The sequence below is a fragment of the Rutidosis leptorrhynchoides genome, chromosome 8 (assembly GCF_046630445.1).
Source record: "Rutidosis leptorrhynchoides isolate AG116_Rl617_1_P2 chromosome 8, CSIRO_AGI_Rlap_v1, whole genome shotgun sequence".
In the NCBI taxonomy this organism is placed as follows: Eukaryota; Viridiplantae; Streptophyta; class Magnoliopsida; order Asterales; family Asteraceae; genus Rutidosis; species Rutidosis leptorrhynchoides.
This window is the reverse complement of record NC_092340.1, coordinates 283,318,208-283,390,296: the sequence shown is the minus strand read 5'-3', so window position 1 is coordinate 283,390,296 and position 72,089 is coordinate 283,318,208. Positions and strand designations below refer to the sequence as shown.

Below are 72,089 nucleotides of genomic sequence, written 5' to 3'. Positions count from 1 at the left end.
CATTTTAAATCCATTTTGAGTGAATCAAATTGCTATGGTTTCATATTGAACTCTAATTTAAGAATACAACCATAAAAAGTATAGGTTTATAGTCGGAAATTTAAGTTACATGTCAATTACTAAAGAGGTAGTCATTTCCGTCGAAAGAACGACATCTTGATGACCATTTTGAAAAACATACTTTCACTTTGAGTTTAACCAAGATTTTTGGATATAGTTTCATGTTTATATGAAAAATCATTTTCCCAGAAGAACAAATTTTAAATCAAAGTTTATCATAGTTTTTAATTATCCAAACCAAAACAGCCCCCGGTTTCACTACGACGGCGTATATCCGATTTTATGGTGTTCATCGTGTTTCCGGGTTTTAAATCATTAAGTTTGCATATCATATAGATATATAACATGTGTTTAGTTGATTTTAAAAGTTAAGTTAGAAGGATTAACTTTTGTTTGCGAACAAATTTAGAATTAACTAAACTATGTTCTAGTGATTACAAGTTTAAACCTTCGTATAAGATAGCTTTATATGTATGAATTGAATGATGTTATGAACATCATTACTACCTCAAGTTTTCTGGATAAAACTACTGGAAATGAAAAAAATGGATCTAACTTCAAAGGATCCTTGGATGGCTTGAAAGTTCTTGAAACAGAATCATGACACGAAATCAGTTCAAGTAAGATTTTCACTCGAAATAAGATTGTTATAGTTGTAGAAATTGAATCAAAGTTTGAATATGAATATTACCTTGAATTAGAAAGATAACCTACTGTAAATAACAAAGGTTCCTTGATCTTAGATGATTACTTGGAATGGATTAGAAAGCTTGGAAGTAGACTTGCAAACTTGAAAGTATTCTTGATTTTTATGAAACTATACTTATGGAATTTATGAAGAACACTTAGAACTTGAAGATGGAACTTGAGAGAGATCAATTAGATGAAGAAAATTGAAGAATGAAAGTGTTTGTAGGTGTTTTTGGTCGTTGGTATATGGATTAGATATAAAGGATATGTAATTTTGTTTTCATGTAAATAAGTCATGAATGATTACTAATATTTTTGTAATTTTATGAGATATTTCATGCTAGTTGTCAAATGATGGTTCCCACATATGTTAGGTGACTCACATGGGCTGCTAAGAGCTAATCATTGGAGTGTATATACCAATAGTACATACATCTAAAAGCTGTGTATTGTACGAGTACGAATACGGGTGCATACGAGTAGAATTGTTGATGAAACTGAACGAGGATGTAATTGTAAGCATTTTTGGTAAGTAGAAGTACTTTGATATATGTCTTGAAGTCTTTCAAAAGTGTAAGAATACATATCAAAACACAACATGTATATACATTCTAATGGAGTCGTTAAGTCTTCGTTAGTCGTTACATGTAAGTGTTGTTTTGAAACCTTTAAGTTAACGATCTCAATTGATGTTGTTAACCCAATGTTTATTATATCAAATGATATGTTAAATTATTATATTATCATGATATTATGATGTATGAATATCTCTTAATATGATATATATGTTAAAATATCGTTACAACTATAATCGTTACATATAAGTCTCATTTCGCAATTCTTGAGTTAGTAGTGTTGTTTTTACATATGTAGTTCATTGTTAACACACTTGATGATATATTTAAATATCATTTTATCATGTTAAATATAGTGTATCAATATCTTAATATGATACATATGTATTTAGTAGACGTTATCATAACGATAATCGTTATATATATCATTTCGAGTTTCTTAACTTAGTAATCTCATTTCTTATGTATATCACACATTATTAATATACTTAGTGAGATACTTACTCATCATAATCTTATGTCAACCATATATATATATATATGTCTATATATACCACAACATGTAGTTTTTATAATTTTGTAACGTTCGTGAATCGCCGGTCAACTTGGGTGATCAATTGTCTATATGAAACTTATTTCATTTAATCAAGTCTTAACAAGTTTGATTTCTTAACACATTGGAAATATTTAGTCATGTAAATATCAATCTCAATTAATATATATAAACATGAAAAAGTTCGGGTCACTACAGTACCTACACGTTAAATAAATTTCGTCCCGAAATTTTAAGCTGTTGAAGGTGTTGACGAATCTTCTGAAAATAGATGCGGGTAATTCTTCTTCATCTGATCTTCATGCTCCCAGGTGAACTCGGGTCCTCTACGAGCATTCCATCAAACCTTAACAATCGGTATCTTGTTTTGCTTAAGTCTCTTAACCTCACGATCCATTATTTCGACGGGTTCTTCAATGAATTGAAGTTTTTCATTGATTTGGATTTCGTTCAACGGAATAGTGAGATCTTCTTTAGCAAAATATTTCTTCAAATTCAAGACTTGGAAAGTGTTATGTACAGCCGCGAGTTGTTGAGGTAGCTCCAGTTGGTAAGCTACTGGTCCGACACGATCTATAATCTTGAATGGTCCAATGTACCTTGGATTTAGTTTCCCCCGTTTACCAAATTGAACAACGCCTTTCCAAGGTGAAACCTTAAGCATGACCATTTCTCCAATTTCAAACTCTATATCTTTTCTTTTACTGTCCGCGTAGCTCTTTTGTCTACTCTGGGCGGTTTTCAATCGTTGTTGAATTTGGATGATTTTCTCGGTAGTTTCTTATATTATCTCCGGACCCGTAAACTGTCTATCCCCCACTTCATTCCAACAAATTGGAGACCTGCACTTTCTACCATAAAGTGCCTCAAACGACGCCATCTCAATACTAGAATGATAACTGTTGTTGTAGGAAAATTCTGCTAACGGTATGTGACGATCCCAACTGTTTCCGAAATCAATAACACATGTTCGTAGCATGTCTTCAAGCGTTTGTATCTTCCTTTCACTCTACCCATTAGTTTGTGGATGATAGGCAGTACTCATTTCTAGACGAGTCCCCAATGATTGTTGCAACGTCTTCCAGAACCTTGAAAGAAATCTACCATCCCTATCAGAGATAATAGAGACGGGTATTCCATGTTTGGAGACAACCTCCTTCAAATACAATCGCGCCAACTTCTCCATTTTGTCATCTTCTCTCATTGGCAGGAAGTGTGCTAACTTGGTGAGACGATCAACTATTACCCAAATAGTATCATAACCACTTGCAGTCCTTGGCAATTTAGTAATGAAATCCATGATAATGTTTTCCCATTTCCATTCCGGGATTTCAGGTTGTTGTAGTAGACCTGATGGTTTCTGATGTTCAGCTTTGACCTTAGAACACGTCAAACATTCTCCTACATATTTAGCAATATCGGCTTTCATACCCGACCACCAAAAGTGTTTCTTGAGATCTTTATACATCTTCCCCGCTCTGGGATGTATTGAATATCTGGTTTTATGTGCTTCTTTAAGTACCATTTCTCTCACATCTCCAAACCTTGGTACCCAAATTCTATCAGCCCTATATCGGGTTCTGTCTTCCCAAATATTAAGATGTTTCTCTGATCCTTTGGGTATCTCATTCTTCAACTTTCCTTCTTTTACAATCCCCTGTTGCGCCTCCTTTATTTGAGTAGTAAGGTTAGTACGAATAATTATATTCATAGCTTTTACCCGTATAGGTTCTCTGTCCTTTCTACTCAAAGCGTCAGCTACCACATTCGCCTTCCCCGGGTGGTATCGAATCTCAAAATCATAATCATTCAACAGTTCAATCCACCTGCGTTGTCTCATATTCAGTTACTTCTGATTAAATATATGTTTGAGACTTTTGTGGTCGGTATATATAATACTTTTGACCCCATATAAATAATGCCTCCAAGTCTTTAATGCAAAAACAACAGCACCCAATTCCAAATCATGAGTTGTATAATTTTGCTCGTGAATCTTCAATTGTCTAGACGCATAAGCAATCACCTTCGTTCGTTGCATTAATACACAACCGAGACCTTGCTTTGATGCGTCACAATAAATCATAAAATCATCATTCCCTTCAGGCAATGACAATATAGGTGCCGTAGTTAGCTTTTTCTTCAATAACTGAAACGCCTTCTCTTGTTCATCCTTCCATTCAAATTTCTTCCCTTTATGCGTTAATGCAGTCAAGGGTTTTGCTATTTTGGAGAAATCTTGGATGAATCTTCTGTAGTAACCAGCCAATCCTAAAAATTGACGTATATGCTTCGGAGTTTTTGGGGTTTCCAACTTTTCAACGGTTTCGATCTTTGCCGGGTCCACCTGGATACCTTATTTGTTCACTATGTGACCGAGGAATTGAACTTCTTCCAACCAAAATGCACACTTTGAAAACTTATAGTACAGTTTTTCTTTCCTCAATACTTCTAGCACTTTTCTCAAATGTTCTTCGTGCTCTTGATCATTCTTTGAGTAAATAAGTATGTCATCGATGAAAACAATAACAAACTTGTCAAGATATGGCCCACACACTCGGTTCATAGGGTCCATGAACACAGCTGGTGCGTTAGTCAATCCAAACGGCATAACCATAAACTCGTAATGACCATAACGCGTCCTAAAAGCAGTTTTTGGAATATCATCCTCCTTTACTCGCATTTGATGATATCCAGAACGTAAATCGATTTTCGAATAAACCGACGAGCCTTGTAGTTAATCAAATAAGTCATCAATTCTCGGCAGTGGATAACGGTTTTTGATGGTAAGTTTATTCAACTCTCTGTAGTCAATACACAACCTAAATGTACCATCCTTCTTCTTGACAAACAAAACAGGAGCTCCCCATGGTGATGTGCTTGGTCGAATGAAACCACGTTCTAATAGTTCTTGCAGTTAGCTTTGCAGTTCTTTCATCTCGCTGGGTGCGAGTCTGTAAGGAGCACGAGCTATTGGTGCAGCTCCTGGTACAAGATCTATTTGAAATTCAACAGATCGATGTGGAGGTAGTCCCGGTAATTCTTTCGGAAATACATCGGGAAATTCTTTTGCGACGGGAACATCATTGATGCTCATTTCTTCAGTTTGTACTTTCTCAACGTGTGCTAGAACAACATAGCAACCTTTTCTTATTAGTTTTTGCGCCTTCAAATTACTAATAAGATGTAGCTTCGTGTTGCCCTTTTCTCCGTGCACCATTAAGGGTTCTCCTTCTTCTCGTACAATGCGAATTGCATTTTTGTAACATACGATCTCTGCTTTCATCTCCTTCAGCCAGTTCATGCCAACTATTACATCAAAACTCCCTAACTCTACTGGTATCAAATCAATCTTAAATATTTCGCTACCCAGTTTAATTTCTCGATTCCGGCATATATAATCTGCTGAAATTAATTTAGCGTTTGCTAACTCTAGTAAAATTTTACTATCCAACGGCGTCAATGGACAACTTAATTTAGCACAAAAATCTCTACTCATATAGCTTCTATCCGCACCCGAATCAAATAAAATGTAAGCAGAATTATTATCAATAAGAAACGTACGCGTAACAAGCTCCGAGTCTTCCTGTGCCTCTGCCGCATTAATATTGAAAACTCTTCCGCGACCTTGTCCATTCGTGTTCTCCTGGTTCGGGCAATTTCTAATAATGTGGCCCTGTTTTCCACATTTATAACAAACTACATTGGCATAACTTACTCCGACACTACTTTCTCCGCCATTACTCGTTTCGACACCATTTATTCCTTTCGTTCTGTTAACCCCTGGTTCGTAGACCTTACACTTCACCGCGCTATGACCATTTCTTTTACACTTGTTGCAAAATTTGGTGCAGAACCCTGAGTGATACTTTTCACATCTTTGGCATAGCTACTTCTGATTGTTGTTGTTGTTGCGGTTGTTATTGTTGTTGGGATGATTGTTGTAGTTGTTGTTGTTGTTGTTGTTGTTCCGTTTGTTGTAGTTGCAATTGATGTTGCGATTGTTGGGATAGTTGTTGTTGTTTTGGTGACTCTTATCACCATTTTCCTCCCACTTTCTTTTGACTAACTTCACGTTGGCCTCTTCGGCCTCCTGTTCTTTAATTCTTCCCTCAATCTGGTTCACTAGTTTGTGAGCCATTCTACATGCCTTTTGTATGGAGGCAGGCTCGTGTGAACTTATATCTTCTTGGATTCTCTCCGGTAACCTTTTCACAAACGCGTCGATCTTCTCTTCCTCATCTTCGAACGCTCTCGGACACAATAGGCACAATTCTATGAATCGTCTTTCGTACGAAGTAATATCGAATCCCTGTGTTCGTAACCCTCTAAGTTCTGACTTGAGCTTATTGACCTCGGTTCTGGGACGGTACTTCTCGTTCATCAAGTGCTTAAATGCTGACTACGGTAGCGCGTAAGCAGCATCTTGTCCCACTTGCTCTAGATAGGTATTCCACCATGTTAACGCAATACCTGTGAAGGTATGCGTAGCGTACTTCACTTTGTCTTCTTCAGCACACTTACTTATGGCAAACACCGATTCAACTTTCTCGGTTCACCGTTTCAATCCGATTGGTCCTTCGGTCCTATCAAATTCTAAAGGTTTGCAGGCAGTGAATTCCTTGTAAGAGCATCCTACACGATTTCTTGCGCCGTTAGCTATATTGCTAGATTCAGAGTTATTGTTGGTATGTAGCGCGGCCTGTACTGCGGTTATGTTTGAAGCAAGAAAGGCACGAAATAACTCTTCGCTCATATTCAAGGTGTGTCGAGTAGTCAGTGCCATTTCCTTCAAAATAGTCAAATGAAACAATTTAATCATACAGAATATTATGAGTAGTCAATAGTATCTCGTAGCATAATATGAACTCATTTATAAAAGCTTTTTCTTCATATTAGCATTTTATAAGTTTAAATTCGGGTACTACCTACCCGTTAAGTTCATACTTAGTAGCTAATATACAATTCAACTACTACAATTCCATATGAAAAACTGATTATAATAATATATCACATACAAATATTCTTCAAACTTACAACTTTGCTATATTACATATAACATGAAATATAGTACACTATGATACAGAACAGTTTTGAAGATAAATCTAGTTAATACGCAAGTTATTCAGCAAAGGAAATAAAGATACGTAATTCATAAGTCCAGAAACAAGTCATGCATTCTGGTTTTACTAAGACGACTTCCCATCCTTGGTCTTGTGGAAAATAACCGTTATGACCATTAGCTAGGCAGCATGTTGTAATTTCATCAAAAGGACGAGGGTTTCGTAATGTCCAACAGCCCCGTAATAATCTAAAAACCTTGTTTCTCACCCCAATTACTGAATCCGTCACTTGTGGGAAAGTTTTATTTAAAAGCTGCAATCCGATGTTCTTTTTCTCACTTTGGTAAGAAGCAAACATCACTAACCCATAAGCATAACATGCTTCTTTATGTTGCATGTTAAAAGCTCTTTCTAATTCACGAAATCCTATGTTGGGATATGTTGAGTCAAAATAGGTTCTTAACCCGTAGCGTAAAATTGCATTTGGGTTCCCCGCATTTAACGCTTTAAAGAAAACACGGCGTAACTTAAAGTCTCCCCAATGTGATATACCCCACCTATCAAAGGAAAGCCTTTTATAAACTAAGACATTTCTGGAAAGTCTTTCAAATGTTTGACAAGTTAATTTCGCCATAACTAAATGTGATGATGAATTCTGACCGACTCTAGACAAGATTTTCTCAATCATATCCTCTGGTAGGTCTTCTAAAATATTCAGTTGTCTACCCTTAACGTCCATTTTGTTTTTATACTGTAAAATAGACAAGGATTAGATTCGTAATAACAAACAATACAAGCAATTTTTACATAGAACATAAAAGTACAAGCACACTACAATACATTTATTACATAACATGCTCACACCCCTCTAATCTGAATCACTGGTTTCTTCTTCTTCAGACTTGGTTCTTTTTCAAAATCTTCTAGGAATATATGATGTTCCTCTAATACGAGTCGTCATTTTCCACATTGGTTTAGAAAAACCTGGTGGTTTAGAGGTTCCCGGGTTATTGTCACGATATTTAAAATACGGGTGTTGACGGTACATATAAAGTTCATCGGGGTCGGAATCAGATTTCTCTATTTTGATGCCTTTTCCCTTATTATTTTCTTTTGCCTCATTAAATTGGGTCGGGGTAATTTCTATAACATCATCGGAATCCTCATCAGGATCCGATTCATCGGAAAATTGGTAATTTTCCCAATATTTTGCTTCCTTAGCGGAAACACCATTGACCATTATCAACTTTGGTCCATTGGTTGAGGATTTTCTTTTATTTGATTGGTTTTCTGTGGTTCCTACTATTCCCCCCTCCGAAACCTCTTCTTCTTTCGGTTCCTCTTCTTCTGGTTCCTCTTCTTCCGGTTCCTCTTCTTCCGGTTCCGTTTCCTCTTCTTCCGGTTCCGTTTCCTCTTCTTCCGGTTCTTCGGGAACTTGTGAATCTTGCCAATATATATTCGACTCTTCGTTATTATTAGGTGAGTCAATGAGATTTGTGCTAGAGGTAGACATCTATCACACAATATCAAACATGTTAAGAGATTAATATATCACATAATATTTACATGTTAATAATATATAGTTTCCAACAAAAATGTTAAGCAATCATTTTTAAAGAAAACACGGTCGAAGTCCAGACTCACTAATGCATCCTAACAAACTCGATAAGACACACTAATGCAAATTTTCTGGTTCTCTAAGACCAATGCTCGGATACCAACTGAAATATCCCGTTCATATTGATTAAAAACGTTCCATATTAATTGATTTCGTTGCGAGGTTTTGACCTCTATATGAGACGTTTTTCAAAGACTGCATTCATTTTTAAAATAACCATAACCTTTATTTTATCAATAAAGGTTTTAAAAACATTACTTAGATTATCAAATAATGACAATCTAAAATATACTGTTTGCACACGACCATTACATAATGGTTTACAATAGAAATATATTACATCGACATATGTTTCTTGAATGCAGTTTTTACACAATATCATACAAACATGGACTCCAAATCTTGTACTTATTTTAGTATGCAACACCGGAAGCTCTTAGTATTCACCTGAGAATAAACATGCTTTAAACGTCAACAAAAATGTTGGTGAGTTATAGGTTTAACCTATATATATATCAAATCGTAACAATAGACCACAAGATTTCATATTTCAATACACATCCCATACATAGAGATAAAAATCATTCATATGGTGAACACCTGGTAACCGAAATTAACAAGATGCATATATAAGAATATCCCCATCATTCCGGGACACCCTTCGGATATGATATAAATTTCGAAGTACTAAAGCATCCAGTACTTTGGATGGGGTTTGTTAGGCCCAATAGATCTATCTTTAGGATTCGCGTCAATTAGGGTGTCTGTTCCCTAATTCTTAGATTACCAGACTTAATAAAAAGGGGCATATTCGATTTCGATAATTCAACCATAGAATGTAGTTTCACGTACTTGTGTCTATTTTGTAAATCATTTATAAAACCTGCATGTATTCTCATCCCAAAAATATTTGATTTTAAAAGCGGGACTATAACTCACTTTCACAGATATTTCCTTCCTCGGAAGTAAGTCTTGGCCACGGATCGATTCACGAACCTATACAAATATGTACATATATATCAAAGTATGATCAAAATATAATTACAACCATTTTTATTATGTTTTAAAGATTCGAGTGTATTAAGTCAGCTGTCCTCGTTAGTAACCTATTACTAGTTGTCCACAGTTAGATGTACAGAAATAAATCGATATATATCATCTTGAATCAATCCACGACCCAGTGTATACACGTCTCAGGCTAGATCACAACTCAAAGTATATATATTTTTGGAATCAACTTCAACCCTGTATAGCTAACTCCAACATTACTGCATATAGAGTGTCTATGGTTGTTCCAAATAATATATATACATGGGTCGATATGATATGTCAAAACATTTGCATACGTGTCTATGGTATCCCAAGATTACAAAATATATTAGAATACATGTATAATATAATATAAGTTAGCTAGGATATGATTTGTATAGATTTGTTAAATATTTCCCTTAGCTAAAAAGATCAAAAATATCCAATCTTGTTTTACCCATAATTTCTTCATTTTAAATCCGTTTTGAGTGAATCAAATTGCTATGGTTTCATATTGAACTATAATTTAAGAATCGAAACAGAAAATGTATAGGTTTATAGTTGGAAATTTAAGTTACATGTCAATTACTAAAGAGGTAGTCATTTTTGTCGAAAGAACGACATCTTGATGACCATTTTGAAAAACATACTTTCACTTTGAGTTTAACCAAGATTTTTGAATATAGTTTCATGTTCATATAAAAAATCATTTTCCCAGAAGAACAACTTTTAAATCAAAGTTTATCATAGTTTTTAATTATCCAAACCAAAACAGCCCCCGGTTTCACTACGACGGCGTATATCCGATTTTATGGTGTTCATTGTGTTTCCAGGTTTTAAATCATTAAGTTAGCATATCATATAGATATAGAACATGTGTTTAGTTTATTTTATAAGTCAAGTTAGAAGGATTAACTTTTGTTTGTGAACAAGTTTAGAATTAACTAAACTATGTTCTAGTGATTACAAGTTTAAACCTTCGAATAAGATAGATTTATATGTATGAATCGAATGATGTTATGAACATCATTACTAAATCAAGTTTTCTGGATAAAACTATTGGTAATGAGAAAAATGGATCTAGCTTCAAAGGATCCTTGGATGGCTTGAAAGTTCTTGAAACAGAATCATGACTCGAAAACAGTTCAAGTAAGATTTTCACTCGAAATAAGATTGTTATAGTTGTAGAAATTGAATCAAAGTTTGAATATGAATATTACCTTGAATTAGAAAGATAACCTACTATAAATAACAAAGTTTCCTTGATCTTAGATGATTACTTGGAATGGATTAGAAAGCTTGGAAGTAGACTTGCAAACTTGAAAGTATTCTTGATTTTTATGAAACTATACTTATGAAATTTATGAAGAACACTTAGAACTTGAAGATGGAACTTGAGAGAGATCAATTAGATGAAGAAAATTGAAGAATGAAAGTGTTTGTAGGTGTTTTTGGTCGTTGGTATATGGATTAGATATAAAGGATATGTAATTTTGTTTTCATGTAAATAAGTCATGAATGATTACTAATATTTTTGTAATTTTATGAGATATTTCATGCTAGTTGCCAAATGATGGTTCCCACATGTGTTAGGTGACTCAAATTGGCTGCTAAGAGCTGATCATTGGAGTGTATATACCAATAGTACATACATCTAAAAGCTGTGTATTGTACGAGTACGAATACGGGTGCATACGAGTAGAATTGTTGATGAAACTGAACGAGGATGTAATTGTAAGCATTTTTGTTAAGTAGAAGTACTTTGATATGTGTCTTGAAGTCTTTCAAAAGTGTAAGAATACATATCAAAACACAACATGTATATACATTCTAATGGAGTCGTTAAGTCTTCGTTAGTCGTTACATGTAAGTGTTGTTTTGAAACCTTTAAGTTAACGATCTCAATTAATGTTGTTAACCCAATGTTTATTATATCAAATGAGATGTTAAATTATTATATTATCATGATATTATGATGTATGAATATCTCTTAATATGATATATACATTAAAATATCGTTACAACGATAATCGTTACATATAAGTCTCGTTTCGTAATTCTTGAGTTAGTAGTCTTGTTTTTACATATGTAGTTTATTGTTAACACACTTAATGATATATTTAAATATCATTTTATCATGTTAAATATAGTGTATCAATATCTTAATATGATACATATGTATTTAGTAGACGTTATCATAACGATAATCGTTATATATATCATTTCGAGTTTCTTAACTTAGTAATCTCATTTCTTATGTATATCACACATTGTTAATATACTTAGTGAGATACTTACTCATCATAATCTTATGTCAATCATATATATATGTCTATATATACCACGACATGTAGTTTTTACAATTTTGTAACGTACGTGAATCGCCGGTCAACTTGGGTGATCAATTGTCTATATGAAACTTATTTCATTTAATCAAGTCTTAACAAGTTTGATTGCTTAACACGTTGGAAATATTTAGTCATGTAAATATCAATCTCAATTAATATATATATATATATAAACATGGAAAATTTCGGGTCACTACAGATGTAATTCAGATTTAATGAGTTAATATACTATTTAACTCATTTGATTTTCGGCTGGAACTAGAAATGAATAATCTCTAAAACATTAGAGATTACATAATATTCGTGGAGTATTTGACTAATGTCATCAATACTTCATTATCTATTCTTATTGACATTCCTCGGTGAAGGATATTAGTGCTTGTAGAATTTTGTGAACTTCGCAAGGTACGAATGATGTTTTCTAGAAAGTTTCGAATACATCGAAGATGAAAGTGTAAAATCAAACATGTAATTGATTAATACGCTTGGTTTATTATGAAATGGAATTCATTGAGTTGAAACAGAGATTGTAGTTAACGATGGTTAAGTCGTTTAACGAAGGATGTACATCATAGCATATTAGTAATATGAATTAACCGAGTAGTATCTACCCTTTTTTAATTCATACATAATAGCTTAGTACGAAAAGATTTATTATGGTTTTCAAAATTCATATATATATATATATATATATATATATATATATATATATATATATATATATATATATATATATATATATATATATATAAAACTTCTTTGGAAATAATGAGTTAATACTCCATAACTCGTAATTTCAATATAACCATTGGTGATTGTGTTTTCGATATCGTCGGTGGTTATAGAGCTGGTGGAGCTTGTGGTGCTACAGATGTTGCTGGTGTTGGTGATACTGATGGTGATGTTGGTGATGCCACTGATGGCGTTTGTACAACAAGTCTAGCTTATAAATTACACACCATTCTTATCTAGGTGTTGGTGATACTGATGGTGATGTTGGTGATGCCGCTGGTGGCGTTTGTACAACAAGTCTAGCTTGTAAATCACACACCATTCTTGTCAGGGTTTCCTCTATCATCTCTATCCATCTACTCATCTGGTTTACGGTTAGAACTAGAATAAGTAATCTCTAAAACTTTTAGAAACTACATATTCTCTGCAGAATATTTCTTCAATGAAGTGATGAATTAATACTTCATCATTTATTGTTGTTGGTACTCCTTGGTACCTATGGTGCATATGATGTTGATGCCCGAGGTACATATTGTGATGTTGAGGCGTGTGATGTGGAGGTGGTTGTTGGTGGTACTGGTGTTGTTGCTGGTGCTTGTAATCTTTGCACCATATTCTCCAACGCTACTACTCGAGCGCGAAGAACGTTGACTTTTTCTTTATACCGGGATGATTGGCGGTTACGAACCCATCCCCAATTCATCCAGAATAGATGATGGCTAATTGGTTGATCCATTCCGGTTATGCTGCTTTTGAAGCTCAGGTAGGAATCCATATCTGAAGAGCTATCGGATTCTGAGGAACTCGAACTGGATGCAGGATCCATCTTGTATAATCAGTGAAATGATTTTTGATATGAAAAAGATTATAGGACTTAGATTGGTATTCTTCAATACATAATTTACATATGTATATATAATACCAAAGTCCCATAAATTACGGAGGAATCTTCAGAAGATGTCAGGTAAAGTTTACAGTAATAGATATGCTAAGAAATGAATTCGTCTGTACACTATTTATGCAATAAATGCAGCAAAACGTGTCTAGACTTAAGAATGATAAGTATGTAATTTCCGACAAGAAATGATAAGCAAAAATCGCTAAAAACAAATACAGTCATAGTCCAGACTCACTAATGCATCCTAACAATTACCAGTTAAACACACTAATGTAAATTCTGGTTCTCTATGACCTCAAGATCTGATACCAACTGTGATGACCCATCCAAATCCCTTTACACGTAGTACATCATTCGTCGATTTCATAGCGAGGTATTGACCTCTATATGATACGTTTTGTAAACATTGCATTCTTTTGAAAAGGCACACCATAAATGAATATATATAAATCCAAGGTTTTCGACATCTGATGATTTCTACGTATAGATAATCACCGTAAACAATAGTTTACAATACTACATTTGTTGACAATACAGTCAAAATAAGTTACATGGTGATGATTTTGTGAATGCAAAGTTTTCTCGAATAAAGCGTGTATAACTCCATGCACATAGCTTGTATAATGTATAAGCAAACAGCGAAAGACTTCTAGGAACCTGAGAATAAACATGCTTAAAAGTTTCAACATAAAGGTTGGTGAGTTCTTAGTTTTAATGTTGCGCATAATCTGTATATAAAGGTGGACCACAAGATTTCAGTTGTTTCATCCAAAACGTTTATCAAAATATTCTACAAAATTAAGCACCTTGGTAACTAAATTTAACGTATATATAATAAATACCCTTGTTTTAACATACATGTAACCAACATGTACAATACACGCATACTAATGTGTACTAAACTCAAATAGCATACGTTCGCTTTATAGTTCAGGCTAGGGTCTCTATACCTGGAATGGACGGGGATGTCAAGCCCTATGGATCCATATATAACTACTCGCGCCTACCAGTTCTTATAACCAGCAGTTACTAGTTCCCAAAGCTAAGAGATTTTCCATTCAAACTCAGTGTAGAATTAAGTATGTACTTGTGTCCATTGTTTTTAAAATAAAGTGCATGTATTCTCAGCCCAAAAATATAGATTGCAAAAGTAATTAAAAAGGGAGCAAATGAAACTCACGGTTCAATATTGAGATTCAATATTTTAGGAAAATTGCGTAAATATAATGATAGTGGATGATTGTATGGTTGGTCTTGGATTCACGAATAATACCCCGAACAATACCCAATATTTCCTTAGTTTAAAACGGTTTGAAACCCGAATTAAAAACACCCTCGTATATACTTTATTATTATTAAACTTAAATTAAAATTAAAATTATAATTATAAATATAAATATATCGATATTGATCAGAGAAAGAAATGAAAAAGAGGTACGTTTCATCGACTGAATTCGTTGGCTTTTATAGGTATTTTGAGACCAGACAGCTCCGCTATCATGACGAGTTTATGCCTTGCAGCTTCGCGGTCGTGAAGGTGCACATTTCCAGCTCAGAGATTTTTGTTCACTAGCTTGTCGACATAATATAATAATATATATATATATAATATATAATTTATATTAATTAATTATATATTATATTATATTCTTGTGCATAGTTGACTTGTAACCTTAGCTCCGTTGTCTTATACGTTGATGCCCGGTTTATGTCCCAGTCACGGTTTTTTGAACGCTACTTCGTATGCTTTAATAACTTGCATTCTACGTTTCGTGACTCGTACCTTTGTCAAAATATAGACTTACATTACCAATACCTATATTACCCAAAGTGTATCTTGTACGTTCGAGTGTTTTGGTCATTTGCTTCTTTAATTACCTTCTCTTTATAAATTAAAATACATTTAATAATATATTAAGTCTTTATAACAAATCGTTTTAAATTTAAGTTTATATTATATTTTATCACGTTATAAAACCTATATATTATCATTCAGGAGTGTATAATCTGTAAGTTTGAACGTGTTGGTTATTTACGTCTTCGAATCTTTGTATTTAACTTTGTCTAATCATAGTCTAATGTCAAACGAATGTGTTCTCGTTGTTTACTAAATAAATTTGAAACCTAATATATATCCTTATATTAAAAGTTAATAATATTTTTATTAATCTTAAAGTTTTAAAACACGTTTTACATAACACATTTTATTACTTAGATATTTATCTGAAACAAATAAGTATAACGTTATACGTTTAACATTTCGTTAATGTTTATAAATCATAATGTATTTCATTATTTTCATATCAATCAAATCGTTTAATGTTTTATTAACATTTCTTAATTTATTACACACACACACACATAGATATATATATATATATATATATTCATATATATATCTATTTACAATTAATGTTCGTGAATCGTCGAGAGTAGTCGAAGGATAATTGAATATATAAAAGTAGTTCAAAAATTTTGAGATTCAACTTTATAGACTTTTCTTATCGTGTCGGAAACATTATTTATACAAAGATTAACTTTAAATTTGGTCGGAAATTTCCGGGTCGTCACAATTGGTGTTTTGGGGGCATAGAGGTGAAAGAGGGATAACCATAGCGGGTTGATTAGAGGAGCATACTTTTTGAAGGCGTACACTTTATGCACGATATACTCCTTGGTGAACGGTAATTTGTATGATATTCATGGCCCTTGTTCATTTTGGGGTTTACTTTATGATTTTTGTAATGGTAGGAGCTTATATTTTATATCTTGTTAATATTTTGAGTTAATTTTGGTGAGTTGATGGCTATCTCGTGAATCCTATATAATTGGTCAAAGTCAAGGAGGTCAAAAGTTTGAGTTTATGACATTTTATGTTTGAAGATTGATGTGTTGATGACCTTTTCGAAGAGGGAGTTGACTTTGACCGAGGAATGGTTGTGATGAGTAGATTTAGGTGAGAATTGTGGTTAATTTAATGGTTTTTGATCGAAGATTTGAACCCTGTGTTTGTTATGTTAATGACTACAGGGTATGGAATGCTTTTGAAGAATGATATCGGTATGTCTTGATTTCTTAATTGTTGAAGACTTGTCCAAGTTTGTTTATTTCTACATTAGTTGATATTATTTGAAGATGGACTTGTTTGAGGACAAGCAAGGTTCAAGTGTGGGGGATTTGATATCGATCAAATTATACATATTTTACATCGCGATATCGGTTCTTTATTGTCGGTTATTTGAGGAAATGTGAAGACTTTTGTGATTAATTGAGATTAAATGATGAATATAGCTCCATAGGTCTTCGGGTTAATGTTTTTGTTGTTTCTTGCTAAGTATTGGTGATATTAGAGCTTAAAGTATGATTGGACGCGAGAAATCAACTTTTTACTGAGTCTGGAGTTAGTCCCGGCCGTGATGGATGGTGTTCCGGTCGTAATACATTGGCAGGGATTGACAGAATTTGAGAAGGGGTGAATCACGACCGCGATATATGAATCACGATCGCGATGCTGTTTGGTGATCACAGTCGCGATGGCCTTATCGCGGTCGCAATGTGGGCCCGAAATGGTGACTTTTTGTACAACTATAAATATTCGAGGTTTTTAACCCTAAAAGGGTACGTAGTTTTCCAGCTATGAATTGAAGGGTTCTTTGAAGACCTAAACCCTACCATTGAAGATTTGCTCATTCTTTACTTCTATTCAGTTGATCATAACGTTCGGTACTAGTTTTTATTATCAGTTTTTCATTGTAATCATGAATACTCTTAGTTTTTATTGTTTATTTGTTTCTTGCTACTTTAATATGCTAGGCTAAATCAGTTTAGTGTTTGCTTGAATGTGATACTATGAATATTAGATTGTTCTATCTGATGGATTTAATGTTTTATGATTGAAATTGATTGTGTTTGATTAGAGATCCACTTGTTTGCATGTTCTATGTTCTTAATTCAGTTACATAGATTGTTAATCGTTTAATGTGAGTTAGATTTGAGATACAATTTGTGCTTCAACACTCAGGTAATCTAGACAATTAGAGAAGTGATTTCAAGTGATTGAGTCATTGATTTAATTGGTAATTGAAAGGATTGTGAACTGCATAAGAGTGTAATTATACAAGTGATTGTTATAATTAGGATTTTACGTGAGTTTAGTTCGAATCAAGTCTCATTAGTTTCTATCAAATATAGGTTAATCTCTTGAAGTGAGTTTATGTGAGTTTACTAACTTTGATTGGTTAGAACTTTATGAGAAGTCATACAACTATATTAAAGACATAATAATCGGTAATAATCGTAAGAACAATCCATATCCATAGTGAATCATTCAAGTGGACACTGTTTTTATCTTAAATGTTAATTCGTTTATTCACTTCATGTTAATTGCGTGAATTAAAATACAAACCAACTCTTTTATTAAATCTCTAGGATAATTACTAGTTTTAAGATCTCGATTAAACTGCTCTCTGTGGAACGAACTGGTCAAATTACTTATAGATTACTGCAAGATCGGTTTATAGTTGTCTGTAAGTGTGTGATAATTGTTAAGTTTTTAGCTAGTTATTTTAAGGTACGATTTCACATATCACATATGGTTAAAATAGAATCCTGCACTGTAGGTGTTTATTAAAATGCTTCAATGAGAGTGAATATATGATTTTATCAAGTATATTGGATGTAAAGATATTAATTTGGATTTATGAGATGACATGGTGATAATTAATATAGTTATAATGAAGAAAATGTTGCACTAGTTATGAAAATGGTAAAAATCATATAAGGTGTTTGATGAAATGACTCAATGAAAATAAAAACAAGATATTGGCAAGAATTGTTTGTGAAGGGTTATGATTCTATAATGAAATGTGTTTTTGAAATAAAATGTCATGGTTGATATTGAAAAAGGTTAAGTTAGAATTAAGCACACCAATGTTTTTTTAAATGTTTGAACGAAGAAATAATGGGTTGTTTAATGGAATAAATAAAATGTTAATGAGCATAAACATCACTAGTTTTATTAATGACCATGGAAAGGGTAAGTATCATTATGTTGTAACTAAATACGAGTCAACCATAAAGGAATAAATTGTGAGTAGAATGAGTAACTGGTAATGAACGAATGTTTGATGAGAAAGTTAGGAGTTAACTAGTTAAGTTAACTTAGTAAAGACTTGTGTGAAGTTCGTTATTAATGATCATGTGTTAGTAAGTAAATTAATGAGATTAGTATTGCTTTAGGTACTAATCTAAGGATGGAAAAGGTTTTGGATTGTGAAGAAGGCTAAGGTGAATTTCATGGGAAGTTATTATGATAATTACTTGTTCATGATATATTTGTTACTTTTATTATGCTGTATAATTGTTTTAAACGTGTAATTAGTTGTTATATTAACCATGTAGCCAATTTTAATAATAAGAAAGATGACGAGGGTGTGATACTGATATACAATATCATACATGATTAAAGTGGTTGGATGATTCCTTGGGAATAGTTTGATTCATTGTTTCTTAAGATATCATTTTAGTTTTAGTAAGGAATATGATAATATTATGTTGAAGATTAATATAAGTTATGCATTTAATTCGTTAAATCAATTGAATGTTATGTAGATAAATGCATATGATGAGTTTGCTTTTATGATGATGAGTTAGTTTAAATATGATCAGGTTAACTAGATGATTTTGTACGATCTCATTTGTTGGTGTTGTTTAACCACTTTTTCATGCAAGAGTGGTAATATTGTTACAATGTCGTTACATAGAGCTTAAACTTTAGTAAGGCAATTATAAAGGTACTTATCAATTAGAATGTAAGTTCATAGAGAAATATGATCATAGACTATATGTCGAAGTAGTACCGATTGCACACGTCGATTAAGACACCCAAAGGAGATATACGAGGATACATCGCGTGTTCCACATCAAACGAGTAACGGAGGTAAGTTTTATACGAATATTGATATTCGATTATTATATCAAATTATGCATGTATTACGTTATGGGATTTAATATTTATTATGTTTTAGATATGATGTAGTAAGTTATGTCATGACGCATGGAGAAAGGATCGAAGGTTAACAATTCTCGCTAAAGAGATTAAGTACCAAAAGATGGGTTACGAATGGAAAATGCTAATTATAGTGTGCCATGTTTATGGATACTAAATCTTAACTCCATATGTTGCTTACTAAGCACAACACTTATCTATTAGTTGTTTACGTGTTTGTAGGTTCTTGGGAAACGGCAAGAGATTATAGAGTGTGTTGGTTGAATGTTGATTATGAATTAAACGACAATATTAAGCTTAATCAATATTAATAATATATGTTTTGATGATGATACTTACATAGCCAAAAGTGATGATTGACAACTTAACATAAAACACGCAAGTTCACTAATCCATACTTGATCTTGCAAATGATCAAACCAAACGAAACCTAGAATAAAAACAAAACTTAGGATGTTACACGGCTTGGCACACGGTCGAGCGCATGCCTGATTGTGTGAATGCAAACTTGAATTGCAATGAAGTTTTATGAAAACAAGTTGCACGGTCAGCTCCACGGTCAACCGTGGAGTGATCGCAGTTCCTTCTGTTACCACTTCCAACCACTTTGAGTTTGACTACTTCCGGACATCTATAATTCACGAAACCTTTTCCAACATGCTTAGAATAGATGCCTCTTGCATTCTCAAACGAGTTTTGATCATAAGAATGCTAATCTCGGTTAATCACACTTAATGACACCTTAATGACGTCTTAACCTTGATTAAGGATAACACATAAGTGTGATGAAATAACTTGGGACCTTAAAACCTATCTAGACATACTTAAGATGATCATCAAGTACCAACACACAAGAGCTTAGGTCACTAGAATACTAATTACACCAAATGTTTACTTAGTGACATTTTAATCTTAGTTAATGGAAACACCCAAGTGTGATAAAACCACTACAATGACTTGTGAACCTGATAATACTAAAAACGAACACATATTTCATAGCATTATCCTTCAAGAAAGACAAGCTTTTAGTTGCAATTGTTCTAATTCAAAGTGATATTCGTTTAAATAATAAAAGGTGAAGATAAAAGACAGAATCGAAGATTTGAATACGCAAACAAACAAAAAGCTAAAAAGTACAAAGTACAATCCAAGTGGTTAAAATTATTGATGAGAAACGTCTAAAAATTACAAGAGTACAAGCCGCAAAAAGCAAAGTACAAGGTATTAAATTATACAAAAAGGCGTTCGAAAATCCGGAACCAAGACATGAACCAACTATCAACGTACGACTCAACGGAGCTAAAATTACAAATCAACTATGCACAAGAATATAATATAATATATAATTAATTATATATAATATTATATATTATATATTATATTTATCAGCAGCCCACGTTTAATTCACTATGGTGAGCTGGAATCCATAGCTCCGCAATCGCGGAGCTGTGAGGAACAAAATGACCGCAGTCGCGGAGCTCTACAGTTTAGAGTGGGCCTATAAAAGGCCGCGCATTCTGCCGATTTCATTACACCTTTTTTCTACTTCAATCTCTCAATATATATTTATATTTATAATTTTAATTTTAATATTAAGTTAATAATAAAAATAAGGTTATTTTAGCAAATGTTTTAAGGTTTGTAAGTCGAAACTCTGTCCGTGTAACACTATGCGATTAATACACATTGTAAGTTATGTTCAACCTTTTTAAATTAATGTCTCGTAGCTAAGTTATTATTATGTTTATTTAAGCCGAAGTAATCGTGATGTTGGACTAAATATTAAGACTGGGTTATTGGGGTTTGGACAAAAGACCGACTCTTGTGAAAATTGGACTATGGTCTATTAATGGGCTTTATATTTGTTTAACTGAATGATAGTTCGTTAATTTAATATAGAGATTTACTATTTGACGTATCTTTAAATAATTACATACACTCGATCGGACACGATGAGCGGAATATTTATAAATACTAATAATCGTTCATTTGACCGGACACGGGAATGGATTAATAGTCAATGGACTCATTAAAACAGGGGTGGATTACATACAAGGAAAATTGGAGTAATTGTTAACAAAGTATTAAAACCTTGGGTTACACGCAGTCGATAACCTGGTGTAATCATTAATAAAGTATTAAGACCTTGTTACAGTTTAAGTTCCCAATTAGTTGGAATATTTGACTTAGGATATAAGGGTAATTTGACGAGGACACTCGCACTTTATATTTATGACCGATGGACTATTATGGACAAAAACCAGATGGACATATCGAATAATCTGAGACAAAGGACAATTAACCCATGGTAATAAATTAAAATCAACACGTCGAACATCATGATTACAGAAATTTAAATAAGTATAATTTCTTTAATTTATATCTCATCGTACTTTTATTTACCGTCATTTTATTTATCGTCATTTTATTTATCGTACTTTAAATTACTGCAATTTTATTTATCGCACTTTTATTTATCTTCATTTACTTTACGCTTTAAATTAAGTTATATTTATATTTAATATTTTACATTAGATTTTAATTGTGATTTAAGACGTAAAATCGACAAACCGATCACTAAACGGTAAAAACCCCCTTTTATAATAATAATAATACTACTATATATATATATATATATATATATATATATATATATATATATATATATATATATATACACACACACACACACAAAAATATAGTTTAAAATAAATATAGCGTTAAACTCAGCTGTCTCCCTGTGGAATGAACCGAACTTACTAAAAACTACACTACTCTACGATTAGGTACACTGCCTATAAGTGTTGTAGCAAGGTTTAGGTATATCCATTCAATAAATAAATAAATAACTTGTGTAAAATTGTATCGTATTTAATAGTATTTCATAGTAAAATATAATCTATTTCGTACTACACCTCGCACACATCAAGTATTTTTGGCGCCGCTGCCGGGGAAGACGAAAGCGAAACGCAATATATATAAAAAAAATTAGTTTTTAAGATATTTTTATAAAAATATAATATTTCTTATTTTGTAAAAATATTTTGTTAAAAATACAAAAATATAAAAACATAAAAAAAGTGTATATATATATATATATATCTCTCTCTCTCTCTCTCTCTCTCTCTCTCTCTCTTTAAGTGTTTAAATAAAAAGAAAATATATTTTTTTTCTAAAGTATAAAAGTATTTTTTTTAGTTCTTAAATAAGTTTATAAATATTACTTACAATAATTTGGTAAAGATTATAAAGTAAAAAAAAAAAATTTAGTTTTTAAGTTATTTTTGTAAAAATATTTTTATATAAGTTTTGAATATCAAAAATATAAAAACATAAAAAAAAAAAAAAAGAAAACTGAACCTGCACGAATTTGAACCTGCCATCATCTGAGCCTGCAGAGCTTCGCAGTCGCGGAGCTAGTCTCTTACGTAATACCGCAGTCGCGGAGCAGTCTCAGACTGTAACTTTTGACCACATTAATTGCATATTAGGGTTTTATTATTAATTATTATTATTATTAAACCTAATTAGGGTTTAATTAAATTAATATTTAGTTTAGTTTTAAAATAATTTTGTATTTTTAAGTTTTAAGTAGTTTTATAAATATATAAAATTAATACTTTTATAAAATAATATAAAAATAATATTTTTTATAAAAATAAGTAATTTTATCATTTTTTGTTTCTTTTTATAAATTGTATATTTTAAACGTTTAATCGTAATTTGTATTTTAATCGTTCGTAATTAGTTTTAAACTTAGTTTTTGCCGTAGTATTTTATATTTCTAGATTTTTAGGCTTTGCCATAAAATCCCTTAAGTGCTTTTTCTTTAGATTAAGATTTAGGCGCTTTAGAATTTTACGACGTCACTTATCGCTTTAATATTTAATAGATTTTAGTGCCTAATTAAGTTATTGCCGTTTTGGAGATAGAATTCCTTTAAGCTTTAATACCTTTAGACGCAAGTTTTAATTTTTAGTTTTAGACTTTAAAGTTTCGACGCTCTACTTTCTTTTTATTGTTTTTTGACTTTTTATTTTTCGACGGTTTGTTTTTCGAGTTTGTGTTCCAACTTCTTATTTCTCGACGCGCTTTTCTTTCTCATTTCTACGCTCTAGTTTTTAGGACATAGAATTTTCTATATTTTCTTTAAATTTCGATGAAAAAATTTATTTTAAGCGGTTAAATTGATATACATCCAAATTTTTCTGATTCGTAGTAATAGTTGGATTTGTTAGTGGCGAGTTGTGGGCTTCCGATTTAAAGGGTCCTGGCTACCTGCTGCATCTATTGGCTATTCGAAACGTGGGCAAAATTAGAAAAGTCTATTAATTTGATAACTTATATAATTTTTATCTTTATAACTAATAGGATATTCAGTGAATGCACCGAGCAAAATGTTCACCACCTTTCATACTGATGTGTGCAGCGGTGTATACGAAATAGCTATATTTTTATTATGAAATACTATTAAATACGATACAAATTTACACAAGTTATTTATTTATTTATAGAGTGGATATACCTAAACCTTGCTACAACACTTATAGGCAGTGTACCTAATCGTACAGTAGTGTAGTTTTTAGTAAGTCCGGTTCGTCCACATGGAACTAGCCAAGTTTAACGCTATATTTTAAAAACTATATTTGTATAAATATAAATATATAAGTAGTATTAATATTATAAAAGGGGGTTTTACCGTTTAATGACCGGTTTGTCAATTTTAAAACTTTAGTCGCAGTTAAAACCTAATGTAAAATATTTAAAATAAATATAACTTAATTTAAAGCGTAAAGTAAATAACGATAATAAAAGTGCGATAAATTAAAGTGCGATAATTAAAAGTGCGATAAATAAAATGACAGTAAATAAAATTACGATAATTAAAAAGTACGATAATTAAAATGACGATAAATAAAATGACGATGAGATATAAAATAAAGGAATTATGCTTATTTAAACTTCCGTAATCATGATGTTTGGTGTGTTGATTTTAATTTATTACCATGGGTTAATTGTCCTTTGTCCTGAATTATTCGATATGTCCATACGGTTTTGTCCATAATAGTCCATCAGTCATAAATATAAAGTGCGAAAGTCTTCGTCAAATTATCCTTATATCTGAAGTCAAATATTCCAACTAATTGGGGATTCGAACTGTAACAAGGTCTTAATACTTTGTTTAATGAATACACTAGGTTATCGACTGCGTGTAATCCAAGGTTTTACTACTTTGTTAACAATTACACCAATTACCCTTGTATATAATTCACCCCTGTTTCAACGAGTCTATTAATTATTAATTCATTCCCGTGTCCGGTCAAATGAATAATTATTGGTATTTATAGATATCCCGCCCACCGTACCCAGTCAAGCGTATGTGGTTATATATACATACGTCAAATTATAAGTCTATATATTAAATTAACGAGGTATCATTTAGTTAATATAAATTCCATTAATAGCCCATAGTCTAATTTCCACAAGTGTCGTTCTTTTATCCAAACTCCAATTATGGTCCAAAGCCCAATTACCCCGTCTTTAATATTTAGCCCAACATCACGATTATTTCGGCTTAAATAAGCATAATAATAACTTAGCTACGAGACATTAATTTAAAAAGGTTGAACATAACTTACAATGATTAATAATAGCGTAGCGTTACACGGACAGAATTTCGACTTACACACTTACAACTTTCGCTAACATAACCTTATTATTATTAATCTTAAATTAAAATTAAAATTATAAATTATATATATATATATATATATATATATATATATATATATATATATATATATATATATATATATCGTGAGAGAGTGTGGATAGAAAAAGATGTCTTTTACTCGTCGAAAAATGCTGAATTTATAGGACCTGGCCAGGTTTCTGGCTTCATGCGATCGCATGAAAAATGGTCTTCCTGGCCATGCGATCGCATGGCCAGCTGGATCAGGCCACCTACTTTTGTTTTCTAGTTTTGCTGACGTTTTATTGTATAATATAATATATATATAATTTTAAGAATTATTTATATATTATATTATATTCATGTGCATAGTTGACTTGTCATTTTAGCTCCGTTGCGTCACGCGTTGAAAGTTGGTTCATGTCCCAGTTTCGGATTTTCGAACGTCCTTGTGTACTATTTAATATCTTGTACTTTGCGCTTTGCGACTTGTACTCTTATCATTTTTGGAGGTTTCTCATCAATAAATTGAACCACTTGAATTATATCTTGTACATTTGAGCTTTTTGGTCATTTGCGTCTTCAAATCGTCGTTTTCTTCTTTTGTATTCGGACTTATTTATTTAAACGAATATTACATAAAAATAGAACAATTGTAACTAAAAGCTTTACATACTGGAAGGATATTGATACTAAATATATGTTCATTTAGAGCACTATCAAATATTCCCACACTTGAACATTGCTTGTCCTCAAGCAATACATAACTTAAAATAAAATCACACTTCACTCGAATCACTTTTTTTTATTCTCACACTTTATACATCAGTGATTTTGATACTGCGGTATAAACCATAACTTGTATTAAAATAAGCATAATAATAACTTAGTTACGAGACATTAATTTAAAAGGAAGAACATAGCTTACAGTGATTATTAATCGCGTAGCGTTACACGGACAGAGTTCCGACTTTAAAACCCGTAAAATATTTCTTACAATAACCCAACTAAACCATAACTTTATTATTAAAATTAACTTATATTAAAATTATAATATAAATATATTTATGTTTACTGAAGAAGGAATGAAAAGAGTGTGTAAAATTCGGCAGAAACTTGTGGCTTTTATAGACTTGGCCAACTTTTGATGCCCATGCGATCGCATGGGCTTTGTGCCTATATGCCATGCGATCGCATGGCTACCTGATCCATCTCATAATGCTTTTTTTTCTAGTTTGCCGACACTTTATTTAAATATATATATAATATATATATTATATTATATTCTTGTGCATAGTTGACTTGTAATTTTAGCTCCGTTGACTTGTACGTTTACGCCCGGTTTATGTCTCCGTTCCGGATTTTCGAACGTCTTTACGTATGCTTAGATATCTTGTACTTTGCGTTCTGCGACTTGTACTCTTGTAATTTTTAAACGTTTCTCATCAATAAATTGAACCACTTGGATTGTATCTTGTACATTTGAGCTTTTTGGACATTTGCGTCTTCAAATAGTCGTTTTCTTCTTTTGTCTTCGCACTTATTTATTTAAACGATTATTACATAAAAATAGAACAATAGCAACTAAAAGCTTTACATATTGGAAGGATATTGATACTAAATATATGTTCATTTAGAGTACTATCAAATATCCCCACACTTGAGCGTTGCTTGTCCTCAAGCAATACAGAACTTGAAATAAAATCACACTTCACTCGAATCACTTTTTTTTATTCTCACACTTTATACATCAGTGATTTTGATATGGCGGTATAAACAATGATAGTAACAATGTGGTTTACAGTCCCACATAACTATGAAAATTTAGATCCTTTAAGGAAATTGGATCTTTATGAAAACATTTGATCTTTTGAAAGTTCATTTTAGCTTTTACCCTAAATAAGTTTTCCGGAATAACCCTTTACCGGTGTTTGCAAAATATTTTTATGGGTTGCGTGGGTTTCAGATTTGAAAATTTTAGCTCAAAACTTGCGGTTTTGTGTCACCCACTTGCAAACCTTGTATTAGGAAAGCAACACGTCAAAATACTTGTTCCGTATATTACCTTTCGGTAAACTACCTTCCGGTTGTAAAGGAAAGCATTGAACAAGCAACTGTTAAGGCAATGTCTAATGACATGCAGATGTTCAAGGTCTAAAACGTGTCGGATGCAATTACTATCCTTTGTAGGAGCAATAGCAAAGATTACCCTATAGTTTTTTGGTCTGAAACAAGGTCCTGTCTTTGACCATGCTATGCAACCACCGTTCTTATAGTTGACACCCGATTGGGTTCAGGTGACCTAATGAATTCCAGGTGAATTCCTAGGATTTTACGTTCAATGGTAATGAACGTATTGAAAATGGGTTTTCAGAAAACAAATCGGTTATAATTTTGATCAAAATATTTTCTTGTTCAAGCTCGAGTTTAGATATCATTGAATTGCATGAGTTTGTAATTCTCAATCTTTAAAGTCAATCTTAAGGATTGAGTAATATCAGGCTTAAAAGCTGATTTTTAATCTTTAAGAAGATTATCCTTTCTGGGGGTCTGATTCATTAGTCTTATCAAGCTAATTTGCACGGCGCCCTCTCCATTTTACGAGACAGATCCTCTCATGGTTAGGATAAGTCTGACACTTGGCGACCCTGTTTGATGCTGAGGTCCATGGATTTCCTGCTGATTTTAGAGATGGCTTTTCTAGATTTTTTGTCAACCTACAGCTGGTCTGGACGACAACTTCCTGACCTAAATCAAGAAGCGCGTGTCTTTTTCGGAAGACTTTACTTCCTTTTAATGATGGAATTGATTCATCGTGCAGATCCATCTTTCTTTCAAATATATATTACAGTAAATTAGGTAAAACTGATTAAAATCGTCCAAAACAAAAGTATCTGCAATAATCTGTACCAAATATATGTGATATGTGTTTTAAAGAACTTGGTAAATTCTTCCCACACTTAACTTTTATTTATTTTTTTCTTTGCCTTTTTATTCTCCTCTATTCCATTTTAAATGAATTCTAACGTTTTGGGTAGTTTCTCCATTTATGTTCTCTCCGAGGTAACAATAATTTCGGTATTATCACCTAGTTTTATCGTTCATAAATATGTATAAACCTGATTTTGAATTCATTTAGTTGAAAATTTTTCAAATTTTCACAAAATTTAGCAATTATACTAAGTGTAAACCCGAGAGAATTTATAACCCTTCCCCACACTTGAGATCATGCAATGCCCTCATTTGCATGAAATCAGACTATAATTATAAATTCATGAGGGTGATTAGTGTAGAGAAGTGAAAAATACCCAGTTTGCAAACATATTATTTTATATCACATTTGATATTTTGCGTCTTGTCGTCAAAATTAGTAGCTTTTGCTGAACTTTAATGTCAGTCTTTGAAAATGCGCTGTTTTACCCTGTTTTGTATATAAGATAAACTACAAACATATATATATATATATATATATATATATATATATATATATATATATATATATATATATATATATATATATATATATATATATATATATGTATGTATATATATATATATATATATATATATATATATATGTATGTATATATATATATTTATATATTTATAAAACCTTTATTTATTAAAATAATTTAAATGAATAATTTTTTAAAATTTTGTTTCCTTTTACTTTAGGTAGTTTCGGTGTGTTTACCTAGTCCGTCCCTCGACAAAATTTAAAATTTGTCGTTTTTAAAGCGATTGTTTTAAAAGCAAAGATTTTTGGGTTTTTTAATTTTTTTGGTATACTTTAGATCAATAAAATTAAAAATAATGATAAAAAAATTTTTCGCCCCGCCCTTGGGTAAAGCAATTTCGATTCTATGATCTAGTCTTTAACTTACGACGAATTTTAGAAATCATTTTTTAAACTTAATGAAATAGAGTAATTTTTTGTTTTTTAAAATCACACAAAAAATAATTTTAAAAAGCGTATTAATTTCATACAAAACCTACAAAACAAAAAAAAAATCAGAATGGGGGGGAAGAAAACTAGTTCTTTAGTGTCTGCTAGTAGAAAAGACCAATCAAATTCCATTCTCGGAACTACACGAGAACAAAACAACTAACCCTAGACAGCATTATTTCTTAGAACATTTGAATCTCCCCAGACTTAGGTAGCTGTGGTGTCAAAATTGTGGTTAACTTCATTGTCAATTTCTCTTGACCATAATCAACTTGCATATCTGTGACTTTTGCTTTAAGCCATTGGTCGGATTCCTGTGTAATATCCACAAATTCAACTAGTTTTGCCTTTTCTTTAGGCGATATATTGGATACTAACCGGTTACATAACTTAAAGTTCCCCTTGGTTCTAGCATCGCGAATCCGTTTAATAAGTTTCTTCATTGAACTGTTAATAACGGGATCATTTAATTTCATACCAACAACGGGGTTCTTTGTTATCAAGTCATCATTAGGTGTCACTTCATCTTCCCCACACTTAGGCGTTTTATTATTGTTAAGCACTACCGTTGGAGTTGGTAAAACAATATACTTCTTACCAATCGTCTTTATCGGTTCAACGGTTTTGGTTGGTGGAGATTTAGTCTTTCAAATCACAAAGGTGACCGATTTTTCACCATCACTAAGTGTCATTCTACCCATTCTTACATCAAATAACGCCCCGGTGGACGCTAAGAATGGTCGACCTAAAATTAGAGGAATGTTTGGGTCCTCTTCTATGTCAATGACAATAAATTCGACTAGAAAGGTTAAATTACCCACTTGAACGGGTAGGTTATCAGCGATTCCAACTGGGTGCCTAATGGTTTGATCAAAGAGTCGAACACTCATTTCCGTTGGACTTAACTCACCTACACCTAATCTTTTATATAATGAAAGAGGCATAACACTCACACTCGCACCTAAATCTGCTAGTGCATCATACATGACACAATCACTAAGTAGACAAGGAACAATAAACTCACTCGGATCACCCACCCTGCGTGGAGGTTTTGATGGAACTGTCTTCACCGGGTTTATTTTTACGGTTTTTGTTTCTTGTACTTTCTTATTCTTCTTCTGCTTTCCAGAGGTATCACAAACTTTATTACCTATTACTTGCTCATACTCAACTCCTTTTCTTGGAAACGGGATGGGTGGTCTGTATGGTGCCACCACTGGTTTTACATACTTGGGTGGTGGTGGTGGTGGTGGTGGTGGTGTAACTTCTTCATTGTTACTCACATCTAAAACCTTCCCATCTTCTGATGATGGTTTTTCAGAATTTGTTGACACCATATTAACATTCTCATTTTGAGGATTTACTTCAGTATTACTTGGTAGCTTTCCTTGTTCCCTCTCACTCATCATGCTAGCAAGAGTACCTACGTTTTTTTCTAGATTCAAAATGGAAGCTTGTTGAGTTCTTAATGACTGATCAAACCTCTCATTTGTTTGGGTTTGAGATGTAATAAATTGTGTTTGAGATTCCATTAGCTTTGTCATCATTTCTTCCAGATTTGGCTTTTTCTCTTCGGTTTATTCTGGTGGTTTATACAAGCCAGGTTTTTGTTGATTGAAAGTGTTGTTTTGAGTTGGTTGGTTATTCAGACCTTGTTGATTGTATGAGTTATTGTTAGGTCCATTTGGATTGTAAAGAATGTTTTGATTTCGATTAAAGTTTGGCCTTGGCGGTTGATAATTATTTTGATAATTATTTCCCGGCCTTTGGTTCATATAGGAAACATTCTTACGTTGTTCCATGGTTTGCTCGATGTGACAATCTTTCGTTAAGTGTGGTCCACCGCATTGCTCACAACTGGTTCTTATTGCGTGAATATCTTTATTCATCTTTTCCATTCGTCTCTCAAAAGCATCTATTTTTGCGGAAACGGAATCAAAGTCATGGCTAGAATCGGCTCTAGCCGCTTTAGATGATCGAAAAATATCTTTTTCTTGATGCCACTCATGCGAGTGGAAAGCAGTGTTATCAATAATTTTGTAAGCTTCATTTGCGGCTTTCTTCATAATGGAACCACCAGCTGTTATGTCGATGTCTTTTCGTGTAGCAACGTCGACACCTTGGTAGAATATTTGTACTATTTGATAAGTATCTAAACCGTGTTGAGGACATCCTCTCAACAGCTTTCCAAATCTTGTCCACACCTCATATAATGTTTCATTTGGCTTTTGCACGAACGTAACAATTTCTCCTTGAAGTCTCACGGCTTTAGATGCCGGAAAGAATTGTTTAAGAAAATTTTCAACTAAGACATCCCATGTGTCAATCGCCCCTTCAGGTAAAGATTCTAACCAATATTTGGCTTCTCCCTTTAAAGTCCAGGGAAATAACATGAGATAGATCTGTTCATCCTCAACTTCTCTGATTTTGAATAGAGTACACATCCTATTAATGGTTTGAAGATGTTCGTTTGGATCTTCTTTTGGCGTACCACTATATTGGCATTGATTAGTTACCATGTGTAGGATTTGTCCTTTGATTTCATAATCTGGCGCATTAATGTCTGGCTTAATAATGGCGTGACCTTGGCCAGTGCGTGTGGCTCTCATTCGATCTTCCATACTTAGAGGTTCCAGATTTTCCATGATTCAATTTGTTGAATCTGAATCACTAGTGGATTCTGACTTAATGGTTTCTTCCTCGACAATCTCTGGATGAGTGATTTGTGGTTCAGGAGGAATGATTAGTGGTTCAGGATCTCTGAATTGTCTCTGAATATCCTCCGGATTCTCAATTGTGAAATCGGGTTCAAAAAATGGATTATCAGGATTTTGAGTTGGAGTACTTGGATTACTAGATGATGATTCTAAAGAAAAACTAACGGCAATAATATTGGCTAGATATCTTGATTGAGTTATAGGTGGTGAACGTATGAAATGTGGTGAATGTTTTGCTCGGTGCATTCACTGAATGTCCTATTAGTTATAAAAATAAAAATTATATAAGCTATCAATTTAATAGACTTTTCTGATTTTGCCCACGTTTCGAATAGGCAATAGATGCAGCAGGTAGCCAGGACCCTTTAAATCGGAAGCCCACAACTCACCACTAACAAATCCAACTATTACTTCGAACCAGAAAATTTTGGATGTCTATTAATTTAACCGCTTAAAATAATTTTTCGTTGACGTTTAAAGAAATTTTAGAGAAGAAATAGGAAATTCTATGTCCTAAAAACTAGAGCGTCGAGAAATAAGAAAGAAAAAGAGCGCGTCGAAAAATGTCGAAAAAAAATAAAAGGTCGAAAAATAATAAAATGCAGCGTCGAAACTTAAAAGTCTAAAAACTAAAAATTAAAACTTACGTCTAAAGGTATTAAAGCTTAAAGGAATTCTAAATCCAAAACGGCAATAACTTAAAAGGTACTAAAATCTTAAAACGGCGTCGCAAAATTCTAAAGCACCTAAATCTTAGTCTAAAGAAAAAGTACTTAAGAGATTTTACGACAAAGCCTAAAATCTAGAAATACAAAATACGACGGCAAAATACTAACTTTAAAACTAATTACGAATGATAAAAATACAAATATTACGAATTAAACGAAAAAAATATACAATTTATAACTATAATGATAAAAATACAAATTTTATAAAAATATTATTTTTATATTATTATTTTATAAAAGTAATAATTTTATAACTAATTAAAACTTAATATTACAAATTAATTAATAAAACTAAAACTAATTAATATAAACTAATTAAATAATTAAACCCTAATTAGGGTTAATTAATAATAATAATTAATAATACTCTAACCCTAATCGATTGTACCAGGTACCAGACCAGTCAAATCAATCAATGCGATCGCATGGATTTCGTGTTATATGTTCATGCGGTCGCATGAGATCGGATACCAGGCCAGAATGTTGGGCTGCTACAGTGATCGGCTCGATTACTTTTATAAATGTTTTTTCTGTTTTTTAGTTTATATAAATTATTTATATAAATAAAAAATTATATTTTAAAAACTACCTATTAGTTTTTGTAACTAAAAAAAATACAAACTTTTTAATTAAAAAAAATGTAAAAATATATAGTAATATATATATATTTATTTTTCTTTTTCTTGTGTTTATATTTTTGATATTTAAAAGGTATTTTTTACAAAAGTAAATTAAGACTTGATAAAATTTTATATATATATATATATATATATATATATATATATATATATATATATATATATATATATATATATATATATATATATATAGTGTTTCGCTTCCGGCATTTAAGAAGTCCCCGGCAGCGGCGCCAAAAATACTTGATGTTATGCGAGGAGTATACGAAATAGCTATATTTTTATTATGAAATACTATTAAATACGATACAATTTTACACAAGTTATTTATTTATTTATAGAGTGGATATACCTAAACCGTGCTACAACACTTATAGGCAGTGTACCTAATCGTACAGTAGTGTAGTTTTTAGTAAGTCCGGTTCGTCCACAGGGAACTAGACAAGTTTAACGCTATATTTTTAAAACTATATTTGTATAAATATAAATACATATATAAGTAGTATTAATATTATAAAAGGGGGTTTTACCGTTTAATGACCAGCTTGTCGATTTTAAAACTTTAGTCGCAGTTAAAACCTAATGTAAAATATTAAAAATAAATATAACTTAATTTAAAGCATAAAGTAAATAACGATAATAAAAGTGCGATAAATTAAAGTGCGATAATTAAAAGTGCAATAAATAAAATGACAGTAAATAAAATTGCGATAATTAAAAAGTACGATAATTAAAATGACGATAAATAAAATGACGATGAGATATAAAATAAAGGAATTATGCTTATTTAAACTTCCGTAATCATGATGTTTGGCGTGTTGATTTTAATTTATTACCATGGGTTAATTGTCCTTTGTCCTGAATTATTCGATATGTCCATACGGTTTTGTCCATAATAGTCCATCAGTCATAAATATAAAGTACGAAAGTCTTCGTCAAATTATCCTTATACCCGAAGTCAAATATTCCAACTAATTGGGGATTCGAACTGTAATAAGGTCTTAATACTTTGTTTAATGAATACAACAGGTTATCGACTGCGTGTAATCCAAGGTTTTACTACTTTGTTAACAATTACACCAATTACCCTTGTATGTAATTCACCCCTGTTTCAACGAGTCTATTGATTATTAATCCATTCCCGTGTCCGATCAAATGAATAATTATTGGTATTTATAGATATCCCGCCCACCGTACCCAGTCAAGCGTATGTGGTTATATATAAATACGTCAAATTATAAGTCTATATATTAAATTAACGAGGTATCATTTAGTTAATATAAAGCCCATTAATAGCCCATAGTCTAATTTCCACAAGTGTCATTCTTTTATCCAAACCCCAATTATGGTCCAAAGCCCAATTACCCCGTCTTTAATATTTAGCCCAACATCACGATTATTTTGGCTTAAATATGCATAATAATAACTTAGCTACGAGACATTAATTTAAAAAAGTTGAACATAACTTACAATGATTAATAATAGCGTAGCGTTACACGGACAAAATTTCGACCTACACACTTACAACATTCGCTAACATAACCTTATTATTATTAATCTTAAATTAAAATTATAAATTATATATATATATATATATATATATATATATATATATATATATATATATATATATATATATATATATATATATATATATATATATATATATATATCGTGAGAGAGAATGGATAGAAAAAGATGTCTTTTACTCGTCGAAAAATGCTGAATTTATAGGACCTGGCCAGGTTTCTGGCTTCATGCGATCACATGAAAAATGGTCTTCCTGGCCATGCGATCGCATGGCCAGCTGGATCAGCCACCTACTTTTGTTTTCTAGTTTTGCCGACGTTTTATTATATAATATAATATATATATAATTTTAAGAATTATTTATATATTATATTATATTCATGTGCATAGTTGACTTGTCATTTTAGCTCCGTTGCGTCGCGCGCTGAAAGTTGGTTCATGTCCCAGTTCCGGATTTTTGAAGTCCTTGCGTACTATTTAATATCTTGTACTTTGCGTTTTGCAGCTTGTACTCTTATCATTTTTGGACGTTTCTCATCAATAAATTGAACCACTTGAATTATATCTTGTACATTTGAGCTTTTTGGTCATTTGCGTCTTCAAATCGTCGTTTTCTTCTTTTATCTTCGCACTTATTTATTTAAACGAATATTACATAAAAATAGAACAATTTCAACTAAAAGCTTTACATATTGGAAGGATATTGATACAAAATATATGTTCATTTAGAGCACTATCACATACGTTCACCACCTGTAACTCGATCAAGACATCTAGCCAACATTGTCGCCGTTGATTTTTCTTTAGAATCATCATCTAGTCGACCAAGTACTCCAATTCAAATTTCCGATAATCCATTTTTTGAACTCGACCTCACAATTGAGAACCCGTAGGATATTTAAGGACAATTCAGAGATCCTGAACCACTAATCATTCCTCCTGAACCACAAATTACTCATCCAGAGATTGTCGAGGAAGAAACCATTAAATCAGAATCCTCTAGTGATTCAGATTCAACAAATTCAATCATGGAAAATCAGGAACCTCTAAGTATGGAAGATCGAATGAGAGCTACACGCACTGGCCAAGGTCATGCCATTACTCAACCAGACATTAATGCGCCAGATTATAAAATCAAAAGACAAATCCTACACATGGTAACTAATCAATGCCAATTTAGTGGTACACCAAAAGAAGATCCAAACGAACATCTTCGAACCTTTAATAGGATCTGTACTCTATTTAAAATCAGAGAAGTTGAGGATGAACAGATCTATCTCATGTTATTTCCCTGGACCTTAAAGGGAGAAGCCAAAGATTAGTTAGAATCGTTACCTGAAGGGGCGATTGATACATGGGATGTTTTAGTTGAGAAATTTCTTAAAAGATTCTTTCCGGCATCTAAAGCCGTGAGACTTCAAAGAGAAATTGTTACGTTCACGCAAAAGCCAAATGAAACATTATATGAGGCATCGACAAGATTCGGAAAGTTGTTGAGAGGATGTCCTCAACATGGTTTAGACACTTATCAAATAGTGCAAATATTCTACCAAGGATGCGATGTTGCTACACGAAAAGACATTGACACAGCAGCTGGTGGTTCCATTATGAAGAAAACCGCAACTGAAGCTTACAAAATTATTGATAACACAGCCTCCCATTCACATGAGTGTCATCAAGAAAAAGACATCGTTAGATCATCTAAAGCGGCTAGAGATGATTCTAGCCATGACTTTGATTCCATTTACGCAAAGTTAGATGCTTTCGAGAGACGCATGGAAAAGATGACTAAAGATATTCACGCAATACAAATTAGTTGTGAGCAGTGTGGAGGACTACATTTGACAAAATATTGTCTTAGTATTGAACAAACAATGGAACAAAGAGAAAATGTTTCATATATAAACCAAAGGCCGGGAAATAATTATCAAGGTAATTATCAAATGCCAAGACCGAACTACAATCAAAATCAGAATTATAACAAAATGTTCCATACAACAACTAACAAGGTCCTAGCAATCAACAAGTATCTAATGATACTTACAATCAGCAAAGACCTATTTTTCCAAATAAACCGCCACAAACCGATGATAAAAAGCCAAATTTAGAAGATATGATGTCAAAGCTAGTTGAATCTCAAACTCAATTTTTCACATCTCAGAAACAAACTAATGAGCAAAATGCTCAAGCATTTAGAAATCAATAAGCTTCAATCTAAAATCTGGAACAAGAAGTAAATAACCTAGCAAGGTTGATAGGTGAAAGAAAACCAAGAAGTCTACCTAGCAATACAAATGCTAACCCCCGAAATGAAACAGCTAAAGCCATTACCACAAGAAGTGGTATTACACTCAAACCACCTAAAATACCTGTAATTTCTGATGATGTTATTTCCACTACACAGGCACCACAGCCTGAGCAAGAGAAAGAATCAGAACCGGTAGTTGAAAAGGTTAATGAAGATAATACAGTTAAGGCTAAACCTTATATTAAACCATACCAACCACCGCTTCCTTACCCGAGTAAAATGAGAAAAGAAAGACTTGAAGCTGAGCAATCAAATTCTTGGATATGTTTAAATAAATAAATGTGAATCTTCCTTTCATTGATGTGATTTCAGAAATGCCAAGATATGCTAAATTCTTGAAAGATCTAATCACAAATAGAAATAAAATGGAAGAACTCTCGAATGTTATAATGAATGCTAATTGTTCTGCAGTGCTCTTGAATAAGATACCAGAAAAACTCTCTGGTCCAGGAAGTTTCACAATTCCATGTTTTCTGGGTAGTCTTAATTCAATAGAAGCATTGGCAGACTTAGGTGCTAGTATAAATTTAATGCCGTATTCACTATAAGCTAAACTAGACCTTGCAGAATTGAAACCAACACGAATAAGCATACAACTAGCCGACCGATCAGTAAAATATCCTAGAGGGATAATTAAGAACATGCTAGTTAAAGTTGGTACTTTAGTATTTCCAGTAGACTTTGTTATAGACTTTGTTATTCTGGACATGGAAGAAGATTCTCGAGTTCCTCTCATATTAGGAAGACCATTCTTAAACATGGCTAAAGCAATAATAGACATGTTTGGTAAGAAACTGACCCTAAATATAGAGGACAAGAGTGTTACCTTTTCTGTTGATAGAGCCATGCAACAACCGCAATCTGCAGATGATACATGTTATTATATTCAAACTATAGATTCACATGCAGAATTATTACAAGAATTTCCAGAATTACAAGGAACAGGAGAATGTTCTTTAGGAGAAGAAACTGAACCAATTGATGAAGCTGAAATGTTAGCTACACTCATGGCTAATGATTACGAACCAACAATAGAAGAACTTCAAATGCTAAAAGAGGAAGACAGATATCGATACAAATCATCGATAGAAGAACCACCGATATTAGAATTAAATCCACTTCCAACCCATTTGGAATATGCTTATTTACATGGTGAATCTGAATTACCAGTAATAATATCGTCTTCTCTTACGAAAAATGAAAAATCCCAACTCATTTCTGTGCTAAAAGCTCATAAACCAGCTATTGCATGAAAGATTCATGACATTAAAGGCATAAGTCCTTCGTATTGCACACATAAAATCCTTATGAAAGAAGGTCATAAAACATATGTGCAACGCCAACGAAGACTAAATCCTAATATGTAAGATGTTGTTAAGAAAGAAATTATTAAACTGCTAGATGCAGGTTTAATTTATCCAATTTCTGATAGTCCATGGGTAAGCCCAGTTCAATGCGTACCTAAGAAGGGTGGCATCGCTGTCATCACAAATGAAAAAGATGAGCTTATTCCTACTAGGACTGTAACAGGATGGCGAGTTTGTATTGATTATAGAAAATTAAATGACGCCACCAGAAAAGATCACTTTTCCTTACCTTTCATTGATCAAATGTTGGAAAGGTTAGCTGGGAATAGTTACTATTGTTTTCTTGACGGTTTCTCCGGATACTTTCAAATTCCAATCGCACCCGAGGACCAAGAGAAAACCACCTTTACGTGCCCTTATGGTACTTTTTCTTACAAACGCATGCCATTTGGACTTTGCAACGCCCCTGCAACTTTTCAAAGGTGCATGATGGCGATTTTTCACGACATGATAGAGGAATGCATGGAAGTTTTCATAGATGACTTTTCAGTCTTCGGTGATACTTTTGAAACATGTCTAGTTAATATTGAACGAATGTTTATTAGATGCGAGCAATCAAATCTAGTACTTAATTGGGAAAAATGCCATTTCATCGTTAAAGAAGGCATCGTTCTTGGTCATAAAATTTCAAAGGAAGGAATTAAAATGGATAGAGCTAAAGTAGATGTAATTGCTAAACTTCCACATCTCACCAATGTTAGAGGAGTTAGGAGTTTTATAGGGCATGCCGGTTTTTACCGACGTTTCATAAAAGACTTTTCTAAAATTGCCACTCCTATGAATAAATTCCTAGAAAAAGATGCTCCATTTATCTTTTTAGATGAATGCATCAAATTTTTTAATATTCTTAAAGAAAAACTCACTAATGTGCCGATCATGATAACTCCAAATTGGAATCTACCATTTGAACTCATGTGCGATGCAAGTGATTTTGCAATGGGAGCCGTTTTAGGTCAAAGAATTGAAAAACGATTTCAACATATCTATTACGCTAGTAAGACATTACAAGGAGCACAAACGAATTACACAACTACTGAAAAAGAACTCCTTGCTATTGTCTTTGCTTTTGACAAATTTCGTCCATATCTCGTTCTAGAAAAAACGGTGGTCTATACCGACCATTCTGCTCTTAGATACATATTTTCAAAACAAGATGCCAATCCAAGATTAATCCGTTGGATTTTATTCTTACAAGAGTTCGATATTGAAATCCGAGACAAAAAGGGAGCAGAAAATCTCGCCGCTGATCATCTTTCTCGCCTTGAAAATCCCTAATTAGAAGTTCTAAAAGAATCGGCCATACAAGACAACTTTCCTGATGAATACCTTTTGAAAATCGATTATAATGAAATTTCATGGTTTGCAGACTTTGCAAACTACTTAGTATGTGGATTCCTTGAAAAAGGGTTGTCGTACCAAAAACAAAAGAAATTCTTTAGTGATATAAAACACTATTTTTGGGAAGATCCACATTTATTCAAAAGTTGTCCTGATGGAATAATACGCCGATGCGTATTCGGGGATGAAGCTAGTCAAATCTTAAACCATTGTCACACAGGACCAATGTGAGGGCATTATGGGCCTCAGCTCACAGCAAAAAAAGTTTACGATGCTGGATTCTATTGGCCTACAATTTTCAAAGACGCACACCTTCTTTGTAAATTCTGTGATGCTTGTCAAAGGGCCAGAAAAATAAGTCAACGTGATGAAATGCCACAAATGTCATTCAAGTATGTGAAGTATTTGACATTTGGGGGATTGACTTTATGGGTTCATTTCCAAAATCTCATAATAATCTCTACATTCTCGATGCCATTATTATGTATCTAAAAGGGCGAAAACACAAGCTCTCCCAACTAACGATGCACGAGTTGTAGTCAATTTCTTAAAACATCTTTTTGCTAGGTTCGGAACACCGAAAACTTTAATAAGTGATCGGGGTACTCATTTTTGTAATAATCAACTCGAGAAAGTTCTCAAAAGATATGGAGTAACTCATAAAATCTCAACCGCTTATAATCCACAAACAAGTGGACAAGTTAAAAATGCCAACCGAGCTTTAAAACGTATTCTAGAGAAAACCGTAGGATCAAATCCGAAGGAATGGTCCATGAAATTGAAGGATGCACTCTGGGCTTTTAGAACAGCCTACAGAACTCCAGTTGGAACCACACCTTTTAAACTCGTTTACGGAAAAGCATGTCACCTTCCAGTAGAAATTGAGCACAAAGCATTTTGGGCTTTGAAGACATATAATCTTGATTTGCATGAAGCTGGCCGTTTACGATTAAGTCAACTAAACGAATTAGAAGAATTAAGACATGATGCATATGAAAATTCGTTAATCTATAAGGAAATAACAAAGAAATGGCATGATTAAAGAATCAGAAGTTCAAAAGAATTCAAGGAAGGAGACCGAGTTCTTCTTTTCAATTCACGATTCAAGCTATTTCCTGGAAAATTGAAATCAAGATGGTCTGGACCATTCATAGTCAAAAGAGTTTTTCCATACGGAACAATAGAGTTGATAAATTCAAATAGGATTGAATTTAAAGTTAATGGTTATAGAGTTAAACATTACATAGATAGTCTGATGGAAGTTGACAATGAAGTTAATTACAATTTCGATACCATAGCTAACTAAGTGTGGGGAGATTCAAATGTTTTAAAGAAATAATATTATGCTGTCTAGAGTTAGATTTTCTGTTTTCATGTAGTTCTCGAAAATGGAATCCGAATGGTCTTTTCCTAGCAGACCCTAAAGAACTAGTCTTCTCCCTCCATTCTAAATTTCTATTTCTTTTAGGTTTTACGAGATGAAGAATTCCTTTGATCTGAACCATGGTCTACTACTACACGCTATGATTACTAAACGTAATAATTACATCTTTCCGAGTGAACTGGTATCATTCATAAGAGGCAAAATGGACGAAGTGAGGAAAGAACTCAGGAAGAATCATAATAAGACACATTTTGGTAAAGGAAAATCAAAATCCGCAACAAAAAGAAGAGCACGACACCTTGAAAGATGTCATAAATACGAAAAATGGTCACATGAAGGGAAATGTTCGAACAATCAAACACATTCCAATATCGAGTTCGTTACTTTATGCAGAGAAGGACCGTTCATATGTTTAGAAGAAAAATTATTGAAAAATTGAGGTTACGCTTATGTAGCAATGGAAAACCAAATCGAACGACTCTCTTATGAGTCAACTAAAGCAGGTCTCTGAGAATTCTATCTAATAGGTAAGTATGTACAGTTTTTATTTTATTTTTATTTATTGCTTTTAACCTTTTGATAATAAACGCTGAATCATTCGCTATAAAGTATTAAATTGATATTCAATAAAATTAGGTATAATAAACCGAAATTATTTATATCAGATAAAAATTTAATGCATCACTGCGAAGTTTACCGTTTATTCATAAGGTATAAATATCTTTAATCAATCAATTCAAAATATTTCAGAAATTCGTCAGGAGTAAAACTAGGTAATATAGCCGAAATTACTTTACCCAAAAGAGGGACGTATATTTTTGATAATATTTGATTGATTAAAGTGGGATAAAAGACCAAAAAAAAAAATTTTATTTTATTTTTACCATGTTTTTAAAATTAATATTATTTTAATATGTAATTATATTATTTTAAATATAAGATTGTAAAACTAATGTATATAAATATTAATGATATTTATATGAAATTTTATGCATTTTAAATTTAAGTTTGGTGTGAATTTAAAAATAAAAAATTTACTTTACTATATTAAGTTAAAATTTTGATTTCTAAAATTCATCGTGAGTTGAAGACTAGGTCGTTGAACCGAAATTGCTTTACCCGAGGGCAGGACGAGAAATTTTATTATCATTATTTTTAAGTTTATTGATCTAAAGTATGCCAAAAACATTAAAAAAACTCAAAAATCTTTGCTTTTAAAACAATCGCTTTAAAATGACAATTTTTAAATTTTGTCAAGGGACGAACTAGGTAAAGGTACCAAAACGACCTCAACCCAAAGAAAGGAACAAAATTTTAAAAATTACTCCATTAATTGTTTTATTAATAAAGGTTTATATATATATATATATATATATATATATATATATATATATATATATATATATATATATATATATATATATATATATATATATAAAGAGAGAGAGAGAGAATACCGCACTCGCGGAGCTCCTGAGGGTAAATAGCACCGCAGTCGCGGAGCATCAAAATCCCAAACCAGTTAAATGGTCGAGACAGACCAGTCCACACACACACTTTCATTATTTTCTGCGAAAAAACCCACAAAAACACTCTCAAATTCGCAATTTTTCACCGATAATCATCAAATTTCTTGCTAAAATCATGTTGAGAAGAATCCTACCAAGAAGTTTTTCAAGAAGATCGGTAATTTCTACACACAAACACTCTTTAATTCGGATTTTAAGTGTTCTTGAGCATATTTTAACCTAATTTGATTTTGATAAATTCTAGCTTAATTGTGCTTAAATTGTTTGTATATTATGCTTGTATAACCCAGATTGATGCTATTTAACATGATTAGAAGCCTTAAACTTCAAATTTTTAACAATCTAAGGTTTGTGTTCTTGAGCAAAATTGGGGCTTTTTGATATAAACGGGTTATGGTCGAATTTTGTCGTTGGTTCATGCTTAATTAAGTAGTATAACATGTTTAGGTTGCTAAATGATTCAAACTTTGATCCTAAACATGAATTTTGAGCAAGATTGTTGACTTTTTGAGCCAAAAATGCATGAACTTGATTTAATTGATATTAATGCCAATTGAAACTTGTTTAATTGCTATAATGATTATTTTTGACATGTTTTAGAAGATGAATTCTTAGAAACATTGTATACATTTTCATATATGTTTATTTGTAAAAGTGTAGAATTGTTAATATTATGAAAATGCGTATAAGTTTAATATTGTTCAAACATGTCATTATGATTGTTTTAATTTATAATTTTGCTAACACTAATGCATATTTGGATGCACAAAAATTGTATTTAATATGTTTTGAAGACTGAAAGGGGTGAATCTTCATCCGCTTCCCAGGCTCATAATGCTCCTCCTGAGAATGCAGACGAACAGGAGATTAACGACCAATACGGACAAAATCTACCGCATCAATTCATTTCATATTCAAATATACAAGTGGCAGATTTTCACCCTAATTTAAGATTTGACAGACATTGGATAGATTATCCAAAATATCAGAGGAACTTACACATTCTTCAGTCAAAGGATGTTGAAGTACCCAGGGTGATAGATTGGGAACCGTTAGAAACAGTGGGATTAGCCGAACGAATCAGGGAATTACTTTACCAAAGGTATGGTAATTCTACTTTTAATGATCGGTAATGTTTATTCACTATACGTAGGCCTGTATATAGGGAATGGTGTGTGGAATTATTAAGTACAGTTGAAATAAATGATCAGGTAGCTAGCTTAACTGATCAGAGTTTTATTAGATTTTTATTAGGAGGTGTGATGCGCCATATGTCTCTATTAGATATGGCTCAGGCTTTGTGTATATATACGCCCGAGGAATTAGTATCTAATGATTGTCAAAGGTTAATAATTAATGGTAGAAGGGTTGATGAAATTTTTTGATATGAATGGAATATGGAGTAGAATGACTAGCCATAAGCGATTTCGTAGGGGTTCTTACTCTTATTCCGATATTAATAGAACTGAGCTTAGAGTGATCCATAGGTATTTAGCAAACTCGATTACACAGTGAGGTAGGAATAAAGAAAAGGTGAATGAAAATGATTTATTTCACCTCATGTGTATTCGAGACCCACAGAGTGTTGTGAACATACCTTATTGTGTGGGTTATTACTTATCAGTAATGGTAAGGGGTATGCGAAATAATAGTATAATAGGAGGTGGAATTTTCATTACTTTAATTGCTGAGTATCTCAATGTGGATAGAAGTCAGGGGGGATTATTAGTTGCAGTACCAGAACCCCGTGATAGAATTGATTTACGCGTGTATCATGGTGCAAAGGTTTTAAAGAAACGATATAATGCTGCAGTACCATATGATGGCAGGCATCCACAGGTAGAACGAGATCAGGAGCAAGGTAATGCGGGTGGAGGAAACCAAATGACAGATATAGAAAGAATAATGGCCCAAAGTGCATACAATCAGGCTATGCAACGTGAGTTTCAGGCTTGGCAATATCATCAAGAATATATCAAAGCCTATTTAGCCTCCCAAGGTAGGAACTACATTCCTACTGAACCTGCCTATTTTCCTCCATGGACCGACGATACACGACCACCTTTTCCTACATATGACCCATCCCAAGCGTATCAAAACCTATACCACGAACCTTGGAAGCCCTTCTGGTACAATCAGAATCAACCCTAATTTTCTTAGTTTTATTTATTTTATTATTTGTAATGTTACTACTTTTAATATTTATTTTGGTATTGTAATAGTTTTTATAGTTTTCTAACGTTTTAAATATTAGATTTTATAAATTTTTGAACGTGGGGTGATATACCCAACTTCAAATATATATATATATATATATATATATATATATATATATATATATATATATATATATATATATATATATATATATATATATATATATATATATATATATATATGTTTGTAGTTTATCTTATGTACAAAATAGGGTAAAACAACGCACTTTCAAAGACTGGCATCAAGTTCAGCAAAAGCAACTAATTTTGACGACAAGATTCAAAATATATGTGAAATAACAACTGCAGGAATGAACAAATGATGTGTACCATTTATCATTCAAACAAACAACAATATGTTTGGAAACTTTGGTAAAATTTAATCATTTTTCTACACTAATTACCCTCAATAATTTAAATTGTTATTGATTTCTTGCAAATGAGGGCATTGTAAGATCTTAAGTGTGGGAAGGGATTAAATTCTTTCGGTTTTAAACATTTGACTTATACACATGGTTTAATAGCCACCGTTAAATTTTACTAGCAATGCAGTAGTTGTATTAGAACCTAGTGCTCTTTGATAATAAAGAACAGCCCTAGTCTTATATACTGACTACCTACTTATAGTAAAAATTTTAAAAAAAATTCAACTAAATGAACTCAAAATAATGTTTATACATATTTATGAACGATAAAACTAGGTGTTAACACTGAAATTATTGTTACCTCGGAAAGGACATAAATTGAGAAACAGTCCAAAACGCTTGAATTCATTTAAAATGGAATAGAAGAGAATAAAAAGGCAAAGAAAGAAAAAAATAAAAATCAAGTGTGGGAAAAATTTACCAAGTTATTTAGAACATATATCACATATTTTTGTACAAATAATTAAAGATACTTTTGTTTTGGACAATATTAATCAGTTTTACCCAGTTTATTGTAATATAAATGGAATTTAAAAGGAAGTAAAATCTTCTGAGAAAAAGACACGCGCTTCTTGATTTATGTCAGGAAGTTGTCATCCAGACCAGTTGTAGAGTCTACGCAAAACCTTGAAAAGTTTTCTCGAAAATCAGCTGGAAATCCACGGACCTCAGCATCAAACAGGGTCGCCATGTGGTCAGAATTATGCTAACCATGAGAGGATCTGTCTCGTACAATGGGGGCACCGTTCAAATTAGCTTATAAGACTAATGAATTAGATTCCCATAAAGGATAATCTCCTTAAAGATCAAAAATCGGCTTTTAAGACTGATATTACTCAATCCTTGAGATTGACCTTAAAGATTGAGAATTCAAACTCATGGAATTCAATGATATCTAAACTCGAGCTTGAACGAAAAAATATTTTGATCAAAATTACAAACTGATTTGTTTTCTGAAACCCTATTTTCAATGCGTTCATTACCATTGAACGTAAAATCCTAGGAATTCACCTAGAATTCATTAGGTCACCTGAACTAAATCGGGTGTCAACCGTAAGAACGGTGGTTGCATAGCATGGTCGAAGACAGGACCTTGTGCCAGACTGAAAAACTATAGGATGATCTTTACTATTGCTCCTACAAAGGATAGTAATTGCATCCGACACGATATAGACCATAATCAAAAGCATGTCATTAGACAGTGCCTTAACAATTGCTTGTTCAACGCTTTTCTTTACAACCGGACGGTAGTTTACCGAAAGGTAATATACGGAGCAAGTATACTGGACGTGTTGCTTTCCTAATACAAGGTTAGCAAGTGGGTGACACAAAACCATAAGTTTTGAGCTAAAATTTAAAAAAAAAATGAAACCCACAAAACCCACAAAAACATTTTGCAAACACCGGTGAAGGGTTATTCCGAAAAACTTATCTAGGGTAAAATCTAGAATGTATTTTCAAAAGATCAAATGTTTTCATAAAGATCCAATTTCCTAAAGGATCTAAATTTTCATTGTCATGTGGGACTGTAAACCACATTGTTACTATCATTGTTCATACCACCGTATCAAAATTACTGATGTACAAAGTGTGAAGAATAAAGAAGTGATTCAAGTATGTTTTTATTTCAAGTTCTATATTGCTTAAGGATAAGCAACGCTCAAGTGTGTGAATATTTGATAATGCTAAAAACGAACACATATTTCATAGCATTATCCTTCAAGAAAGACAAGCTTTTAGTTGCAATTGTTCTAATTCCTAGTGATATTCGTTTAAATAATAAAAGGTGAAGATAAAAGACAGATTCGATGATTTGAAAATGCAAACGACCAAAAAGCTAAAAAGTACAAAGTACAATCCAAGTGGTTTAAATTATTGATGAGAAACATCTAAAAATTACAATAGTACAAGTCGCAAAAAGCAAAGTACAAGATATTAAATTATACAAAAAGGCGTTCGAAAATCTCGAACCAAGAAATGAACCAACTATCAACGAACGACTCAACAAAGCTAAAATTACAAATCAACTATGCACAAGAATATAATATAATATATAATTAATTATATATAATATTATATATTATATTTATCAGCAGCCCACGTTTAATTCACTATGGTGAGCTGGAATCCATAGCTCCGCAATCGTGGAGCTGTGAGGAACAAAATGACCACAGTCGCGAAGCTCTACAGTTCAGAGTGGGCCTATAAAAGGCCGCGCATTCTGCCGATTTCATTAAACCTTTTTCTACTTCAATCTCTCAATATATATTTATATTTATAATTTTAATTTTAATATTAAGTTAATAATAATAATAAGATTATTTTAGCGAATGTTTTAAGGTTTGTAAGTCGAAACTCTGTCCGTGTAACACTACGCGATTAATACTCATTGTAAGTTATGTTCAATCTTTTTAAATTAATGTCTCGTAGAAAAGTTATTATTATGTTTATTTAAGCCGAAGTAATCGTGATGGTGGACTAAATATTAAGACTGGGTTATTGGGCTTTGGACCATAATTGGGGTTTGGATAAAAGTCCGACACTTGTGGAAATTGGACTATGGTCTATTAATGGGCTTTATATTTGTTTAACTGAATGATAGTTCGTTAATTTAATATAGAGATTTACAATTTGATGTATCTATAAATAACTACATACACTCGATCGGACACGATGAGCGGGATATTTATAAATACTAATAATCGTTCATTTGGCCGGACACGGGAATGGATTAATAGTCAATGGACTCATTAAAACAGGGGTGTATTACATACAAGGAAAATTGGTGTAATTGTTAACAAAGTATTAAAACCTTGGGTTACACACAGTCGATAACCTAGTGTAATCATTAACAAAGTATTAAGACCTTGTTACAGTTTAAGTCCCCAATTAGTTGGAATATTTGACTTCGGATATAAGGGTAATTTGACGAGGACACTCGTACTTTATATTTATGACCGATGGACTATTATGAACAAAAACCAGATGGACGTATCGAATAATCCAGGACAAAGGACAATTAACCCATGGTAATAAATTAAAATCAACACGTCGAACATCATGATTACAGAAGTTTAAATAAGCATAATTTCTTTAATTTATATCTCATAGTACTTTTATTTACCGTCATTTTATTTATTGTCATTTTATTTATTGTACTTTAAATTACTGCAATTTTATTTATCGCACTTTTATTTATCGTCATTTACTTTACGCTTTAAATTAAGTTATATTTATATTTAATATTTTACATTAGGTTTAAATTGTGATTTAAGAAGTAAAATCGACAAATCGGTCACTAAACGGTAAACACCCCTTTTATAATAATAATACTACTATATTACTTATATATATATATATATATATATATATATATATATATATATATATATATATATATATATATATATATATATATATATATATATATATATACACACACAAATATACTTTAAAATAAATATAGCGTTAAACTCAGCTGTCTCCCTGTGGAACGAACCGGACTTACTAAAAACTACACTACTCTACGATTAGGTACACTACCTATAAGTGTTGTAGCAAGGTTTAGGTATATCCATTCAATAAATAAATAAATAACTTGTGTAAAATTGTATCGTATTTAATAGTATTTCGTAGTAAATTATAATCTATTTCGTACTACATCTCACACACATCAGAACCTAAAACATACTTAGATACATTTAGGATGGTCACCAAGTCCTAACAAAGAGTTGCTCTTTCCTTTTTACATGTGTTGGACATTAATGTATACTTATACATTAATCATGTAATGTGTTACATTACAAGAAAGCTTGTGAAAGCTTCAAATAAATTGTTGGGCAATATCTATATGGTTGATCTTAGAATATGAATTAACTCTTTCCATGACTAACATTGAGTATTACTTAATTACATGCTACTTGCTAATATGTTTAATACTCATTGATGTGCTTATGATTAATAACATGCTCTTGTTCTTGCTATAGATTGCTACATGTTATAAGTTGTAAGACAAGTAATTGCATGACTAGTTTACTCCATATGTATTAAGTTTTTTACAAAGTTCATAAGTGTTAAATGTTCATAACCTATTTGGTATTATGATATGTAAAGTTTACCAACACACATATTGAACTATAACTTGAAATATGCTCATGTCTACTAACATGTCCAAACATAGTTTAATATTAACATGGTGTCTTAGCATGATTTACATGTTTAGCTAATAAGACATCATAACTACATCTAATTAATGCTTGAGCTTAAGAGATGGAATATAACATGATTAATGACTAATTAGATCAAAAGTGATAATGATATGTTGACTAGCCATTAGAATTGAACCATGTGTGGTGAATACTACCAAATACTTATGATAAATCTGTGATTGCCTCAAATGACCATCAAGACACTTATCCAAGAATGTTGGATTTACCACTTTGGGTATGACAAGTCACTTTCAATGTGACAACCCAGAAATTTCCGACCAAATTTAAACTTAAATCTTAAATGGTTACGACACGGTAAGCAAAGCCTATAAGGTTGAGTCTTAAAAAGTTTGAACTGTTTCATATATTCATTTACCCTTCGACTGCTCTCGACGATTCACGAACAATTAATTGTAAATAGATATGCGTGTATGTATATATAAATAATAATTCAAAATATAATTTGAAGTATTATATGTTGTTGTTATTAAAAAATAAAAAAAATAAAAAAAATAGGTTATTATAATAATTATTATTTAAAATATATCTCTATATATAAATAAAGTATATTAAAAATAAATATTAAATGATTGTAATACTCGTTTAATGTTCCAATTGATATTAAGCAAGTTAAATTCAAACTTATGTAATTTTAAAATAAACGGTGATACGAAAATGAGTTCTATAAATTTTAGGCTTATTAAAAATGTATTTAGGAACTATTTGTTAAGTTTTAACACTTTTAATATTTAACCCAGAATTGAGAGGGACAGTTGATGTAATTTTTATTTAACAAATTAAGGATCGAATTTTATACCATAATGACCAAAATAAATAAATATAGTTAATTTAAAAATATGAGATTTTTCTGAAGACCCATATCCGCCACTGATTTACAACGGAGTACGAAATACTAGCCCTATTAAACTATCGGCAGAAAATTTAAACAAGAAGTTCACGAGATGCTTTACTAAATTCTTATTTCACATGTTTGATTGATTTTATTAGTATTATATTATTTATTATATCATTATATATCTCTTTCTATCTCTGTATGATAACACAATTATCACCACTTGCACATTTACATTACTTTTCTTTCTCCTCTTGCATCTTCACCAAAGAAAGAGACCATCATCCACCTGCATACACATATACAATTACATACATATGAACTTCATCTTCTTGCCACCAACATCAACTTACTCAAGTTCAATTAATAATCAAAACCAAAACCATCTCTAGTTCTAGCTAACTTGAGTCGAACCAATACCAAACTCGAACCAAACGAAGAAACCCAGTTGTGTTTGCTAGTCACGAAGATCAAATCCAACCTAAAAACAATATTACTAATTGTTTGAAATCCAAACCCATTTGTTTGTCGTGTTACTCGATGAAGAGCAACCAACAGTATTAACAACTCTAGTGTTGCTATATTATTTTTTTTACCATCATCAAACACAACCAATGATGGCTAGTGTTACACGTTTCTTTATCTCGACCGCTCGATAGGAAACCTATTGTACAGCTCACTACAACATAACCATGGCTCATTAACGAGCTGAACCAAATCAGTTTGCTGTTGGCCAAAGCTCTACCACTACCACCATCGGTTCACCATTTCCAACCGCCACCTTGAACTACTATCATACTTACACACTACCAATACATATTGGTTTACAATATTAATATGTTACAACAAAATAAATCTCGAATGCAGTTTTAAACAATATTATTCAAGCATGCTGACACCAAATCTTGTCCACATATTAGCATGCAATAGCGGAAGCTCTTAATAATCACCTGAGAATAAACATGCTTTAAACGTCAACAAAAATGTTGGTGAGTTATAGGTTTAACCTATATATTTATCAAATTGTAATAATAGACCACAAGATTTCATATTTCAATATACATCCCATACATAGAGATAAAATTCATTCATATGGTGAACACCTGGTAACCGACATTAACAAGATGCATATAAGAATATCCCCTATCATTCCGGGAAATCCATTGGACATGATAAAACAACATAGAAGTACTAAAGCATCCGCAACCATGGATGGGGTTCGTTAGGCCCAATAGATCTATCTTTAGGATTCGCATCAATTAGTAGATCGGTTTACTAACTCTTAGGTTACCAAGCAAAAAGGGGCATATTCGACTTCGATCATTCACCCATATAATGTAGTTTCATTTACTTGTGTCTATTTCGTAAAACATTTATAAAACTGCATTTATTCTCATCCCAAAATACTTGATTTTAAAAGTGGGACTATAACTCACTTTCACAGATTTTTACTTCATCGGGAAGTAAGACTTGGCCACTGGTCGATTCACGAACCTATAACAAATATGTACATATATATCAAAGTATGTTTAAAATATATTTACAACATTTTTAATACGTTTATGTTTTAAGTTTATTAAGTCAGCTATCCTCGTTAGTAACCTACAACTAGTTGTCCATAGTTAGATGTACAGAAATAAATTGATATATATTATCTTGACCCAATCCACGACCCGGTGTATACACGTCTCAGGCTAGATCACAACTCAAAGTATATATATTTTTGGAATCAACCTCAACCCTGTATAGTTAACTCCAACATTACTGCATATAGAGTGTCTATGGTTGTTCCAAATAATATATATAGATGGGTCGATATGATATGTCAAAACATTTGCATACGTGTCTATGATATCCCAAGATTACATAATATATTAGAATATAAGTATTATACAATATAAGTTAGCTAGGATATGATTAATATAAATTTGTTACCAATATTCACGTAGCTACAACAAGTAAAAATATCCAATCTTGTTTTACCCTTAACTTCTTCGTTTTAAATACGTTTTGAGTGAATCCAATTGCTATGGTTTCATATTGAAATTAAGTTTATGAATATATACAGAAAGATTATAAGTTTATAGTCATAAATATAGGTTACAAGTCATTTTTGTAATGGTAGTCATTTCAGTTGAAAGTACGACGTCTAGATGACGATTTTGGAAAACATACTTCCACTTTGAGTTTAATCATGATTTTTGGATATAGTTTCATGTTCATAAGAAAAATCATTTTCCAAGAAGAACAACTTTTAAATCAAAGTTTATCATAGTTTTTAATTAACTAACCCAAAACAGCACGCGGTGTTACTACGACGGCGTATATCCAGTTTTACGGTGTTTTTCGTGTTTTCGGGTTTTAAATCATTAAGTTTGCATATCATATAGATATAGAACATGTGTCTAGTTTATTTTAAAAGTCAAGATAGAAGGATTAACTTTTGTTTGCGAACAAGTTTAGAATTAACTAAACTATGTTCTAGTGATTTCAAGTTTAAACCTTCGAATAAGGTAGCTTTATATATATGAATTGAATGATGTTATGAACATCATTACTACCTAAAGTTTAGTAGGTAAACCTACTGGAAATTATGAAAAAATAACTTGAGCTTCAAAGGATCCTTGGATGGCTTGAAAGTTCTTGAAGCAGAATCACGACACGAAAACAAGTTCAAGTAAGATTTCCACTCGAAATAAGATTGTTATAGTTATAGAAATTGAATAAAAGTTTGAATATGAGTATTACCTTATATTAGAAAGATATCTTACAATAAATAAGAAAGGTTTCTTGAGGTTGGATGACCACTTTACAAGATTGGAAGTAAGCTAGCAAACTTGGAAGTATTATTGATTTTATGAAACTAGAACTTATAGAATTTATGAAGAACACTTAGAACTTGAAGATAGAACTTGAGAGAGATCAATTATATGAAGAAAATTGAATAATGAAAGTGTTTATAGGTGTTTTTGGTCGTTGGTATATGGATTAGATATAAAGGATGTGTAATTTTGTTTACATGTAACTAAGTCATGAATGATTACTAATGTTTTTGTAATTTTATGAGATATTTCATGCTAGTTGCCAAATGATGGTTCCCACATATGTTAGGTGACTCACATGGGCTACTAAGAGCTGATAATTGGAGTGTATATACCAATATTACATACATCTAAAAGCTGTGTATTGTACGAGTACGAATACAGGTGCATACGAGTAGAATTGTTGATGAAACTGAACGAGGATGTAATTGTAAGCATTTTTGTTAAGTAGAAGTATTTTGATAAGTGTCTTGAAGTCTTTCAAAAGTGTAAGAATACATATTAAAACACTACATGTATATACATTTTAACTGAGTCATTTAAATCATCGCTAGTCGTTACATGTAAATGTTGTTTTGAAACCTTTAGGTTAACGATCTTGTTAAATGTTGTTAACCCATTGTTTATTATATCTAAAGAGATGTTAAATTATTACATTATCATGATATTATGATATATTAATATATCTTAGTATGATATATATACAGTTAAATGTTGTTACAACGATAATCGTTACATATATGTCTCGTTTCGAAATCATTAAGTTAGTAGTCTTGTTTTTACATATGTAGTTCATTATTAATACACTTAATGACATGTTTACTTATCATTTATAATGATTAAACATAGTGTATCAATATCTTAATATGATTCATATGTATTTATTAAGACGTTGTTATAACGATAATCGTTATATATATCGTTTCGAGTTTCTTAATTCAATAAACTCAATTTTATGTATATAACTCATTGTTAAAATACCTAATGAGATACTTACTTATCATAATATCATGTTAACTATATATATAATCATATATATGTCATCATATAGTTTTTACAAGTTTTAACGTTCGTGAATCACCGGTCAACTTGGGTGGTCAATTGTCTACATGAAACTCATTTCAAATAATCAAGTCTTAACAAGTTTGATTGCTTAACATGTTGGAAACATTTAATCATGCAAATATAGTTTTCAATTAATATATAATCATGGAAAAGTTTGGGTCACTACATTTTCAATTGTCGAGAGGCATAAGCAATGACTTTCTTTCGTTGCATCAATACACACCCAAAATCATGTTTTGAGGCATCGCAATATACAACAAAATCATCATTGCCTTCTAGAAGTGACAAGATAGGAGCGGTGGTTAGCTTTGTTTTCAAGATTTGAAATGCGGATTCTTGTTCGGTTGCCCAAATGAATTTCTTTCCCTTGTGAGTTAACGCGGTTAGAGGACGTGCAACCAAGGAGAAGTTTTCGATGAATCTTCGATAGTACCCGGCGAGACCCAAGAATTGACGAATGTGAGTAGGAGTGGTAGGAGTCTCCCATTTACTAATGGCTTTGATTTTCGTTGGGTTGACTTTAATACCTTGATCACTTACAACATGACCAAGAAATTGAACTTCCTTCAACCAAAATTCACACTTGGAGAATTTGACATAGAGTCGTTCTTGTCTCAAGAGTTCAAGCACAAGTCGGAGATGTTGTTCATGCTCTTCTTCGCTTTTAGAATAGACCAAAATATCATCAATGAACACAATAACCAATTTATCGAGATACGGTTTGCACACGCAGTTCATAAGATCCATGAACACTGCCGGTGCGTTAGTGAGACCAAATGGCATAATAAGAAACTCATAACTACCATAACGATTTCGGAAAGCGGGTTTGGAGACATCTACCCCCTAAACCCTTAATTGATGATAACTCGAGCGGAGATCGATTTTCGAATATACACGAGATCCTTGTAGTTGATCAAAGAGGTCATCGATGCGAGGAAGAGGATATCAGTTCTTAACCGTGAATTTATTTAGTTCACGATAATCAATGCACATTCGTAGGGATTCGTCCTTCTTTTTAACAAATAAAATCGGAGCGCCCCATGGTGAATGGCTAGGTTGGATAAAACCACGGTCAAGTAGTTTTTGGATTTGACTTTGCAATTCTTTCATTTCAGATGGAGCAAGTCTATACGGTGCACGTGCTACGGGTGCGGCTCCCGGAATAAGATCAATTTGGAATTCTACCGGTCGATGAGGTGGAAGACCCGGTAATTCGTCGGGAAATACATCAAAAAAGTCACTAACAATTGGCACATCATCGATATGCTTCTCATCGGACTCAACTTTCTTAACGTGGGCAAGGATCACAAAACAACCCTTACGGAGTAGTTTTCTAACTTTAAGGCACGAGACGAGGTTGAGTCCGGTGCAACTCTTATCGCCATAAACAATCAAGGGTTCACCATTCTCGATAGGAATTCAGATTGCGTTGAGATCACAAAGGATGTGAGATTTCGTTTTGGCTAACCAATTTATACCGATTATTACATCGAAGCTTCCTAGTTCCATGGGTATCAAGTCAATTTCAAACTCATTACCCAAAATGTTTAACGTACACCCCCGGTAATATGTGTCGGCACTCAATAGTTTTCCGTTGGCCACTTCAATGGTATAAGTGGTATCTAGTGGAAGTGGTGGAGTGCTAAAAGAATGAGTTAAAGTCTTGGATACAAAACTCTTATCGGCACCCGAATCAAATAAACAAGTAACATAAGTGTTGTTGAGAAGAAATGTACCCGTAACTAATTCATTGTCATCTCGGGCTTCCTCGATATTGATGTTGAAAGCTCAGCCGCGCGTATTGGGTTTATCATTCTTCTTCGGGCATGCATTTCTATAATGGCCCGTTTGGCCACATTCGTAACAAGTGACCGTCTTTGGTGCATTGAGCCCCTTTCGAGCGACGGAGGAGACACTTTTACATTCGTTGGCCTTATGACCAACTCCTTGTCACCGATGGCAAATTAGCTTGCCACCTTCACCAAAGTGATGCTTGTTGCATTTGTTGCAAAGAGGTAGGTTTCCGGCATAACCTTTCTTGTCATCGGAGGCGAAAGGCTTCTTGGAAAAGTTGTTGTTGCTTGATTGGGGGGCTTCCCATTTTCTTTTGTTGTTACCCAACTTATCCTCGGCTTTAGGGGCCGGCACTACAATTTCGTCCACCGTTTCTATCAATTTGCGAGCCAAGTTCAAAGCTTCTTGATGATTAGTGGGTTTGAATGACATGACTTCGTGTTTGATGCTATTTAGATGACCATCCATGTAAAGTTCAACCCTTAAGGATTCGGGGTTCACAAGTTTTGGGCACATTAAGGCTAGTTCGGAAAATCGTTGATTATAGGCCTTGAGATCATTTCCGACCGCTTTCAAAGTTCTTAGCTCTTGTTCGAGCCTTCGGGTTTCTTCACGAGGGAAATATTCGATGATCATCTTTTCCCTTAAGTCGGCCCAAGAGAGGGCGTGAGCTTCATCGGTACCCACCGATTGTACATAGGTGTTCCACCATGTGAGGGCGACACCGGTGAAAGTGTGAGTGGAGTATTTGACCTTATCTTGGTCCCGACAATCGCTTATGCTAAAAACGGCCTCCGTTTGTTCGAACCATCAAGTGAGAGTAACCGGTCCCCCGATCCCATCAAAAGTATGAGGTTTGCACCCCATGAAGGCTTTGTATGAGCATCCCTAATTTGAATTACCGGCTCCATTGTTGTTGTTGTTGTGGTTGTTGTTATTGTTGTTGTTGTTGTTGGATGAGTGACCGGCCATGGCCGTATCCACGGAGGTGGCTATCATTCGTTGTAGAGCTTGTTCGGGAGTCTCGTGGCGTGGCACACGGCGAGGAGGCATTGTTCCTTCAAAACACAAGAATACCGTTGATTAGTATTTTCAATAATACTAATCATGATATGGAATAAGGATAGAGAGAAAATTTTCCTTGACTTGCCTTAAATTCTTTATGTCATAATGTCGTAACGTTCATATGAGTCACCGTAATATAATCCCGAAAATTATATTACCCTAATTCATATGTGCATTCGACATTATTTCACTAAGTCAAGGTGGCGTGTCAATCAAATTAAACAGCATGAGAATAAGATGAAAATAAGAGTAGATATGAGTAAAAACGTTCGAGTATAAATGCACAAGTAGTCAAGTAATTCCTACTTCAAGTCTATATGCCGGTTGTAGTCTAGACTTACTAATGTACCCTATGACTCGGAGTTGACACCAATGAACTCTAAATCGCTACAACTAACGCTCTGATACCATCTGTAGCGACCCGACAAAATTGTCATTGACGGCGCCGTCTACTTAGGTCCCGTTATGTGGTCATAAGTCTTTAAAATAACGTTTGACCAAAGATATGTCGCATTCATTTCAAATGTAAGAGTGTTTCAAAGTTTACAAGAATTGTTCAACCATAAGTTATGATACTAAGTTATAAGTACACTTGAAACCTATGCGACACAATTTTAGATAAAGTCAAAAAACGCTCCACGTATGCATGTATACTCGACATCCAAGCAAGTATCAAAAGAAAATAAGCAGAAACATGTATCACAAAACGTTCAAGGACCTGAGAAAAACATAGAAATCTGTCAACGAAAATGTTGGTGAAATCATAGGTTTAAGTAAGTAAGTACAAATGAACCACAAGATTTATATCATTGAAATAATAGTTATCCATTCCAAAAATTGTTATCACGAGCACCCAATTATCAAGGCTTAACATTCCTTCCACAGAACCCCATCACAATAGTGTTAGAACATACACTGTTTCTCGAAAATATATTTCATTCGTAGATGGTAGCGAACCGTCTGAATGAGGGTTTGTCAAACCCATATGGATCCATACAACATAAGTTCTCGCTTACACCCGGCAAGTGTAACTAATGATAATCGAATTGAGGATTTTGTTCTAAACTCGTATGTAGAATGTTTGTTTTCCTGTACTTGTGTTCACTTAGTAAAAAGAAACGTTTATGTTTTCTCATCCCAAATATAAGTTCAAAAGAGTAAAAGTGGGACTATGATCTCACCTTAAGTGCACGTATGTAAAAGTACTTCAACAAGTAAACGTGTGCAAGAACGAACGCTAGTCTTGACCTAAACAAATAGGTTGTATCAATATCAGTAAACACGGTTGGTCAAAGTGTGCAATTAGTCCTATGGCTCGTTACGACTCGATTATAATAGCATGTGAATCAAATTGTCATGTTTCATGCAAGGTACAAGTATAAAAGCATGTTAGAATGATTGCATAAGTATTTGGTTAAGTTTGATTAAAAGTCAACTTTGGTCGGGTCAAAGTCAACGAAAAAGTCAACACGTTCGGATCGGGTCCCGAACTATTTTTCTGAGGTTTTTATTCATATATAAGCATGTTAGAACAAGTTACATGTGAATCGAAGGTGCGTAGCATAGCAAACATTTCTCAAAATTTGACAAAGTAGGTCAGAAGCCAAACACGGCAAATGTCGCGCCGCGACCAAAGAGTGCCGCGCCGCGGCAATCAACGTGATCTGATGCCTGGTATGTTTCAATTTTCCAAGTCCCAAACCAATTTTCATTTAAACACAAAACACAAACCGTAAACCCTTACGACACGTATCTTATATCGTTGGAAATGTAATTTGACAAGGAACACAACTAAACACGTTTCATCAATCAAAAACATCATTTGCAAATATCGAGTTTCCAAATTAAATGATCAAATAAATGCTCATCATTAATGATTCAATTTCATAAATGCACAATTATGATTCGGGAATTAAATGCACACATGGGATACGCTGTTTCGTAGGTAATTACGCATACAATACAACTAAACGCTTACAAACAACATTGCATGGCATTCAATGCATCAAATGTTCACATTTAGTTCTATCAAACCCTAACCAACATCACCAAAATCAATAATCAAGTTATGAAGTTTTTCTTAAATAATCTACACATCACATTGGAGCTAGTGATACTAGTAACACAATTAAAACATGCACTCATAACATTTAAAAACATTCAAGCAACCAAATTACCAAATCAAACATACCAAAATTCAAGTTCATGCTAGTTGCTTAAAATAACAAGATCGAACATATAAACCACATATTCATGTTAGAATTGAGCCATAGACACTAATTAACACTTTTACAAGTAAAAATCATCAAGAACACAAAATCTAGTGATTTTAGAAAGTTACCCAAATGAGAAGTAATCGGTATGGATTCGAAGAGGAAGATGCAAGGATTCCGAATATGTACTTTGTTTGGATTGATGCTTGCTCGATTTGATTTAGATGATGAATCTTTAGATTGGTGTTTGAGAGAATTTAGTGAAAGTATTAAAGAAAAAGGAAAATGAAATGGAAAATGAAAAGAGGTGGTGGGTGTTGACTAGTCCATCTAGTCACACCTTTGATCAATTGGCGAAACTAGTCCCTCGAGTTCGGTTGCGGGTGCGTAAATTACCTAAATGAGATAATTTAGAAACGCGTATTAACGGAAGGTGTTATAATTATATAACGGACTTTAAAATAGTTAACAGAATGTAAACGAAAAAAGGCGGGATGTTACAATAAATATAGTTAATTTAAAAATATGGGATTTTCCTGAAGACCCATATCCGGCACTGATTTACAACGGAGTACGAAATACTAGCCCTATTAAACTGTCGGCAGAAAATTTAAACAAGAAGTTCACGAGATGCTTTACTAAATTCTTATTTCACATGTTTGATTGATTTTATTAGTATTATATTATTTATTATATCATTATATATCTCTTTCTATCTCTGTATGATAACACAATTATCACCACTTGCACATTTACATTACTTTTCTTTCTCCTCTTGCATCTTCACCAAAGAAAGAGACCATCATCCACCTGCATACACATATACAATTACATACATATGAACTTCATCTTATTGCCACCAACATCAACTTACTCAAGTTCAATTAATAATCAAAACCAAAACCATCTCTAGTTCTAGCTAACTTGAGTCGAACCAACACCAAACTTGAACCAAACGAAGAAACCCAGTTGTGTTTGCTAGTCACAAAGATCAAATCCAACCTAAAAACAATATTACTAATTGTTTGAAATCGAAAACCATTTGTTTGTCGTGTTACTCGATGAAGAGCAACCAACCGTATCAACAACTCTAGTGTTGCTATATTTTTTATACCATCATCAAACACAACCAATGATGGCTAGTGTTACACGTTTCTTTATCTCGACCGCTCGACCGGAAACCTATTGTACAGCTCACTACAACATAACCATGGCTCATTAACGAGCTGAACCAAATCAGTTTGCTGTTGGCCAAAGCTCTACCACTACCACCATCGGTTCACCATTTCCAACCGCCACCTTGAACTACTATCATTATCATCAAGAAAACGTTTCATTTTCTGTTTATTTCGTGAAACCATACAACCACTATCACCATCGTGACACCTCTTCACCATAAACTCACTTTTATATCTCTATCATGATCAAACGCTACTATTATTATTTGTTCGAATCTTGCAACCCAAACATCAAAAAACACCAATCGCCACTACTTGTTGTTGCTACTGTATCCTACCTGTGTTTTCACGATCATTAAAAACCCAAACACAACCACCACCTTAAACCACCCTCACAACCATCAAGACCCGTCACCATTTTTTCTGTTTCTAATTCGGTTTCATTCACCAAAATGCCACCGGAGAACAACCACCACTCGCTACTATCTTTCTCTCTTCTTCTTCTTCTTCGTAAAACCACCATGTGCATCATCATTAAAAACCTGCTTCCACCGCCATAACCATTTTGATAACCACCATACGTACCTATGTACTGCTACCCGTATTATTCCTGTTTTTCTGTTGAGCAAAACCGAAGACAATTCACCCTTGTGTTGTTACTGCCTTTTGTACAAACAACCTCGAAACCCATCACCACACACCTCCACGTTTACGCTTTTGTTCCTACTTATGTTCCTGATCAACAACCACCTTCAAATTTTAAATACTATCGAAACCCACCCATTTAAGGAAAAAGATGATGAATTGAATTATGCATACAATAATAAGATGCCACACATCTAAGTGTGTCACCAAAGTTGGGCTGTTGTAAGTAAATAAAGAGGATAATCAACTGGATGGTGGGTCATGGTAATATTATAAAAAAAGTGACGAGATTGATTACATGTTTAGGTGGGCGCCGAGATATTTTAAGAATGAATAAAGCTTGATGAGTTGTTTGCATTTTCGTTTGGATTACAGCTCATTTAATTGACTTCCTAAATTGAAGCGGGTCTCTATTATTATATATTAATATGCCAATCTTTCCAAACTTAAATAATAATATGAAAATGATAAATGGTGATAACGAAAATAATAATGGTAATGATATCATGATTCGGTGAAGAAAAAGATGATGATGGTTTGATAATGATAAAATGGATGAATAGAGTTAAGTTGTGAAATAAAACAGAAATGAATGAAAAGCATAATGGTTAAGGATGTTATCGGGACGTCGCGGGTTCAAACCCGAACTTGGGCATTTTTTTTAAGGCTACTACTTCTTTGAGGTAGTATTTCTATTACTATTATTATTATTATCGTATCATTATTAGTATTAATATAAGTATTATTATTATTAATATTATTGTTTTATGAATTAATAAAATAAGTATCATTATTATTTTTATCATTTTTATTATTAGTATTATTATTAGTATTAGTATTATTATTACTAAGTATTATGAATATTATTGTTAATACTATTATTAACATTATTATTATTATTATTATTATTATTATTATTATTATTATTATCATCATCATCATCATTATTACTTTGAACATTAAAATTATTATTTTTAACATTATTATTATTATTATCATTACTAATATTATCATTAGTATTATTACTACTATTACAACAAAAATTATTTATATAAAATATAATTATTAAATATAACATAACTATATTAAAAAAAATTATCTAAAGTATATAAAATAAATATAGTTAGTTAAATTATTAATGAAACACATAATTAAAATAACAATTAAATCACTTATAATATATAAATTTGTTCGATTACAATTATATGTATTAATATGTACATAAATGATATAGGTTCGTGAATCCGAGGCCAACCCTGCATTGTTCAGTTCCGCCGTATGCATATTTTTACTATAAAATATCGTATCGTGAGTTCATTTAATTCCCTTTTACTCTTTACATTTTTGGGACTGAGAATACATACACTGTTTTTATAACTGCTTTATTAAATGCTTTTGAAATATATTTTGAACTGAGAATACATGAAATGCTTTTATAAATGTTTGACGCGATATGACACAAGCAAAACATTCCTCGAATGAATTATTATACAGACAGAAGTTCTGTGGATTATTATTGAATTAGTTAGACGTTATAATTGCCACTAATTGTTGTGAATATTTTCCCTGATTATTATTTCTTGGTAACCTAAGAATAAGAAACGGGTATGGCCCTAATTGACGCGAATCCCATGTCATACCCCGTCCTAATCCATCTGGATGAAGTCACCAACATCTGGTCCCATTGCGATGATCGCCTCCAAATAATGTCTTTAAAATGAGCAAATACACAGCGGAAGATTTCTTTCATACCTGAGAATAAACATGCTTTCAAGTGTCAACCAAAAAGTTGGTGAGTTCATAGGTTTATCATAAAACAATAAAATTCATCATTTTGATAGACCACAAGATTTAAATGCTGCATGGTACAAATGGGCCCGAATTCTATACCCACCTGTAATGTACATGCGATATCTTTTAAATACAGTACACCTTTCTCGTGTATGAAATCATCTTTCATAAATCTTAGTAACCGTACACATATCTCGTGCACAAAAATAACATACACATAACCTGTGTATAAAATCATTCTCTCGATACATAACATTCATATCAATTGGTGGCAATTATCATGTCCACATAATTCAATGGTGGCAATTATCATGTCCACATAATTCATTGGTGGCAATTATCATGTCCACATAATTCAATAATAATCCGCAGAACTTCTGTCTGCATAATAATTTATTCGAGGAATGTTTTGCTTGTGTCTATCTCGTCAAACATTTATAAAAGCATTTCATATATTCGCAGTTCAAAATATATTTCAAAAACATTTAATAAAGCAGTTGTAAAAACAGCGCATGTATTCTCAGTCCCAAAAATGTAAAGAGTAAAAGGGAATCAAATGAACTCACCATACTGTATTTCGTAGTAAAAATACATATAACATCATTGAACAGTGTAAGGTTGGCCTCGGATTCACGAACCTTTATTAATTATATATATTAACACATATAATGGAACTCGAACAAATTTATATATCATTATTAATTGTTATTTTAATAAATTATATGTTTCATTAATAACTTAATTATCTTTATTTATTTCATATACTTTTAGAGCATTAATTAGTATTTATTATAAAAATATTAATATAGTTATGTTATATCTATTAAATGTATATAAATAATGATAATAATGATAATAATAATTCTAATAATAATAAAAATGATAATTTTAATAATAATGTTGTTTTTAATAATAATGATAGTAAAAATGATAATTTTAATAAAAATAATGATTTTAATAATAATTATAACTTTAATAATAATGTTACTTTTAATAATATAATGATAATAATAATAGAAATAATATTACTGATAAAAATAATAATAATAATAATAATGATAGTAATAAAAATAATGATAAAAATAATAATAATGATAATTCTAATGATAATAATGATACTTAATAATAATAATAATAATAATAATAATAATAATAATAATAATAATAATAATAATAATAATAATAATAATAATAATAATAATAATAATAATAATAATAATAATAATAATAATAATAATAATAATAATAAAATGATATTTCTAATAAAAATGATAGTTTTATTAAAAATGATAATCTTAATAATAATTATATTTTTTAATAATAATGATAATACTAATAATAATATTAGTAGTCATAATAATTTTCATGTTTAATTCCTAACTTATAAATATGAACCCTACAGTTCTAATTCATAATCATAATCTTTATCGTATATGTGTTAATATAATTATAATCTTTTTCCATAATCCTAACCATATCATCTTTTATTAACTTCGTAAAATAATTATGATTATATTATTAACATGTTCATAATCGTAATAATCTTGACAATAATAATAATAATAAGAAAAGAGGGCTACCTTAAAGAATAGGTTTGGTAAAAAAAACTAAAGCCCCTGCCCGGACTCAAACTTGTAACCTCTTGCTTCTACAACCACACCCTTAACCATTCAAGCTGTTTCATTTTTCCGTTTTAACTAGTAACTGAAATGTATTTAACCCATAACCTTCTGTTTCCATTTTCTATTTTCATCTCGTTAAACAACAGTAAACGAATTTTATCACCACTATTGTTGTAACAATACTTCATAGCAGCAGTTGTCAATCCATATATAGGAGTTTTGTTCTCGGGCCATAGCACCAACAAGATCACGACCCAAGTACAATTTACGGCCCAACAAACAAAACAAACATAGCCCAACATTAAAACTCATCGGCCCACTATGTAATTTCTGTTTTGGTGTCCAGGTGTTTTCACGAATAACAGAGGTCGACAAAAAAATAAATAAATAAATAAATAAAAGGGTTTCAAAATTGTCGGCCAAAAGAAAAAGGGATACGCCAGATAAATCCAATTCTTCATTTTAGTGCCTCAATGTTTATCATAGAAATACTAAGCGTACAGCTGCAGGTGGGTTATCATTTTGATTATGATTTTATGATGATTATGGTGGTTATATGGTGGGTGTTGTGGTGGTTTGATGAGCCGATACAGTAACAGTAATTCATGGGTTTGGGTTCGTATGTAGCTGCAACACTATTGGGTCTGTTTTGCTTCGATTTTTGCAATGGAAACAAAAACAAACACAGCTACTAATGCTGTGGTTTGAACCAAATAAAAGGAATGTTAATTTACATGGGTTTTCGACGGTGGTAATGGTTTGGTGGTCGACAGAAGAACGTAGCAGGTATCACACTTGGTGGCCGTTAATTCGGAACAGAAAATATGAAAGACGGTGAAGGTGATGATGGTAAGTGGCGGTCACGGGGTTTAAAGATGGCGTTTCATGGGTTCAAGGTGGTGAGGGTATTTGAGGTTGATCATGGTTGTGGAGTTTGATGTTGGTGGTTATAAATTTCTTGGTTGTCAAATTGATACAGAAAACGAAATTATATATATATATATATATATATATATATATATATATATATATATATATATATATATATATATATATATATATATATATATATATATATATATATATATATATATATATATATATATATATATATACATACATACATACATACATACGTATAGATGATGATCGTGGTGGTTGTAGATGGAGATGAAATGGTGGTGTTCTACGGTTGTTTAGCTGGAGTTTTGCAGCAGGTCTCAATGGTGGGAATTCAAATGGGTTGGGTTGATGTTTAGACTACAATTGACGAGAGACACAAACACTTTAGTGTCGATTTAATATTATGAATAAGAAAGGTGGTGAGATGGTTGTAGGTTTATAAGCCAAGAAAATAGTAGTTTGTTGTTGCTTATTCAAATGAAAGTATGGAAGCATGATTGATGATGTGCATTAAAAGAAAGGAAAGAGGATGAACATAAAGGAAAAGGTTCGGTTGTTTGTAAAGAAAAGAAAGTAATAAGTGGGGGTGGATGTGATCATGTGGGTGTTAGTGAATTGTCTTGTATCTGAATGCATATCTATATAATTCCAATGTGTAAATGTCACTCACATGCTATGAATGTATCTATCTAATAATTGTAAAGTTTATCAAACAAACACAATACCTAATCAATAATATCAATATAATTCACGAGTCAGTTGAAATGAAATAAATAGATGGATCCCCCAAGTGAAAAGAACAGGTAAGAGAAAATAAAGTAGGAATCTCAATTTTTGGTAGAGTAACGCATACAATCATATTTTGGTTCACTGATAGTTGATTGATAACAAAAATATATAATATATATTATAATAATAATAATAATATTCATATATTAATCAAGAGGAAGAATCAAAGAAAAGTAATCGCATAGGCTCGTCTAGTATTTATTTTAATACACTCACAAGCTCGCAACTTATTTAATATCAATCGAAACAATGGACGTGTGTTATTATTGCTTACTAACTAAGTTCGACACAATATATGTATATTCGATATACTTTACATATATATACCTATCTATAGATTTATTTAAAAAAAAAAAAATTTATTATATCTTATATTATTTTACTTTACAAAATTTATTCTAATAACTAAATAATATAATATTTCAAATTATATTTTGAATTATATATAAATATATATATATATATATATATATATATATATATACACACACACACACATATCTATTTACAATTAATTGTTCGTGAATCGTCGAGAGTAGTCGAAGGTCAATTGAATATATGAAACAGTTCAAACTTTTTAAGACTCAACCTTACAGACTTTGCTTATCGTGTCAAAAATATTAAATCGTATCGAGAGTTTGGTTTAAAATTAGTCGAAATTTTCCGGGTCACTACATCCTAAAGGTAACTACCGGGATTAACACCCCCACCCAGAATGTTCACTAGACGGAAGAGCTAGTGGACGTGGTGTTTAGTACTTCGAGGTTTATATATTATACATACGAGATGTTCTGTTTTGGGGATATTATTGATGCACATTATATGTTAAGGTCGGTTACCATGTTGAGCAATGAAATCAAATTGAATGTTATGTATCAAGAGAATGATTTTTATACACAGGTTATGTATATTATTTTGTACATGAGATATGTGTACGGTTATTAAAAATCGCGAGGCAACCTATGGGGGAGAAAAGGATACGAACCTACTCTGCTAAGCATTATGAAAAATGGTTTTGTACACGAGATAGGTGTACTGTATTTAAATCTTGTGGTCTATCAAAATGATGATTTTTACTGCTTATGATAAACCTATGAACTCACCAACCTTTTGGTTGACACTTAAAAGCATGTCTATTCTCGGGTATTAAGGAAATCTTCCGCAGTGCATTTGCTCATTTCAAAGACATTACTTGGAGTCATTCATGGTATATTTCAAAAGACGTTGCATTCGAGTCGTTGAGTTCAACAAGATTATTATTAAGTCATTGATAGTTGATATAATATGAAATGGTATGCATGCTTGTTAACTTTCGATGTAATGAAAGTTTGTCTTTTAAAAACGAATGCAATGTTTGTAAAAATGTATCATTTAGAAGTCAAGTACCTCGCAATGAAATCAACTATTGTGAGTCCTTTATAATCAATATGAACGGGTCCTTTCAGTTGGTATCAGAGCGGTGGTCTTAGTGAACCAGATATTGCATTAGTGTATCTAACTGATAGTTGTTTAGATGCATTAGTGAGTCTGGACTTCTACCGTGTCTGCATGTCAAAAGTTTTGCTTATCATTTCGTGTCGAAAATTACCTGCTTATCATTCTTAGGGAATCACTTGCTTATCATTCTTAATCTAGACATATCTTACTGCCTGGATTGCACGATTAGTGTATAGACAAAACACATATCTTAGCGTATCTGTTACTGTAAACTTTGTCTGATATATTCCGTAAATTCCTCCGTAATCTACGAAATCTCTTGTTCTATATATACGGATATTCTATGTAATTAGAATACCATCAGATCGCTAGAAATCATTTCATATCAAAAAAATTCTCTATTCAATCGTACGAAATGGAACTCGCCACTAGTTCAAGTTCTTCGGAATCCGACAGCTATTCCGATATTGTGATGCCCCGTACAAAACCATCGTGTACGAATCATCAACAACAGGATCATTACAAGGTCAAACACAATATGCTATTTCAAAATACGTTTGCATTCATGATAAAAAGGTGATGTCTTAACCAACATCAATGTTTAACAACCAAAAGTGTACTTTAACGAATAGAAGCATGGATAATAGTATGTGACCCATAGGTCGTTACAAATCATAGTTTCAAAGGTAATTAAGTTCGAATGCAAGATAAAGTAGTTCATGCAGTGACATCTCTAAAGCAGCGGGTGTCTACAGCAAGACTAGTACACAGCGGAAGCAACCTTAAGCACCTGAGAAAAACATCCTTAAAAATGTCAACACAAAGGTTAGTGAGCTATAGTTTAAGTATAACAGTATGTAAGGTAGGCCACGAGATTTCAGTGCTACAAAGAGCGTTTCAAAACAGTATGATAAAGTATATGTTTAACCGTGGGCACTTGGTTACTAACTTAACGTTTATACCCCCTGAAAGTACACTTGGCAAGTGCGTATGGTTACGAAGTATTAAACACTCGTTAAATTCTAGCGCTACTAGCCCGAGTGGGGATGTCAAACCCTATGGATCCATATATAAGATTCGCATTCACCGCTTCAAAAACCAATGACTAAATGTTACCGAGCTAAAGGGATTGTTTATGCTGTTGTATAACCCACACATATATAAGTTTAAGTACTCGTGCCTAGTATGTAAAACGTAAAATGTACATGTATTCTCAGTTCCCAAAATAAGTTAAAGTTGAAAAAGAGAATGCTATAACTCACAATGATAAAGTAGTGGTAAAGTCGAGTCGGGAAATAAGCAAGTACGTAGGTCCAGAAAGTCCTCAACCTAAGTCAAATAGTACTAAGTCAGTAAATCGTCCTAATAGGTTTAAAAGTATGTAAATAAGGTCTTAAGGGTCATCATCATTCATCATTAAACAAAAGGTGTAAAGTAAGTTTCGTTCAAGTATAGAGTTTAAAATAAAGGCTGAGTTCGATCAGTCACCACGGCCTCAATACCTACTGAAATAAGGTGAGACCAGTGGCCATGGCTCTGTATATGAGTCCTTTAGTTGTGGTAAAAATCCCAGAAGCAAACTCGTCTTCTTTTGACCGTGGTGACGGTCTAAGTGCGAGTAGGTCAGAATTTTCAGCACAACGGTAAAAGACATAGTGACGATCGGAGGGCCATAAATCCTAAACCGTAACTCGGATTAAGACGAGTCCTAAATGAAAAGTTATCTACTCAAACAGATCTATCTGAAAATCATCTTTACAGTAGCCCAGGTAGTACAGGTCAGACACAGAAACAGTAAAACAGTAGGTTCCGGGGTTTCTTGGTACTCGATGCTTATCACGGTTCTCATCCTTGATGCATATAGCTTCAAGTGTACAACTCGTTGATGTGTTTGCATCATCTTAACCAAGGTTTCACCATCATAACACTTGTGTAAGTCCAAGACATGTAGAACAACTCATTTAAGTGTTGCAAGTGTTTTGATGAACCAAAGTTACATCAAAGTCTTAGATCCGACACATACATGAACTATAAAAGTAATATTGAATTATAAACTTGAAAGTAACTAACTAATCAAGATCTTAAGATGTAGAACATAGTTCTTAGTTAGATCTTGAAGATCCAAGACCCAAAAGTCTAGATCTAAAGTTATTAAGTTAAATCTAACACAAGTGTATGAAGTTATAACTAAAGAGTTACACTTCCATGTTCTTGAACCTTTAAAGTTAACTTTTGTTCAAGAAAAAAATGAGATCAAAGTTAACTAGTAACATTTGACCAATTTTAACCAACAAACATGAATTTAAAGTGCATAATATAAAGTAAGAAACTAAGTAAACAAGTAATAAGTTCATGGGTTTCATACTTTTAAAGATTCAAGCCTAAGTCTTGATCTTTAAGAAAAGTAAACTTTAAGTTTGCTTCATGAACTACAAGTATGGTTTTCAACACATGAACTTACAATCTTTACAACAATAAATGTAGAACACAAACTAGGAAGTTTTGTTCTTGTTTGTTCTTGTAAATACAAGATAAAATGAAGAATTAAACTAGGTAGTTTGATTCTTGTAACTAGTAAGTAATATCTAACAAAGACATGTAACAAAATAACAATAATGAACAAGAAATTAAGCAATAACATAAAACAAGTGATGATGATGATTATGTGTGTGTGTGTAATTCGGTTTTAAGACAAGAAAGGAAGAAGAAAAACTTGAACATGTTACTTACAAGTTGAGAGAAAAAGAGAGAAAATGTTATTCAAGTAAAAGTGTGTTTGTGAGAAATGAGGATGCAAGTAAGAAGTAATACAAAAAAATGAAACAAAACCCCTTCCCCATGTGTACTAGGTGACGGTTTGGGGTATCAAAAGGGGGAGGGAGTTGTCTACTAGTTTCTTGCATGATAAAGGTTTAAAAGTTGGTTAATAGATGGCATATGCATGGGAAGAACAAGTAACTAACTAGTAACATGATTCTTCATGTATTAATCACTTAGTTATGTTTGAAAGTAGTACTTACATGTGGTGATGGGCTAATTAAGTCCACTAAGGAAGTAGGGTGGGCTCTTTAAGTCCACTAACATTAATTAAAGCCCAAGTCCAAGTATTTAACAACTAAATCCAAATAAAGCCCAAGTAATTAACTAATAACCTTAGTTAATTAAAATGATTAATAAAACTTAATCATGAATGTAAATAATATCTAGAAATATTATTTGTGTAATGTACGTGTGTCACAAAGATGTTTCGGGCATTCAAAGTCATGTACGATCAATCATGGTAACGAGTAAATGTAATAACATACATTCAATAAATCACAAGTATTAATAATAACAATTATTAATAAATAAACGTTGGAAAATCCAAGGTCGTTACATTACCCACCTGTTAAAGAAAATTTCGTCCCGAAATTTTAAGCTGAGGTAGATGGAGGAGTCGGGAAAAGGTGTGGATACTTCCGCATCATTTGATCCTCTCACTCCCAGGTAAACTCAGGTCCTCATTTCGCATTCCATTGTACTCGGACAATCGGAATCTTGTTGCGTTTCAAAGTTTTAACCTCACGGTCCATAATTTCAACAGGCTCTTCCACGAAGTGAAGTTTGTCGTCAATTGTAAGTTCCTCAAGTGGTATGATAAGTTCGGGTGCAGTAAGACACTTCTTCAAGTTCGACACGTGGAAGGTAGGATGAACTGAGCTCAATTGTGCTGGTAGGTCCAAACGGTAAGCAACGGGTCCAACACGCTCTAAAATTTCAAAAGGACCAATGTATAGTGGGTTTAATTTTCCACGTTTTCCAAATCGGATCACACCCTTCCAAGGTGCAACCTTCAACATTACACGGTCACCAACGTTGAATTCAAAGTCTTTACGTTTAAGATCGGTATAACTCTTTTGACGATCGTGGGCAGTCTTAAGTCTCGCTTGAATCTGAGCAATCTTCTCCGTGGTCTCATGGACTACCTCGGGTCCGGTGATTTGATTTTTGCCTACTTCGGCCCAACAAATAGGAGATCGGCACTTGCGGCCATATAATGCTTCGAAAGGTGCGGCATTAATGCTCGAGTCATAACTGTTGTTGTAAGAAAATTCGGCGAGTGGAAGATATCTTTCCCGGGCCTTTCCGAAATCAAAGACACATGCACGCAACATATCTTCCAAGGTCTGAATCGTGCGTTCACTTTGCCCGTCGATCTGTGGGTGATAAGCAGTACTCATGTCGAGACGGGTTCCTATGGCTTCTTGTAGAGAACGCCAAAATCTAGAAGCAAAATGGGGATCGCGATCTAAGATGATCGATAAAGGTACACCATG

At 32.5% G+C, this 72,089-nt stretch overlaps 1 non-coding gene across 1 annotated transcript; it reads right to left on the bottom strand.

Annotated features, from left to right (window-relative positions):
* Positions 1-36,233: 36,233 nt before the first annotated feature.
* LOC139865444 (small nucleolar RNA R71) lies at positions 36,234-36,340 on the bottom strand. Its single transcript, XR_011764964.1, has one exon. It is a non-coding gene; the product is annotated as a small nucleolar RNA R71 (small nucleolar RNA).
* Positions 36,341-72,089: the final 35,749 nt, after the last annotated feature.